The sequence below is a fragment of the Melozone crissalis genome, unplaced genomic scaffold, assembly GCF_028551555.1.
Source record: "Melozone crissalis strain CALT ecotype California unplaced genomic scaffold, PUWL_Pcris_2 ptg000002l_1, whole genome shotgun sequence".
NCBI lineage: Eukaryota > Metazoa > Chordata > Aves > Passeriformes > Passerellidae > Melozone > Melozone crissalis.
In genome coordinates, this window is record NW_026535780.1 from 16,436,132 (window position 1) to 16,508,220 (window position 72,089).

At 40.6% G+C, this 72,089-nt stretch overlaps 2 protein-coding genes across 2 annotated transcripts in view; one reads left to right on the forward strand and one right to left on the reverse strand.

Annotated features, from left to right (window-relative positions):
* Positions 1–8,545: 8,545 nt before the first annotated feature.
* TNFRSF11B (TNF receptor superfamily member 11b) lies at positions 8,546–24,825 on the reverse strand. Its single transcript, XM_054286613.1, has 5 exons — positions 24,629–24,825; positions 14,963–15,332; positions 11,280–11,474; positions 10,710–10,934; positions 8,546–9,690 (listed from the first exon to the last, which is right to left on the reverse strand). The coding sequence occupies exons 1-5, from the start codon at positions 24,656–24,658 to the stop codon at positions 9,302–9,304; spliced, it is 1,209 nt and encodes a 402-aa protein (XP_054142588.1). The 5' UTR covers positions 24,659–24,825; the 3' UTR covers positions 8,546–9,301.
* A 45,160-nt stretch (positions 24,826–69,985) lies between these two features.
* The window catches only part of COLEC10 (collectin subfamily member 10), a 20,839-nt gene continuing 18,735 nt past the window's right edge, over positions 69,986–72,089 (forward strand). Inside the window, exon 1 of the mRNA XM_054274160.1 lies at positions 69,986–70,202. Coding sequence (XP_054130135.1) covers positions 70,055–70,202 — 148 coding nt within the window. The 5' untranslated portion in view covers positions 69,986–70,054. The remainder of the gene's footprint in view (positions 70,203–72,089) is intronic.

The window sequence follows — 72,089 nt, forward strand, 5'->3', positions numbered from 1 at the left end:
CACCCGTGGTTGCAGTGGGCCCTGTGAGTGAGGTGGCTCTGTGCCTGTGGGAAGGAACAGAGCAGAGTGCCAGACAGATGCACTTAGTGACCATTGAAGCCAAAACTCCCTCTCTGGCCATATTCAAATGAACCTTGGTGCCAAATCTTTCTGAGCACAAAACCATTGGACTGAGCAGAGAAATGTGAAGGGTTCACTACAATTGACAGAGGCAATATGAAATACTTTGCTTCTCCACTAGTAGCATATTGATATTTAATCAAGCATTTAAAAGAAAACCAGACTGTTGACTCAGGGTGAGCTGGTGAAGTGACCCAGGGACTTGAGATGAGATTACTTTTTTTTCTCTGTTCTTGTCATCAACCAGCAGCAAGCAGGCACTAACCCTTTCTTTGAGCTTCCTGCTGCTTCCAGAAGCAAGTAAGCTGTGGTAACAGGAGTTCCCAGCGGCTGCTTCTTAGTGGTAACTCCTGATTTGTCCTCCAGCTGGAAATGCATCTCCAGGAATTAGACAGTTCATTCATTATTCTTTCCTATTACCCCGGGCCCCTTTCTACTGGTGGAGCCAAGCAGCAAGAAGAGAGGTTGAACTGGGGTAGGCTACAGATCCTGGTCATTCACTTATGCTGTCTGCAAATGAAAAAAGCTACAAATCAAGCTATACTGCTGTGCAACATCAGTCTGAGCAAGACCAGGCATCCACTGAAATTTCTGTTCACAGAGAAATTCACAAGAAAAGAGGAACTGAAACAGAGTTCACAGAAAATTTGCAGAGACCAGACTGAAACCAGACACATTAGCATAACCCAGAAAGTTTTTGGATAATCAGGTGTCTGTCTCTGTGGAATCAAAATTCCCCTCTGGCACAACCAGCCAATGTTTGCTTGGGAGGTAGAAGTGAAAAGCCAGTGGATCTGAAATCTGAGCTTCCACAAGAATTTCTCCGGTCGGTGCTCAGCGTTGCCTTCGGGGGATGAGGAGGCTGCTGGGCAGGATGTCGGCTGCTGGGCTGGCTCCCAGCGCCTGCGGTTATCGCTCGGGTAATCCCCCACGGTATAGCTGAGCTAAAACTAAGTTGTATCCATTTCTTCTCAGCCCATCTTTCCAGAAGCAAGGAGATTTTCTTACTCTGAATAAACACCGAAATAGTATTTTTTCCTTATAATTCTTTGTCTGAACACTGTAGCTGAAAATATTTCCTTTTGTAGCAATGACTATCTATGCTGGCAATAATTGCACTGGCAGTGGTGCAGATTGGCTCTTTTTACTTGCCTGTGGAAATTTAATTTTTCAGTAGGTCCTTCCTCTAAAACATTTACAAATCCCACAGAAACAAGAAAGCCTTGGACATGTGAAAAATTCCAGGCATAAACCTTAAATCATAATTTAAAAAGGACTATAAAAAGTAACACACATTTTCATGCCTGATGTGGGCCTGAAGATTGCCTTTTACTTTTGAAAATAAACTGTGCACCCGAACCCATGATAAATCATACATAAATAAAACCATACCATAATTCATATGCCAGAATTCAGAAAGGGCAGTTCCAAAATGTTCATTTAAAGAAGGGTTTTCTCATCCATTTCAGGTTTTACTCGGAGAATGGAGAACTACAGAGTGTTCAGAGTCTGGTGGAGAGAAAGGAGAGGAATACTTTTTTCACAGATTGGAATAAAAGCAGAGTTAGATGTCCTGCAATTTAAAATTCAACACTGAATTTGTATTCCCTAGGCACGACACAGTGAACCTGAATAAAACAAATTCATGCAGATCAGCTAAAGCCATGTGTGACAAATGAGTCTAACCTCATGCTTCTTACAATATGACTTCATTCATAAGAAACATAACTGTCTTTTCCTTATTCTTGCTTTCTCATTTCTATTGCTTTCTTCTTGCCTGAATAATGCCACTGTCCTAACTCTTCATATCAGAGCTCAGTATTGAACCAGTGAGTCAGCATCCTTTCCCACAAGATTCAGTACTTGGGATTTTTCAGGGAAACACTGCCAGCTTGTTATGTCTCAATGGGAATTTTTTTGGAAAACACCTTACATTTGGAACATCAAAAACAACCGTTGAGCATTATGTAGATGAGGGCCAAGGACCCATTCTCTTCCCAAAGGATACCTTACCAAGAAGGCAGTAAATTGCCCAGGAGGTGGGGAAATTACTCCAAGCCCTCCTCCAGTGCTGGCAAGCGGCTCCCTTCAGGCATCTCAGGATTGAACATTAACTTAGTCTAGAGAGAGTGAAAAATATCTTCAGGGCTGAATTTCAAACTCAGCATTCTCCTACAGAAAAAGAACAGAAATGACTATTAAAGAATTGTAGTTTCTTTATTCTTATTATTGTAATTATTTCGATTTTATGTATAAATAGACAGCTCTGGAAATATACATTTATTTCTACAGTTAAACTTTCTGTGGGAATGGAACTTTCTCTGGGGCATGAGAGCAAACCCAGGAAACTGCTGATTAAAAACATACTGTACTGAATGGGCTTGTAGATATTTTAACCTTAAGCAAGGCTAACCAGGCAACAGGACTGATGCTTTTTTTGTGTGTGTCAGACTTATTGTTGCTTCAGCAAAACTGGAGTATGAGTCTTACAATACCTGCACTGTGGGAGCAATGATGATTCTTCACAGGGCTGTATTTTCCTAGTATAAGGGTTTTCCTAGTCATTACCTGATGTATAATCCAGGCTTTTTGTTTGTCAGAATCCTTTTACTTTGTATTCTGTGGGTGTTTGAGTTTGTCCTATACCCTTCAGGATTACACAGTGGGATGTTGCAATAACCACTCTCTTATCATCATGTGAGAGGGAGCAGGGACATTTCTGTGGGAATAGGTGCAATTTCTGCACTTCCAAAGCAGCTTGTAAATACAGCGTAGCACAGAGCAATAGCAAAGTTCTCTGCCATCCTGATCACTGCTGAAGGAGCCTTTGAGAAGCAAAATATTTTTTGTAAGGTTGGTTATTTAGAGTGCAGTGGCTCTGTGGTTAATTGCTGCTCCTTACAGACTCAGTAGGTACCTTGCAGATTTTCTGCATGGTGACGTGAGGATGACAGCATGGCTGAATGGGAGGGGGGTAAAATGCAATGTAAGAACAGAGCCTTTCTCTCTGCCAAAGCAGGGGAAAGAATTGCATCAACAAACTGAGCAGCATGAAAGCAGAAAGAGCTGTAATAGGGGCTATTGTGTGATTAGAATGGTTTTAAGGGAGCAACGAAGATGGGACATGAACAGTCAGACCTGTGTGTTTCACCCAGTACTGTTCTTTTTGAAATTCATTTCTTTGTGCATGTAGAAATACTCTGTGATTAGTTTAACTGAAGAGAACACTAAATTAACAATAGTTAACCCAGAGTTTGAATTCATAGAGCTGTACAAAGGGTTTTTAATACTTCCCTGGTTGTGGCTCCTGGACATCACTTTTTGTCTAAGCAGACACATTTTTTCTATTCCTGTTTAATGCAAATGCAGTTCCTGCATGCCCATTTTTCTATGACTGTTTAATATGCACTCAGCCACTTGTGTGGCCCCATTCCAGGATGGAGGCTGGAGGCTGGTGTGTCCTGCCCTGTCTTCAGGCTGTCAGGGCCCCTTCCCAGCAGTGGTGGATAGGATCTCCTGAGGCTGGGGAGGAAGAAGTTCACTCCTGGTGCCACCTCCCTTCTGTGTGTGCTGTTGGACAAGGAGAGGTTGAGTGGCAGGAGAGTGAAGCAATTATCTGCACCCAAAGGAACCACTCAGCTGGATTGCACCCCAAGGGAGAGCCAGGCTGTAAGTCCATGTTTCACTGAGACAGTGATGGGGTGGGAAGGCAGGGACCCAATTTCAGCACACAAACCTTTGCAGCAACTTCTCTGGTGGGTCTGAACTCCCTTGTGCTGCGTTTAAATTGTCAAGTCATGGAGGGTACAGAGAGGGCCTGGGAGCATCAGTGGTTGTCAGTTCTATAGCTGGGTATTGAACTGCCTTGATGGTGCCATTGCTTGCCTGCGAGCATCCTCTGTCCACACAACATCACCCAAATACTGCTATGGGGTCTTTGTCGATAACTGCCAAGGAAATCTCTGATTTTCTAAGCGCTTGGCTTTTGTGATTGTTTCAAGAGACAAAGTCTGGTTTTGAGGCACAAAGTGCAAAATTTTTCTGCATCATTCCTCTGTCTTCTTGAGGTTTCAACATGTCAATCTTCTCAGACTTTCAAAAACACTTCTCAGTGACAGTAACTACTCGCTCCTTGTATCCCTGTGTTGGGTCCCAACCCACGCGGCGTCAAACCAAGCTGCTTCTCTCTAGCTCCAGAGACTGGAATAGTCCAGTTTCCCCATGGCTCCACCAGCCTGCCAGCTACTCTCAGTTTGTTTTGCTGCAATCCAAAAACACACCCTACTTTGAGCATTGACACATCTCCCAAGTGTGGACACCCTTCCCAAAAATATGAGCCTATGTTAGTCTTCCCTAACTGCGGCCAGGAGAAAGAGGCTTCTGCAAAACTGCTGGTGTTTAAGCACCTTGGTCTTTGATGTCTCAGTCTCTCCCTGTCAAAGAATGCAAAGACCTGATCTACCTCTTACTGACACTGAATTTCCATTGTATTAAATGGGATTAGTTATCCTTTAGGATGTGTCATTTCACTCATCTAAAGTGCCATAGGCAGAGCTGTAGCTCACCCTGAATACCAAACTACCGATACTGTCAATAGACAGAAATTTTGTTTTGTCTGCTGACAAAGTTCTGCATATCCAGAATGGTATAAATCCTACTAACCAGAAAAATGATTTATTTATTTAAAAGAGAATGAAAACTTTCCTTCTTAGATAAAGAAATAAAGGAGAAAAATATTCTCCAGAAAGTTCTGTCTTCACCATTATTGAACCACACCCTGTATTCTTCACAGAAGAAATATTGCCAAAGCCACAGTCTTTCATCATGTGGTTCCTTTTAAATAACCTCCTAGGTACTAAAGGTCAGGATGATTTTTAAAAAATAGCCTGGTAGTATGAAAGAACTTTTTTTAAATGCAAAAAGACAAACAGAGGAATCCTACGCAAACTTGCCATAAATACAAGGGATGAAGATGATGATGAGTGGAATAAATTGCGTTCATATTGTGTTCATCTGCTTTATTTTGTCTCAAGTTTTATTCAGTTCAAAAGTTTAACATAAAAATAAAATTATTCAATTGATTGCAATTCTGCATCCATTCTTATAATTCTTTCCCTTAGATTTGTCCTTGAACTCCACTGGGAGCAGTCACACAGTGACAACAGCCTTAGCTTTGTCCATATTTTCTGTCTCCTCACTACTGAACTTATTGCCAATATTGCTTCTTCATCTAACTAAGGGAAAGGAAGAAAAATGAAAAAACACCTTTTTTTCAGTTATTTTTGTCCAATTTTTATTTCTCCATGCTATTTCAACAAAGAAATATTTTGAAGGGTGGGCCTTTCCCATATTTGACATTTGTCCAAAATGGGATAGTTTCCGATAGTCTGCAGAAATTACTGGTACCTTTTTCTATAAATATTTGCTTATTTCTGAGCCATGGTTTTGAATTACTTTAAGGCTGACAATTTGGGCACTTTGAAGGTGATTTGTGAGCAAACCAGACACCTCTGCCTTGGATGTGGCAGTGCTGACCCATACCAGGACAGGCAGGGTGGGTGTCTCAGGGTGCTGAAGGGATAAGTGGTGTTCCTGCTGTAAGGTGTGTGTGAGTCTGGGTGTGGTGTTCGGTTTCTGTGTTGTGCCCATTCCCAACCATCGCTTTCAAACGTCATTATTTTGTTCTCTACACTTTTTAAAAGCTCTCTAGTACTTAGCTTTATTTTTAAAACATTCATTCTATAGCAGACTATACTATGGATTTTTATTCAGAGCATTCCTGGCCCTGGTCAGGGACCAGGTCAGGGTCTACTGTGCTTGATGATGCGCACACCACAAAAAATATTATTGCAGAACTTAGTGTCTAGTTTCTTCATTAATTTCTCCCATACTCCAAAGCATTTTCTGGGACTTTAGAGACTGCCTTGATGGAGGACAAATGCATATAAAAACCATTTAAATAGCAGGGTTGTAAAAGATTTTTGAATCATAAGGTTGTGCTTTAAACCCACGGTATTTTTTGCTAGCTCAGGGTTGTTTCCACACTTCAAGAGCAGAGCTGGAAACAACAGCTAAAGAACATGCCTTAAAGCCCATCTCACTGTCTCCCTCAAATATTCCCAAAACTCCTTTTCCTTTCTCTCAATGAAGGGGAAGTTGACAGGACAGGACAATCCCTGCCCCTGTCTGGGGCAGCAGAGACAGCACACTTCTCTTGCTTCCTTGTTCCTCTACTCCTTTCCATCCCAAGGCAAGGCTGGCCTCACCTCTGGCCAGAGGATGGCAAAACATTTGCTTCCTGAGCCTGGTCAGCAGCCAGGCTGGGAGGAGAGCAGGCACTGTAACCCTGGCAGGTCAGGGCACCCTGACCACAAAATCCCTCTTCAAGTCACCCCCGAGGCCCAGCTCTGGCTGTTTGTCCCCAGCCCTCACACCTCACATTTTGCCCCCCACAGCAGCATTTCCTCCAAGCCAGGGACACAGGGACCCCTCTCCTACCTGCTGCCCATTGCGCATCTTCCTCCTCCTGCAGCCTTCCTTATAAAACAAGCTACCACCCCCAAACCCACATTTTTTCCAAGCTTTCCTCCCACTTTCTGTTTGCCTCACCCTCTCCCTCATTATCCTGGGCCTTGCTTTTGTTTGTCTTGGCTATTTTGGGCTGGAGGCTCTTTGGGGAAGGGAATACAGTTTAAATGTCTCCTGCTCAGGATGTGTTCAAGTCATTCAAGTCATGAACTTCATATGAGTGAAGTTCATAAATGAGGGACAAACTGGCTGAGAAGTGTTTACTTGAGCATGGGCAACTGATCAACTGAATCAGCTTTAAGATGTATAATTCATTAAGCATGTGTAACTTTGCGTTTGGGGGGAAAAATCCTATTTTGAAGGCACAGGTTATAGTTCTATGCTAAATTTTCCCAGGAAATCCAGTCCAGGCCATGCTCTACTGTAATGAAGCATATCATGTTCACATGGTAGTTACAGCTTAAACTGCAGGCTCTGGCTCCAAGCACCTTCTTCACTATTGCCATTCCTGAGGGACCACAAACACTGTATTGTTTACAGAGAGTTACATATAACTACTTGAAAAATATAAATATAAATGTATAAAATAAAACCCATGTACTAAGAAACAACCATGCTTTTCTCTAGAAGGCTCTATCTCTGTGATAAATTTTTAAATTATAGTGCTACTTGATACTGGATTTCTACTAGCAATTTCAAAATTGTTGTATATGTAGAAAGGATTAAGATGATATTGTTTACAAGGTGTGTGTGATCTTCATTTTGTTGCCAGTAAGATCATTATTCTCACTTTAACACCTAAAACACCCCAAACCTCCACACCTGTCAGAGTCATGGAAACATCTGGTATCTATTTTGCAAATTTGAGACTGTTGCTATAATCTTTTAATTACATATAAAACTACTTTCTGTTGTACAAGTATGTAAATTATCCCAAATGAATCAACACAAAACTAAGAATTTTTTCATGTTCAGCACCATTTCTCAGTTACAGCAATAAATGAGATGCTAATAGCATGTGAAATTTAAAAGGGAGTTTATTTCTTTTGATTAAAAAGTAATGTGAGAATTCAGTGAAAAATGAGTCCCAAGTATTTTAAACCAGTATGTCTCATTTGTATTTGCTATACAGAGAGCAATTCTGATGAACAACTATCTTATCAAGCAGAAATCTCTTTATCATTCTTTGCTTAAGATGCTCTCATCTCTAATAGAAGAATATTTGTCATGCAAGGCTAAATGCTTATGGATTTCCTTTCCTTACACAATGGAAAAGAATATGTTGAATATTCAAGCTCTGTTCACACGGTTTAAAGAAAAAAACCCCTTTGGTTTGCATTGTGAACGACCACTGGTCCTTAAAATTGTGAGCTTTTGATAATGACACTCATCCAGTCTCTGTTCTGCTTTCATGGGGCTCAGGGCTTTGTAGGTGCCTCATTCTGTAGCTGAGAGAAATGGTAAATGACAATTTTTTATGTGACCTCTCAGTGCTCCCTTACTTTAAACACAGTGGCAATATGTGAGGCTTTCCAAGCCTGTCAGGCCCATGCATCATCTTTCCTCCATGAAATTACTGTGGTTAGGGCAGAGCTCTCCAAGAACGTCACTGGGCCAAGAGTGGTGCTGGGCCAAATGTGTCTATGGAGCTGTAACTGGTCATATCACAACCACCTGGTCCTTTTAGACTGGAACCAGAAGGACTTTTGCAGCTTCTTCTACACCTTTGCAGTGACCATGAAATTTCATGATCAATATTTACTTGGTTCACTACTTAACTACTAGACCAGACAGGGAGTAGCAGAGACCCCAGCCCAAGATAAAGTGCAAAATCCACACAGTCTGTCTTTGTAATTAGTTCCTACTTTAGAATCAAGAGTAAAACACCAGTCAAAAACTAAACTGAAAAATTTAATTGCTTTATAAAATAAGATTATGAAATTCTATATAAAAATCCAGCTTCTTAAATATGGTACATTCACTTCCTCACAGAATATTTAAATATTCAGGTCACTTGAGCTATATTTTCACTGTATTTGAGTTAAAATCATTGGATAAATTAAAACATCCTTACCAAAAGATACCACAACTTATACAAATAATACTAAGCAATAATACACTTTTTAAATACAAAATGTAAAGAAATTAATAACTCTTAGGGCATGCTACAAAATTTTGCCAGAAAAATATATGGAATCATATTTGTTTAGCTAGAAAATATACAGTGTGCTTTCCAATTCTCTTCCTAAAATTCAGTCTCATATCCATTTAACTTAATAAATATGTACAACAAAAATGTTTATTCCTTGAAGAATATAAATAGCAAATACTGGAGTAGAGCCTGGTCTGGCATTCCTTTCTCATCTAGTGACTATAGTGGGACTTTTCAACTCTGAATGTGCAAAATTGCAGAATCAGGCCCTTAGCGTTACCATCGGGTTAACAGCTTTTACAAAAGTGATTTTTATTAAAGAAAAAAAAAAAAACCAGCAAAAAAAAAACCCTTCAAAACCACTGCAGGAGACTTAGAACTATTCCAGTCAGGCATTTCTATAAATAGTAAATCAAAATGTAGGGAAATAACGTTCCAGTTTAATTACTGCTGGCAGTAATTAGGGAAGAATAGTCAGTGGAGATAGAAACGTATCTTGAATTAGACACATCTTACTTTCACAGATTTAAGTTGGTTCCCTACCATTTCTAAAAAGAGTTTCTGGTATAATCTATACATTGTAAATCTGTGAAGAAACTTTATCACCTTCTTCAGGCTTTGGATGGTTCGTTTTGGAAAGTGGTACATTTTCAAGTGCTTCAGTCCATACATTAAACCTTTAATGGTGTCTTGGTCACCATTCTTTATTCTCCACAGATTGAGAAGCTTCAGAACTTGCTCTGTGGGTTGACATAGTTTCATTGTGCGCTCAACATCTTCTTTTCCCACTTTCTTGCCTGGCAGGCTTGCCATCAGCGTGTTGAGATGTTCAAAGGTGAGGTTCAGGTGGCCAACGTGCTTTAAGACACTGTTTTCACAATGACCGATATCTATAGAAAGCAAAAAGAGAAGAGAGCTAAGTACAGCATATTACAACTTTACTGTAGCCAGCAAAAAAACCTTCCAAAATTCCAAGCTGAATTTGCTTTCCAAATTTCTTTGCTTTAAATAATTCTCTCATCTTTGCTTTTTTGAGCCCATCTATCCTGTTAAATGTTGTGTGTACGTGATAGGACTCCTAGTATTTGCTTCCAGTGAATGAAAATTTAGCTCATTCTCTTCAGAAATGCCTAGACAAGCTTTGTTAAAATAGCAATTTTGAATTTTGAAGTACTCTAGACACTTCCTAGACTGACATAAGCATACATACTAAATAGCAGGGGGGTAAAAAAACATTTCTGCAGCATTTTTCAAATCTATTCTGAGTGGACAAAATGTCATTTGAATGTGGTGGTCGTTGATGATGGTTTACATGAAGAGTTGGCCTAACTACTGTAAAAAACCTTGTTATTAATACTGCAGCACTGTTTCATCTTTGAAACGTGTCTTGGTAGGTTCAGCACAAACAAAGCCGAATCAAATAAACAAATGAATCAGCATGACAAAGATACCAGAAGGGAAAAAGAAAGGAAAGCCTCTCTATGTATTAATCAAGTCACAAATATCAACCTCTACTTTACAGAAGACAAACTGCACTCTCAGCTGCAGGGAACCAGCTCCCTCTAACCTCGGTTGCTCAAATATTATAGTGGGAAACACTTTCCTCACTTGATCAAAATTCTTTGTATGTTGTGCAGTCTTAAAAGGGGACCTTGGTCACGGCACAACACACACTCCAAAGTATGCAACAAGTCTGGAAAGAATTCAGTCCTTGACTGATCTGGAGAAGTGGAATTCTGTTCCTGCTTCCCTTTGACTTCCCTATGCTTATGGCATTGATGTATCTCAGTGAAGGCCTGCAGGCCCCTCTCCAAGCACAACACATCCCCAGGGGGTATTTGATCCAAGCAATTTTTAAATGCCATTCAGAAGGTTTTTTTATAATGCATATGCTATCACAATAAGATACCTTGGATAATCTTCTTGACCATATCCTGTTCTTTGTTTTGCTGCTTCCACAGTTTCAAAAGATGGAAGGTCTGTTCTTGAGGGCTGTGCCTTTGTTTAATCCTTTCAATATTTTCTGTGCTAACTTTTGTCCCAGGCAAGCTGTCTGCTAGTATGTTCAGCCAGTTAGGTGTGACATGAGTAGGAACAGCAAACCTGAACATAGCCTCCTCACACAGGGTTACATCTGAAATGAGAATGAGATGTCAGTTGTTCTGATCTCTTACCCTAACTGTCTCAGGAAAAAAAACCCAAAAACAACAAAAACAAAAAACAACAACAACCAAGCAGCAAGAATGATAAGAAACAGTATTTAAAAAGCAGACTAAGAACTTGTCTTTGTAGTGCTGTTTCTCTTTGTGCTTGAGTTCTTTTGGGTCTGAGCTACAATAATTAAAATTCTACTATGGCCATCACCATAGCAGGCAAAGAGCTAACAAGCTAGGTATTTTTATCCTGGATTTTAGTAAATTAATTTTAACAATAACTAAAGGTACGTTTTCAGAGGACTCTTCCTTAATATGATACACACCTATTCCACATTTTTGAGGTGTCGTATCTGTATTTTCCTGACAGATGTTGTCACGAACCTCATTTCCTTTCAAAGCTATTTTGAAACCCAAGGCACTACAGTTTGTGTGCTTAAGACAGGCTGCTTTGGAGGAGGTTTCATTCGAGAAAAATCCCTCTGGACATCTCTCACATACAGTGTCACTCTCAGGGGTACCTGTGGAAACAGGAAAACAATGCATCCAATTACATATAACCTCAACTGTGGAGAAAAAAATTTAAAAAGAAAACAACAAAAAAACATTCCTCTCTAAACTGTCATGCTTCTGCTTTTCATGTTTGTGATCTATTAAGGAATCACTTTGGAAGAAAAAGAGACAGAAGATGCCTTAGGAAAAGGATGTTCCTGCAGATGTAATACAGTAAATAGTACTCTTAAATATGTTACCAAGTTTAAAATCAGTGATTACTGATTAAATCAGTAATTTAGTAAAGTAATATCTTTATAACCTTGATTACTCAAGTCTATTCACACATTATGCTATGTCTGATCTTCATCCTTCAACTATACAAATATTCTGTAAAGTAAATAAGTGGAAAAAAATTTTCACTCTGAAAATTCTGAATTTCACTCTGCAATAACTGCCCAGAGCCTTACTTGAATGGGTTACTTCAGTTCTAGATAAAAATACAATCCAATTCAATATCAACTAAAGACAACAATTTTGAAATTCTTTTTGGGCCTTGAATAAAGTGTTATTAAAAGCAAAGAAAGCACTGTCCAATATTAAAAAAAATATTTAATAGACATACATGTTCTACTTGGTGATTTATAATGCATAGTTTTACTTCAGAACTAAATATATCATACAACTAGAGAATCACAACATATGGTTCTAACATAGTAAGAAAACAAATCCATGAAATCTGAAACTATGCAGTCTAACCACCAGTGGCAGGAAAGTAACAGCACCAATAACTGCTGTATACTCACTCCTAATTCATCCTTATTCATCCAACATTTAACAAGTGCCTGAAGTCTGGTATCTAATACTGCATTACTGAACATGAGCTTAAGCACATGCTTAAAATTTATTTGAAAAAATTGGAAACTATATTTGAATACGAAAATACCTCCATCTAGTGTATTTTTTTAGTATTTACATGTGGATGTTTAATTTAATGTTGGCTTTTTAGCAATCTTTTCTTTATTTCGGGAAATCCTTAGAGAAAAAGAGTATTATGCATCTCGAGTTTTCAATCAGCTGTGAAATCAAGAACAGTGCTTGCACACAACCTGACCCAGCACTTCATCAGACAATGAGTGAAAACAAAGGAGTTTATAGTTGCCAGGGTCCCTGTATGTGCCAGCCCCCCGGCAAAGCCGGCGCGTTCTGCAGCCCCCGCATCGCCCCGCGCAGTGCGCGCTGCCCGCAGCGCTGCTGGACACAGCTGCGGGCAGCACCTGCACCCGCGGGCAGCGATCAGCTGGCCTGAGGCAGCTGCATTTCAGCGACTTCCCTGCCACAGACAGGCTCTGCCGTGTGCTGGCAGCAGGGAAGTGGAAGAAAGGAGTGTTCCTGCAAATGGTGCATCGTTCTGCTCACAGCTTGCTGCATAATCTTTGCAGCACAAGGGAGGAATATACCGCGTTCTCCATCAGTGTTCTCAGGACTGAGCATAAAGTCACTCTCCAGCTCTGCCGGCTTCTTCACTGTTTATTTCGCCGCTCTTGTTAAGGACACGAATTGCCGCTGTCTGCCTGCCCTTCTGCCACTCCCTCCAACCCTCCTGGAATCCCCCATTCTTCCCAGGGAAACGGCAGCAGCCACGGGGGAGACAGAGCTGCCTGCTTTCCCAGCACAACGCTGCTCGAAACCCTGCCTCATCCAGGGCCCGCCGCGGCAGAAAGGAGCAAAGCCTTAATCTTCACTCACAAAAAGAGACTACAAAGAAAGGTGATATCCCAGTGTAATCATGAGCAATGAGCACCAGGGAAACAGAATTCTAATGCTTTAAGCCTTAAATGAAGCACTGGACCACACCATCTCCCTGTGAGGGAGTGGAATCATACTTTTCTGCTCTTAGGTTTTATTTCACCTGAATGTGCCTCATTACAAAGTTCAAGGCTATCATATGGCAAAAAGCAGTAACAGTTACTTACTTATTACTTATTACAAATAAGCAGTACATGCTTATTAAACTCTTAGTTGTTGCCTCACCACAAAAAGTGGTATTGACACAGGGGGATGCAATTGTTTTTGCAATGTTTTCATTCCTTTTTTGAGGTCTGCTTGGGTTTAGTTGGTTCAATCTGATGGTCTTTTGGAAACAAACTTTTCAAGATGTTACAAAACTCAACATTTTATCTTCTTTAAAAGTTTGCTTCATTCTGATCTGAGGGATTGAAATTTGTCTGCCATATTTCACCGTGCTCGGAGGGATGCAGCAGGCTGGTTGCTCAGACAATTTATGCTTTCATCTCCCAAAGTCTTTCTGAGGATTTTGTTTCTGGTCCCTTTTAACTTGCTGCTGAGATACAGTGGAACCTCATTAACCCAAACCCCTGGGTATAATGGTTTAGGTTAATGAAGGTTTACAATATGGAAATTTGGTAACTGCCAGGTGGAAATGCTTAGCAGTGGAAGGGGATCAGGGTAAAGCTTCATCAACCAATTACTCAAGGGCTAGTGAGCAGCTACAGCAGCGACATTTCTCCTTCTGCCAAAGCTGCTCTCCAGTGAGAGGTTCATAACCCAGAAAAGGACTTCCAGCCTGTCATTCAGCTCAGCACTAAAACGCACAGGTCAGCCCTAGTGTTTCTCACTGCAGGTACATCATTCCTAGGGAAATCATTCTGCCTGCAGGTGTCTGAGACACTTTGATTTTCTGCATTTCCTTTCTCAGTGCTCTTCTCCAGGCAGTTATCAAGCTCTGGTACAATGACAGTTTGCAATTCTTTCAGGTTGTGTTAAATACTGGAGCTAAACTGGGCCACAGCATTTGCCAAACAATAAATGATGTATTTGGTTTTGAGGGAAGAACAAATTATTGGTTTAACAATTTATGTTGTCTTAAATGAAGAATACGCTCCACTGAAAAGTGCTGCTTTGCTCTATATTCCCACCAGACTTTCAGCACTGTGCCAGCTTGCTTGACAAAGAAATGGTTGTTTGCTTGATAATAGTAACAGTTTCTATAAGAAAGGAAAATTCCACTTAGGATGCTGATAATTAATTATTACCACATATTGCAGTGACACTAGAGCTATATTAATGTTGTTATAATTATATACTTGGTGTCAAACATGTAGTGCTCCTGGTGTTTGTCAAGATATACGGTTGCTTGAAACAGCAGATTTCAAAATGAAAACCATTATTATTTTTCACACACACAAATACTACATTCCAGATAATGTTCCTTTAAAAGAGGCAATCCATCATGTTTCTCATTAGAGTGCAATTTGCTACATTTGCTACTGCCATTAAGTTATATATTACAGCAGGAGCAGGGTATTCCACTGAGAAACCTTCCTTTGGCTACAGTCCAAATGATGCAGATTAGAACAAGTTCAATTGGCTTTGCAATTTACTGTCCTGCAATTTCATCTGGACAAGCCTCTTTCCTAATCTTGTCACTTCCACGAGTCGTGGACGCGCTGCCGAGCTCCGATCACGCCTGTGCCTATGGAGGAGCGGGACCCACCTGCCTGGGCAACCCCGGAGCCGGGCGGACACTCCGTGTGCCTCAAGCAGAACTCGAGCTCCAGGTACCTGCCCGGGACGCACTCGCAGACGCGGTTCTGTGTGCTGGAGCACTCCTGCCTGACGAGCTGCAGCTCCTTGCACACGGCGCTGCAGTACTGGCACTCCTCGTTGCTGTTCCACTCGTCGGCGTAGTACTGAGCCGGGCACGGGGCGCACTGCGTCGGGCTGCTGGCGCTGCAGTGCCGCTTCACGTAGCTCCCCGGAGGACACTGGTCACACAGCAGCTGCCGAGATGTCTCTGGGTCGTAATGGAGATACTTGGGGGGAGAGTCATCTTGGAAGGTCCATTTGACAGAAATGTCCAAGAGCTAGCAACAGGAAAACAAAACATTGCCTCCTTTTAGTTCCGGGAAGCACCGTGATCACAAGGAAACCTGCGCTTCAATGAATTTATGAATCTACTCGTGTCACTCATTTTCATACAAATATTTGCATTAGAAATTTCTGAGATACCGGCAAGCTTCCAGACTCTCCCGTGTCTATCATAGAATGGGAAAGTTTTAGGATCTTATCTAGCAAATCTTCCCGACCTAAGTGATTCCTTCCATAGATGTAGATACTATTCTCTGATTTACGCCCTTTTAATATCACTGGGCAATGACGTTTTACTGCCTGGCACCAGAAAATTTGTCCAATGCACAGCAGGCGGGGATTATACATCTCTGTGTTCTTAAGCAGAAATTGTGCCTGAACATATGAATATGACCAGTGTAGTGCACCATCACCACAGATACCTTTAAAGGTGATTCCTTACACTATTTCTCTTACGCTTTTTACAGAAATTATTGGCTAGAACAATTGGCTAGAACAACAAACAATTTTTAATGCCTTCCATTCAATTTTGCACTGATATGCAGAAGCTTTTGGGATGTAATGTGGCAACTACATCAAAGGAGTAGACACAGCTTGAGACAAAGGTAAGGAAGGATGCAGGGTACAAAGAGCACATTAAGGACTCAATTGCATGAGCTCGAAGAGACCAGGCCAATGCTTTCATTTCCCACCTGAAACCACAGGCTCACAGCTGTTGTGAAAAGCTGGTTCAGTACCAGCACATACCATGACAGCTAGAGTCCTTCTGCTTCCTATAACAGTCAGCTTTGCTGGTGTGACTGGGGACCTGGTGAGCTGAGACAGCCTGCCCTGCTGCAGAGACAATGTCCATATCACTTTGTTTTGGTCTTATAATTGAAAATTTGGTTCTGTGATTCTGTCAGTCTACCACAAAAATAACTTTTGAGAACCACCCTGATCCCCACAGGGTCTGCCAACAGCTCACTCTCCTCACTGATAACCCAGCTCTGTCCCTGCACTGCATGCATGGCTACATGTGCCACTTCTCTTCCAAAACTTGTACATTATTTATAAAGATGAAGTAAACTGGATCTGACTAAGATATTTTTCAGGGTATCCAATAAAATTATAGATCTAACTGACTTGTCTTTATTGCCAATTTAATCCTTGTCAGCTAACACAGAGTTGCCAATTCAATTTCAAAAATGTATTTCCTCTTTTTCAAATGTCCCCAAAGTATAAGTGGAATTAACTTTTTTTTTTAAGTTGTATTTTCTTGAGATGCTTCATTTAAGGGCCTCACTTCTGCCATATCAAGGCACTTCTAAAGCCATAGTCTTATTAAGTTTGGAAATGGCAATTTAAGACTTCATCTGCATTAACACAATTCACAGTAAACAACAAGTGATATGAGATGCTTAGCTTAGGAACTCTTATTGCTTAAGCAAGTATTCTTAAATGCATTCTCCTATTGCACATCTATGAATCCACTTTTCATACACCTGTACTTGGGCTGAGGAATGAAATGCAGATAGTATGGATATTTCCTACAGCCTCTTGCAGCTACCCTTGACTAATAATGCCCTTGACTGATAACTTATCAGATTTCTTGAGGTCGGAGATCTCACTTTTCTTGTGGTCTCAATGCACAATACCTTTCACTGTGAGAAATTCCTTATTAGTCTTTGAAGTTTGATGAACAACTCCATTTTCCTTAAATGACTGGATCTGTTTTATGTGGTCTATTTAACAAAGAGGGTGCAGCACATTTTTTAATAGTGAGTGGCTTCACATTGAGGAAAAATGCCCCCACCCTTGGTAAATCTACAGCTATGACTCTAGTAATAAGGAAGTCCTGGTAATCTCATTAATTGTTGATGTGAACAGTGAAGTTTTCTTCTATGGTTTTAGTTCAGTAATAGATAATACAGCATCCCAGAGTCCAAGACTTGCATGGACACAAACATTTCCTTCACAGAACATATCTGACTACAACATGTGGCACAGGCACTACAAAGATAAGCATCAACCCACACTTCACACAGATATCTGTGGAAACCCAAGACAATTCCCAACAGAGGTGAACATCTGACACTGTGAAAATTATTAGGGACAGCAACCAGTCATATGGGCAGCAGTCCTTGTGCAGAAACATCAGTATTCCTGCTCTGCAGTGCACAGCTCCCCACAAACCCAGAGCTGTCACTGCAGTAGAATCTGCTCCTCTGGGTTGTGCCTCTGCCCGTGGTGACACATTTTCACGTAATTAACAGGTAGGTGAATCATTTCATAGCTGTTAACTCTACTCTGCAACATGTAGGAGCAAGAATAACAAGATTTTATCTATTTTCCTTACTCAACTATTTACATGGGAAACCATGTATGAGGCAAATAAAGAGTTTTGCTGCAGGGGATGATTCAGTATTAAAATTAATTAGAATTCAATAATCAGGGTATGAAAGCCTAGGAATTTGTAGGGAAAAATGGAGGCATTTGCTCCCTGAAGGACCTACAGCTGTGGGAAACAAGCCAATAAAAATTGAAAACATTTCAACACAATTTGAGAGGAATTGACTTTAAAAATTGAGCAAAACAATACTTGAACCATATGTGTGTGAGACATACTGAGTTTTGTCCTTGGAAGAACCAATAACTATAAACTAATAATGGCAACTAGAATATTATTAATCTAAATGAGCATAACCAAACCCCATAATAATAGGATAAATAAATTAGCATCACTAAAAGAACAATCAATCTTCCCATTTGATTTTTTTCTTTTTGCTTTTAAGAGAAAAGTACATCACACTTGTTTTCTCTTTTTTTCCCAGAAATACATTGCATAGCTGCAGTAATCCATTGATCAGTGGCTGAGCCACATGTATGCAGGAGCCAACTATTTTATTTAGTAAAATATTATGACAAAAAGATCCTTCAGTCAAACTAAAGATATGCAATGAATATCTCAGAACTTTACCAGAGCATTTCATTCATAATTTTCAACATAGAGTTAGATCACCATTACCACTGTTTGACTAGTGTGAGCCTATTGGCACAGGGAGCTGTGCAACTCACTGCCATAGGAGACTGCAAAAAGTCGACTTCAAGATGATACCTGACATAGTAATGGATGAAAATAATAAAGGACTATTAAACATAAACATCATCTTTTGATCAAGAAATCCCAAATCAAAAACTTAATTCACAAAAATAGTGGTATTTCTGCCATCTCTTCTATGCATCAGATATCAATCACAGCCATAGACAGCATTTGGGTCTTTTTAGGGCATTTTTTCTGGACTTTTTTTTTAGACCAAATATAGCCATCAGTATGTTGCTAAGTACATTTCTAGACCTCAATCCCCAATACCACACTTCATAAGACTACTGTAGGTTACTTGATAGTACTTAAGAAAAAAGATCTGCAATTGTTTTCTATGCAGTCCAAACACACATAGCACAACTGAGTATTCTGAATATTGATATGCAACCTGCAAATGAGAAGTTATCTTTAAACCTACATCAAGTGCCAAAGTAAATTCAATCTATTTTTCAGATGTTTTGCAAGAATTCAGTAGTAATTGTGGAAGATAATGAAATATAATTTTCACTATTTTTACTGCAGCAACTTGGCACGAACAGAATGAAAAGACTCTTTTGTCCCCCAGTTCACAGAATAAACTGCAGGGGAACATCACTAAATTGTTCTTTCTCCTGGCCTAACACACAGTGAGTTTGTGCTTACATTAGGAATTTGCATCACCTGTTACAGCAGATTTGCAGAGCAAAACAGATGGTGCTGAGCACCTGACATCCACATTATGTATTATTCTGAGGGGATATTTTGGACTGACTTCAATCTGCTCTCATGGACAAGCATGCATTAGTGCATCTGGTGTCTCTGGGGCCCATCTCTAGATTTGCTTCCATCAGTTCAATTTACTTTGGTAAATCCACTTTGTGCACTCCAGGGCTGCTCTGATATGGAAACTAAAACACAGTAAATAAAGATGATCAGGAGAGGCCCTTCAATAGCATGTTCCTAAGACAAATTAAAATGGCATTTAAATGCATATTATGTCCTTCCTGACATTTCCTCTCCTAAACTATGCTATGACCAACTTGATAGCAGTTTCTTAGCTACACAAACCTCTGATTGATCTAAATGTCCATATTGAAATGCAGTCTCTATACTAAGCACCTGAATGTCTTCTATTCACTAAGCACTATTTGAGCACAGAAAAGGGCCATGATCTGAACTTACTAGTTCTGAACAGTGGTCTCCAAAAGGTTCATAGAAAGCAAGATTTCTTCCATAAACATGCCTGGCCTGTTTTGCTCTTGCTGGAAAAGGTGTAATGTGCTAATTTGAAAGAAGGAAGAAATTGCAAGTCCAGCTTCAGTCTACTGGAATCAGTATTAGGGACAATGAGTATGCTCACCCTATAACCCTTCTGAAACCAAAGCTGGCATCCATCAGTGCTGCACACAACCAAATTAATGGATTTGTCATTCAGAAGATTGTGTAAAATTCTGTTCATCCTTGTTTAGGAAAGGATAATTCACTGGGAAGCAGTACAGAGAAAGTTTCAAAGCAAATTGAGAGCTCCTCCCTGGAGAGGATCTGGACTTATTCAATAGCTTGGCAAGTCACAAGAGAAGCTATGGACTCAGTACAGACAGCCAGTGAACTCAGAGAGAAGAGCTTTCTCCATTAAAGGATAATACTGGCAAATGAAAAGGGGATTCTCTTGTCAGAGGAAGATTTGGAACAGCCTTTCACTGAGAAGCAGGTGTAAGAAACCCATGTGTCCTAAATATAGCTCTCAATGCCTTTCTGAAAGCAAATACCCCATTTCATTTCCTGGAAGAGATGGCAAATGGACTGAAGAGATCCAGGCAGTTTCTTTCAGTTTTAAACCCTCAGCCAATTCTTTACATGCCAGCACTAAGGGAAGAAAATAATGCTCAGTATCTTTTTCATCTTGACAAATTAATTGCTAGTGTGATTCATTTGTAAACAGTTTTCCTAGGGTTAGTAAAATGCAAGGCTCAATTTAAAAAAAAACCCTAAAGGTTAGGGGTTTTTTTGTTATATGAGTATGAAATTCTATCAATAACAAAACTGTAATAGCAAAAAAAAACCCAAAACAAACAAACAAACAAAAAAAAACCCACCAAAACTAGAACAAAACCTAATATAATTAACTACATCTAACAACCTATTGGGTGAAATGGAGTTCTAGTGTCATAGGCTCACTGCTAAAAAGACTGAAGAACTCAGTCTTCCTCCATGTCCCTGGGGGAAATCCTGGGCACCTCTCAGGGTGGCTGTCTCAGTGTGAGGAATTGGGATGAATTGTAAATACTGAAATATAAGTCTAGTGTAAGTCAGTGTGATGCAAGCAAATGCTGAGAACTTATTCAAGATGAATTACCCAAGGTTAGACAGAAGTTCTTTCACTGTGTCACTCAGCACATTAGGCCTGAAGCTATATTTCTCCATACCATCCTTATGTCAGCATGCACATAAAAGGCCTGTGCAGTCCATTTGTTTGATTCCTTAGAAGATGCTTTTGAAAGAGAAATAATGTGATTGTAAAATTTCATTTCAGATCTTGGGCAAAAAAAAAATACACACCCTTTTCTTTCATCTTTAAATGTAAGGCAAAGAGCTGCTTGATTTCTCCTGTTGAATTAAAATGAACTAGAAGACAAAGCACATGAAGTAAAAATCCTTCAAGCATCATCCCTTTAAATCAGTGCTTTGTGGCAGAAAAGAGAGTGGTTTTTCAGCATATGAAAATATTATTATATAGCTTGGCTTTGTGGTTTTGGGTTGTAGACCAAAGGAGAATGTTTAATTTGCTGAGAAAGATAAATCTGTTTCTGTTTTGCATTCCACAAGTATTCCAAAGCATATTTTCTTGTGTGATAAATAATCATTCAAGACATCTGTCAGATTGCTCCCAGTGTTTGCATTGGGTTCAAAGTAAAACCTCACAACTCTCCTACTTTGCCTTCTATACAAAATATTTGGACAAAGCAAAGGCAGGAGGCTTTCACATATCCTCAACCCTTAGGCAAAATTCCTCACTGAAATCATGCACAGGCCCAGAGAAATCCTACTGGCAAAATATAGCACTGGATGATATTATCAAGGTCCTCTTCCATCAATAGCTTGTATCTCAGATCCAGTATGTGACAATGCCATGCTGGATCAGATCCACATCCAGCTATTGAAAATCACCATTGTAAAATGCTTGCCATCCTGGCAGAAATGACTCCCATCTAGCTCTCATCCACCTCATCTTGCTGTTGTGGAGGCCCATGCAATCACCAGGTTTAACCTCTTTGGGCCAGCAGCTCTGCAGCACTGCTGACCTGCCCTGTGGGGGCTGCAGGCTCACACGTACACTGTCCAGGCAAGGGACCTTTCTGCAGACCACAGCCAAGTGTCAGGTACACAATGAAACCTGACATGGAGTCATCTTCACTGCTTGGAGTTCAGCTATCAAGTTCTTCTACCATTCTACCAACTGCTTCATTGCAATCCACTCACTTTGGACATAACAGGACCTATTTTTGTTTGGAAGACACTTTATGAAGTGGAGACTCCTCTTTTACATTAGGAGTTTAACTGGTGACTCTCCTGAGTGATGCATATTCAAAACTGAGGCTATGAAACACTGTCTTCATTTCTCTGCCAGTAAAGGAATATGTCAAAAAGTCAAGTCTTGTAGAGACTTTTTGAGGCACCATTAGTTGTCATTCATGCCAATCTAGGGGTCTAAATTACTGTTTCATTTTCAGTGGTATGAAAATGAAATTCAGATGAAGAACAGTTTTACATTTTATCAAAGCAGTGCTAAATTGAAAGTCTTCATTTCTATGAGTTACGTTTGCCTTGAAACCTGCAGAGGGACAAAGCAGGGAAAATGAATCAGATAACTCTCCAAAATATTTGTCTTACATTTTGGAACATTATTCACCAGAGTGACAGCAATATTTAGAGCTAACTCAAACCTGGGATGTTCCCACTGCAACTACAGTCTGCCTTTGCACTGACAGAACTACTAACAGCTGACTGCTAGCTAGAGGATGTATGTCCAGTACCATGTGCAAACAGGTGTTTTTACAGAAGGAGCAAAATTAAGTTTTCCATGAGATTTGAACAGTGGGTGTAACTTCAATTGTCACAGTATCTTTTAAAAATTCTTCTGGTAACCTTAGTGTTTTATTTTTAACCAAGACACATGCAGACATGCAGACAGAAAGAAAGTCAGACAGAAAGATAACTCCTACCCTCACGGGCTGTAAAGCCACTGCTGCCTACACACAGCAAACCCAACAGGCAGGCCAGAAAAAGAATGTCACATGTGCCCAGAGATCCAAAATAGAGAAAGGTCAAGTGTAAGGGTCAAGATAGTTACGTGACAAGTAATGAGATTCAGCTTTGGGGAATTTCTTTCCATTCAGTCCAATTTCATAATGTTTGTAAGCAGCTTTAGTGTTCCAAGCAAATGACACAAACATGAGCGCACCCCCACATCAGGAATAACCTTTCTGAAACCTTAGCAAAGAGGCCAAGGCTGAAAGTACATCATGCCCCAGATACAATGTCTCCAAACTAGGCTGGGGGATATGTGAGCCAGACCCACAGAACTTTTATCTATAGTTGTACCTCCTAAAAGGGTTGTTGTACCTCCTAAAAACAGATACTAAAGCTACTTTTCTGAGCTCTAGCACATCTGACAGTACTTTAACTTCACTAATTTTACTTTAATTTCACAATAATTTTAAATTAATTTAATAACAACAACAACAATAATAATAATAATGCAGTTGAATGATGATCTCTTTGCTATGCACTGCCACTGATGTATTTCAGCTCCAAGACTCATCTGCCAGAGGATTATGCTGAACTTCACCAAATGCTATCACTTTGTGGGAGAACATGAACAGGCACATTGCATTTAATTAAAATCAAAATCCTGATGTGATTATTTTATGACAGCCACAGATAAGAAGCTAGGTTGATAACCAGATATTGCTGAAACTCCCAGATTAACTTCCTGTGATTTCATATTGACAACGCAGGCACAACATCAGACATGGGATGAAAAAGTTGTCCCGAATTGCAATCTGCTGACCACAAGCCTGACAAATTTTACTTCCCGTGCACCATTAATTACTTTGGGTTTCCTTCTCAAAAAGCTCTTTCAGAAAGTTGTACAGAGAGTAATAAACACGCATTACTCATCAAATCCTGGAAATCTCGTTGCATTTATAAAAAGCTTTCAGAATAAATGGATCTCAGTTCTAATGCTCTGCCACAACATTAATGCCGTTGTGCTCACCAAAACAACCCAGAAGCAAGTTACTGTGCTGGCAAGAGCCTGCTCTGACTATTATTTTTTAATGTTTTTCTTTGAAAGTTTCCTTATGCAAAAGATGAAGAGCCTCCAAATAGATGTTACACAGGATCTGTCTGTAGGCAGGTTTTAATTAAACTGAACTCATATACTATTCCATATGACTAAATGGATTAAATAACATTTTGAAAGATTTACTGCACTGCTAACATCTCTAATTTTGCATCTGGAAGTATCTTACTAAATCACCAAGTAAACAAAAACTTATTAAAGCAGGGGCTTATACCAGATTTAATAACCCAACTTCTTCTGTAATAGCTACTGACACAGCTACTAATTCATCACCTTCTTGCATATGAGGCTGAATTTTCTAAGCCAAGACAAGAACCACACACTAGTGGGGTTTTTTTGTGGTGTTCACAGTGGTTTTCCCGGGTAAGAAATCCAACCCAGTACCTGAGAGTGCCCCTGCAGCAGAGATTAGAGGCAGGCAGGGATGGAGCTTTTGTAATCAGAAACAAACATCGTAGCCTACAGTTTCTAAATTCATTACTCGATACAGGCTTTTGCTTCAGACCAGTCTGATGAGGCCTCATAAAAGGAGGGAGGAAGTCAGTAAAAAAAGCAAAATAAAGGCAATTCATGCCACTACCTTGAGAATGGGATGAAAAACTCTGCTGTCTCCCTGGAGCTGAACGTGTCCATCACATTCCAAACTCACCAAGAAAGTTTGGAGAGATGAAACAAAAAGGGTTTACCAAGAAAACGGAGAGAAGACAAAGCAACCCACAAACAAACAAACAAACAAACAAACAATCCCCCCAAAACCCCCAAATCCAAAACAAAAGCCCAGAAGAAAAGCCGTGTGTCTCTCCAGGCTGGTGTCTGAAGCTGCAATGCATCCTAGAGCCCATCTACCTCTGCAAGGGACTCACCACAAGCGTGCAGCACAGGAACTTGTTCATTGTGGTCGGTGGAAGAAACCTCAGCGCGCTGGGAATCAGGCAGAGTCAGCGCCAGGCTCCAGCAGCTGCTCACATTCCCAACATTAAAGACACGATATATATATAGTCCCGGTGTAACAGGAAGCCTGGGCTCAGCTTTGATCACACATTCCCTGCCGTGACCAAACTTTTCTCTCGCGCACTCCCCCTCACCTCCCCCCACCCCCCTCTTTTTTTTTTTCTCTTTTTCTTTTTTTTTTTTAAGGGACCTGTAAAACTTGGTGACTTAATGGAACCCTTTGAGCGCCGTAACCACAGACTGGAAAATGCAGGAGGGAGTGTCGGGGGCTGGCCAGGGGAGGGTTTAATTGCTCCCTGTCTGGCTGTCTGGCCGTGCCGCCCTGCGCTGCAGCGGGGCCGGAGGGGAGGCTCCGCTCCCTGGGCTGGGCTCCGCGGGGGCTCCCAGCAGCGGGGCAGGCTGGAAGCGAAGGCCAGGGCGGGGAAGCAGAGGAGAAGGAGGGTCTCCGTTCCTTCCCTTCCCTGCTGAGGCAGGAATGCGAGGGACGGCGCCCGCCTCTCTCCGAGGCGCCTCCGGCCTACGCCGGCCCGAGGGGCTTGGCCCGGGAGAGGCCCGGGCGAGCGGCGACACGGGGCCCTTGCTGTGATTTTCCAGCGACAGTCGTGCCTTCAGCATGCTCCTGCCCCAGGAGAAGTCCCACTCAGGGCGCTGTTCTTCCTTCTCCCCAGTTTAAGTTAGAGAAGGCCATTTTTCTGAAGCCATAATGATCAAACCCTGCTGTTCGTGCTTCCCGGGATTGCTCCGAGGGCTCCATGGAAGCCCCGGGGAGCCTGTGTGTGCCAGGTGTGGAGCAGAGGAAGGTGCAGAGAAAGGATTTATTTTCCCAACCTGCAGATAGCTATAAACGATTATGGGAGGCTGTGGGATCCCGCGGAAGAAGCCAAACCTGATGTGCCTCCAGATTTCACAGATGGTTTTTTCTCCCTTTTCACGGGCCAGACCAAAACCTCAGCTCTGGATATGCCAGCTCTTGAGCATTTAAAACTGGGGCCCCTGTTGGCAATGGGTTTGCAGTTTCTCCCCTTTGAGTCACAAGGCTGAGCAGGATTGGCAAGAGTTAGGTGGAAAAAGCCTGCATATTGTTTCATAAAAATTCAGCTGTATTGTCTGGAAACCGTCATCGTCAAGGACAGCCTCACAAACCCTTACAAATCTATAGCCATTTGAACGTGCATCAAGCATAACCTGAGATTGAAACAGATTCTGGTTACACTTGTCAGGATGATAAAAATTCAAGACACTTGAATTAGTGGTAAATTGTCTGTGAGAAATAGTGTGAAAACTGGCACAGAAAGCCGACCACCTGAGGGAGCATTGCTGGTATTTGATGGGTAGTAGTCACCACTTGATTAGTATTGTACCTGGAATGGATGATGCAAATGTTCCTGTAATCTTTTCACAACTTTTTAATACTTTAGCATTTATTCTTAAATATATTTATGAATGTATCGCCCAGGTAAAAGCACAGTAGTGCCAATAGATGGATTTTACCTGTACATTCCTGCATTTTCATTGTGGAGCAGTGGGAAGGATTGTTCCTGACATGGGCATCTTTGAGCATGTTAGGATAGCTTTGTGTGAGTGTGGTGTTCTCCAAGCAGGGACCAACTTCAAGTGTCAACCATAATGCTACAGCAACTCCATCAGCAGAAGTTGTTAAGTTCATAAGTAGAAGTTTACATTAAACTACTTTTATCCTCTCAAAGGCCAAGAGCTGGACATGGCAATGTGTCTCTTCTGATTGGAAGCAGCTCCAGTGTCAGGTCAGGGGATCTTGGGAGGGAGGTGAGGCTGATTGCCTTCATCTCAGATACAGCAGAAAGAAAAGCACCAACTGCATAGCAAGCTCCTTGTGTTTAATTGACACTGTTAACTGAATTTCAGTGGGCTTTGGATGGTACTGAATTAATTGACACTGTTAACTGAATTTCAGTGGGCTTCTCATTGCTGGTACTAGCCATAAATGCCCAACAGCTGCCTCTGTCAAGAAATAAAACTATAGCTCATAAGCCTATTTAAACAGGTTAATGTGTATGGGCAATAGCGTTCATATCAGAATTTTCTAGAGGTGGAAATATTTTATGCAATTGACCTGAGCAGAAAACAAATTAGAAAGCCGTTGAAATTCTTCAGCTGAAAATGGTGCTGTTGCTAAGAAGAGGGATCTTCTTCGACACAACTATTTTGTGTATATTTTTGTTCAGAGTTAGATGTGCTGACTTTTTTTGAAAAGATGTTTTTCATCCTTAAGCAGTGAAAAAACTGGCAGAGGTTAATGAGAAGAAAACAGATCCTCCTCAAGCTCATTCAGCTAAATGGAAGGGGGACAAGGTGTATCTGTTTCAATGATGACAGCGTGTTGGGACAGCTGCTAAGGAGACCATCACCTTTACCAGACATGAACATGAACTTTTCGGCCATCTAATCTCTGTAGAGCTGGCTGTGGATGTTAGCAGAGAACTGTGTGCTTGTACTTAGCATGTTTGATCCTGAAATCACACATACACAATAAATACAGGATCCCACACTGCCATTTTCAGTGTCACTTTCCAAAGAAGAACTGTGCTTTAACAAGGTTTAAACTGCAGTTTGAATGTTTTCACAAGTGTTTTACAACGTTGCCACTTTGCCTTTGGGAATTAGTTAAGAACTGCGTTTGCAGAGCATAGAATCATGGGACAAGGCAGTAAACCCTGTAATAAACACTTGTCCATGCTACAACCAAGTTGTTCTCAGCAGTGTTTAAAAGAACCACGTTTGTGACTACATGCCATAACAGAGAAGAGACACAGCCTGAAATTATTTTTTGAAAGTTAAGTGCCTTCAAGTATTCATTATTCATAGAAGATTACAAACTGTTATAGGAAAAGAAACTAAAAAATCAGGTTTTCTTCTTTCACTAACAAATCTGAAGTGTTGAGTATTACAGGCACTAAGTACTCCATTCCATGTTACGGGAATGTAACTAATTTATTTTAATAGTCATTAGTTAAAATGGTGTAGAAACAGCCCTCTAGTTAACAGAAGTGGTTCACTGCAACTTGTAACAGTACATAAGACTGGAGAAAAAGGACAACTTGCATTGGGCAGGCTGAAGGTTACCAACACTACGTTGCTTTCAATTTGCAGTGATGTGCTTTGGCTAGAATATCAACTTATTGATTCACTAGTAGTCATATTTCCAGACAGGTATTTATCTTTCTCTGGTTTTTATCCTCACTATTTGTATTGCTGTCTTGGATGTTATTATTGTTGTAAATCTATTTTTGTTCCCATGCATCATTATAATCACCAGGTCTATAAATGGCTTTGCTCTTCCAGCCTGTCTGATATCTGGAAAAATTCACAAGTCCCAACCAGTGAGTTGGTGCTGGCAGGTGAACACTGCCTCACTGAGTCATCTCAATATATCAGCGTGATGTTTATTGAGCCCAAGCAACAAACAGTGGGAAGACTGTGGCTTCAGCCTTGGGACGTAGAGTTCACCACATGTTGCATTTAGAGAACACTCAGAGACTCGTCATTAAGAGATTTATGTCAAACTAAGGGGAAGAGGAATCTTAAAAAGATCAATTGGCTCTGAAAACAAACATATTAGTAGCAAGAAGGCAACAATCTGGCATTCTACCATGCTATTACAGCTGTCCCTTAGAAATGAATCTCTCTCTGTAAATTGTAGGAGCTGATGATCTGAACTGAGAACACTTTGAAAATGGAGGCTTAAAGAAAAGTGTTAATCTGCAGGCAGTGTGGTGGTGCAGGTAGCAGGAAAATGTGTCAGATTTGACCAAGTAGGAGAAAACCTGCAGCTACTGCCCCAACCTTTTTCTCTAATATAACTCAGAAACCTTGGGGAAAAGATTTCATGCCAATATATACTGAAGAAAGAGAAAAGATATTTAGCTAATAATGTTGTCAAGAGAAAGCTTATACCTACATGATTCTCTTTGTTTTAACTGTGTGGCTTGTTTTATCTTTTAAGTGGATGTGTCTAATTTTTCTTATTGAGACTTTGGCTTGTTTTGTAGATCTGGGGCATATACATGGGGCTAATATACAAAAAGGAAAATCCCTTTTGTCAAACTGCATCCAGAGAAGGAAGAATGGAGCTTTTCCTATACTTGATTTGGATTATAGGATTTGAAGGTTGCAATGAGGAACTGGTAAATAAGGTCACAAAAGATGTATAGCATATCAGCCATAAAAAGAAGAAAAAAATAGAAACATCTCTAATTTCACAGTTAAGAAGGACATATGTTATTTGCTGTCTGGCCTTGTCTATCTAGGGAATTAAGTCAGCTTGTGAATTTGAAGAGTGCTGGTCCCCTGTGTGGCCACCCTTTGCTGGTAGATGATATCTTCTCTAGTTCCCTTTTGAAGTGGATTGATACCATGTAATTCAGCTGGATTTGTGAATTTTTCAGGTTGTATGAACAACTTGAACTGGGTAAGATCAGATTCCTGCCTTTCAGATGACTGTAGTTCAGGGTAAGCCCCCCTCTTTGTATAGGGGTCGCCAAACGGCTGCACTGTAAATTTACATCCCAGCCTGCTTCACAGTCACTCCAACCTACAGACAAACCAGCATGAGCACAAGGAATGCTGAAGATCTGTGAACTGAGAAATGACACTTGTATTTAGCCATTCCTGCCCTTGCCATTTTTTGTGTTGAATTTTTTCCTAACTTGATCTCTGTGACATCAGTAGGCTCAAGGCAATGATTCAGATCCTTCAAGTACTCAGAAACCTTTGAAGTTTTATGAAAAACTCGGTTGTAAACCCCATTTGATAAGAAGGAATTCATTGTTCTCAGAATCAACATTTCCAGTTAACACCAGTACTCCAAAAGAGAAAGAGACAGCACATATTTTACCGAAAAGCTATGGAAACTGGAACTGAAACAAGACAAGCTTTAGCCAGTAAGATTTTCTGGCTAACAGGTTTTTCTTTTTTGTCTCTACTAATTTGCTTGCTACTCTGTAATTGAAGGTCACTGGTTAAGGAAAATGGTCCTCTTAGCTCATGAGGAGCGTCTGCAATTTCATTGCTTTCAGTCTGACTTCATTGTGTATATTTGGGCAGCATTAACATGGCACCAAGTTTCCCTCCTTCTGGTTTTCCGCATACGCAGGATTGTCGGGCCAGAAATGATGCCACTTTCGGCCTTCAATGAATTTTGCATGGAGGTCTGAGGGTTTTTTCTACATGTTCTGAATTCAAATCTCTCAGACACTGGGTTCATTCAGCTGTGAACCAGCTATTGGCTTGTGCAGCTTGATGGACAGCCTGTATAATTTACATCCAAATGGTTTCACCACCTGTGGATTGGTAGGTTCTCCCCTTTCAACCAGGAAAGCAGTTAAAGGCAGTTGTCATCTGTGAGGAGAAGCTGGCTCCTCCTGGACACAGCACCGTGGCTGCTTCTTGTGACAGTAAACATCTACAGTACAGCAGGGGCTTTCAGTGCTGTACAATCTGAAATACAGGTGAGGTAAGAGACTGGAACCTCAAGTGTAGACTTTACTGAGGTTGGACAGAAAAGCTACTGTGAGAGAGTACAGTCTTTCAAAGGAATCAAACAAAATAAGGGTATTTAGTGTAAAAGCAATATCCCTCAGCTGCAAACATCAAGCAATCTGCATGACAATTCTATGAGTTACCTAGATAGCATTTAGAAATACAGTGATTTCAGACACAGAGCATTGCTTTTCTCCTTATTTGTACAAAGTTCCTGGCTTTGCTGTCTGACATATCAATGCCATGCTGATTTGAATTTCTCCAACAACCTTTCCTTTTCCCACTGAACTGAGTTTAAGAATTTTGTCCACACCTTAGAGAGTGGCTTGGTTCTTTCCCTTACTATTTATTTTATGTCTCTTTTCATGTGGCTTCTGTTTCCTTTTCCATGCCACTGAGGCCAGCCTCAGCTTGCCCATTTTCCCCCAGCCACCTCTTTGTCTTCAGCATTCATAGATCACCCTTCTTGAATGAATATTGAAGACTCTTTACTTACTGCTCTACCCACCCTCTCTGGCTGGGAGCAATGAGTGTTTGATGAGCAGGCATAAGTGTATGCAATATATGTGTAATATATATGTACATACATATTACAAAATGTATACTTCTCTGCCTTGGACTTGCTGTACTTTGAAAAACATTCTAGAATTTCTTTCGTATTCTGCCTTCCTCAGGCAGGTTGCACAGCACACCCACAAAAAAACCTCATTTACAGCTATACACAGAAACAATCACAATAAAGTAACAAAATCAATAATGAACACCCAATATTTCCTCTCCAAAATGGCTATCAGAATTTATTTGAAATTCCTTGTACAATGTCAGCTCTGCAGCTTCTGGCTTCAAAGGAAGTGAGTGCAGTGGCTCAAACTAAGAAGAAAAAGGAGGGGCCTTTGTGAAGTAACACAGAAGGAATATGCAATTTGTGGATGATGGCAAAAGTCACTGGGAAAGCTTGCCATGTCCCTGCAGAAATAGCACATGCTCATGTACTAAATGCTCTGAAGCATCTATTAGGTAGTTTTGTTTGTGGCCAGACTTCAAGCATAGTAAAGCTTTTATTCTTTTCTTGGTAGAGAAGGTTGAAAACCAAAAACAGGAGGTGGGAAGAGATGGAAGGAATTTCAGACACCTCAGGAGAGGCATTCCAGCGGGTGTGGACTGTGCTACATCCTTCCTGGATGCTGCAGTGCATTCCTTTGTTTCCTCTGACCAGACATTTTCTTTTGTTTAGTCCATCAGTGCCCTGCAAAGTATGTGGTACATCCTCACCCATGTGGAATGCACTGTACAGTCTTTATCCCCCAACTCTGAAGTTTTCCCAGATTTAGCATTTTTATCACATGCTGCTCTTTACTCCCTGTGTTAAAAGAACTATTAATTATTGGTTTTAATTTATCTTATTCAGCACTGAGAAGTGAGCTAAATTAAGCTTTGGTGGAAGCCAAACTAACTGTCAACTTCATGCATATTTATTCTTCATCTTGAACTCAGCAGGGTGGCACCCTGAGAGCAACAGCACAGATTCCAGCACTTCACCCAGCAGGGACCAGGACTTTTTAAAAGAGATTGCCCAGAGTCAGTGATTATTGTCCACAAGGGAACACACTGATTTAAAGATTTTGCATCTACCATACTGTGCCTCAGTTAGCACTGAGAGTTCACTGTGTTTCATGTAATGTGAATCTTGAACATTGGACATTTGACTTCTCTGTGTGTGTATGTGTGTGTAAGAGGCACCTCTTCCCTGAATCCACCTTATTCATGCCTCCAAAAATGTATAAAGTTCCCCTTCAGCTTTCTTCTAAGCTTGTCCTCTCCCAGTGGGATTTTGGGATTTTGCTTTTGAAGCTTACCCTTAACTTTCTAGCCTTTTTTTTTTTATTTCTTTCTTTCATGTTGATCTCCATACAATTCCATGTCTCTAGAGCTACAGGGATTCTTCTGGCCTGCTCTCAGGGTAGGCAATACAAATTTGTACTGTAAGACAAGTTTGCACATTACCATGCTCCTTTTCAATCAGGATTCAAGAATTTCACTATGATGACAAATATTAAAGAAGGAGCCTAGAACCAGTGGTGATGGGCCGTGAACCAAGCTCCTGTTAGTGAACAAGAAATTAAAGGTTCCTCCCAAGCATTTAGTAAAAAGCCTATTTTTTCATGGGAGTAAAGCAGAACTTGCTTGATAAATCCATATATTGCAGGAGATGGTGCTCACTTGATCTTTAGTGAGGTTTCCCAGTAAGTGTTCCTGCAGCTGCGAGTTCAGCTCCAGGAGATGGAAGCTTGGCTCCTTGGCAGTCTGTTCCTGGTCTGCCTTCTGACTCAGGGGGCTTCAGAAGTGGAAAATAAAATCAGGGGAAGTGAGTGTTCACCCTACTAAAAAGTATTAACACAGAAGAGATCAATATACTTTTTCCTGTGTAAAAACAGATATGGCAAACAAGAAAGAATAGTAATAGTAATAACAACAACTTTAAAGTGGCCTTTCAGTTAAAGAATTCAGTGCTGCTGCTTTAAATTGTTGATGCTGACTGCACAAGGAAAGCTAACAGCATTCTGATTTGTTGTGAGAACTTCTTTCTAAAATGTAAAAGCCTTTCTTATCAGACAAAGCCTTTCCCTTCTCTGCTTCTGCCATCTTTTTTCATATTGCTATAAAAAGGCTAACAGTAAATGTCAATGAAAATGAAGGCAATGTGGAAGTACATAGAAACTGCTGCTTTGGTTTTTTTTTTCTCTGTGAATTATTTTAAATAATTTTGATCTGCATCCAGAGCAGTTTGTGGAGGCACAAAACAGTGCATGTGGAACAGCAGGCAAGAACGTGGAATGAATACTAATGTGCTCAAACACCCTCCCCCAAGCTCTCTTAAGCCTGAAAAATCCTTCTGCAGCATAACTACTAGTTCCCCTGGAACTTGCTTATATCCTCATGGAGGAAAGTCCTTTAGTATTTAATACAAAATTATTATCTTTTCATACAATTTTTGAGCTGTTAGAATTTAATACAAAATTTTATCCTTTCCATACAGTAGCTTGGGGAATAACAAATCCTCTTCAGACTATCATGAATAAATTCTAAAATGTTTTTAGGGAAGATTTTTCAGGCCAATAATACTTTTTTGTAGGACCTGCCTGAATATCCCTTGATAAATAAAATGTGATTTTTTCACAACAGCAGAATCTTGAGCTAAATTGATATAACAGGTAAATTTACCAGGACAAATTTTGACTCTTCAGTTTAAGAGAAGGGCCACCCGTGAAAAACAGAAGAAAATAAATAGAATATAAAAATCACCTTTTTTTCCCTGAAAAATATACTACCATTTCTGGAAAGTTAAATACTTAAATTATTTAAACCTTTTTGGCACAAAAAGCCAAAAGGCCTTTCTTTTTCTTCTAATTTCAGAGGTCTAATTACAATCTGACATATCACTCAGAGATGCCAGCTGAAGTGCGCAGCACAGAGTTTGGGGCCAGACTGGCAGCAGAGCATTTTTTTTTCACTAAACCATTAATTCTGTGAAAGGGGCCATGTAATATCTGGCCTGCAATAACAGAAAACTGCAATCAGTGGCATTCCCTTTTCTGGTCCCTCTGCCTCCCATTTCTCACAAGCTGGATGTTCATTTTTTCTCCTGTTCTGCCTGTATAATGACTTTACATGTTCAGAGTGTAAATGTACTTAGGTAACCCCTCAGAAGGACACATATAAAATTTCAGTCTTAAATGTGCATTGGATACCTCTTTTTCCTACAGACTTGGAACTCTGAGGACAAAGTGGCTGCTGTTCCTGGTTATTTGCAGAGTTTGAAATTGCAAACAGACAAAAAGTATCACCATTCCATAACTAAAGACAGCAAATTTAGTATTTATAAACCTTTTGTGGAATGGGCTGTTTGCAGATGTTTACTTCCCCGAGGCTATTTCTCCACAAAAGGGCAGGGTGGCCCAGTGCAAGGCTTTTGAACAAGCTGATTCCAGTTCTCTGCTGGGGCATGGCTCTCATGCACTCCCAGCCAAACATCCACACTGGTCTCCAGGTTATTTTGGCTCTGCGAGAAGAGATGGGATCTGACAATCTTGCAAAATGGAGCCATTTATTCTGTCATTTATTTTTTTCCTTTTTAAAAATTCTTTTTGAGTAAAACATCATAAACTGGTATTGCTAACAGCTGGGTTCTGCAATGAGAAGAGCTGTATGATTACCTTGGGTAGGTAACTAAGAAGTGGTGCTGACAGGCCTTGGCATTTAGCATGCTGACTGTGACAATGGAAAGATTTATTCAAAACTACTGCATCAATTAGAGTCTGTATTTTATTTCACTGCAATGTGCTTCTTGGTGTTTTGCTTTGTAGCTTATTTAGCAAAATAAGCTCCCTGTTGAATATATCAGCTGACTGTTAAAATGAGTGAAAATCCGTGGCTTTCCACAGCAGCACTGCACAGAAAAGAGAAAACCAAATTAAATCCAGACATGCTGATGAGAAGGGTGAAGGAGATTCATCAGACACTCTGGCAACAGCAAATGCAGACAGTGATGGTTATCTCTCCATCTCCCTTCTCCCTGCCTCCTGGTGGCTGGAGTTGATTCAACAATGGGGGAGGTCAGAATCCAAATTAATGATCTCTTTAATAGAATCTCATTGTCCCACAGTGAAGACTCTTTCTTCCCTCTCCTTATCTCTGTTTATGTTCAGGCAGCCTCACCATCTTTCCCTTCTTTCACCCCTCCCTCCCCCACCTTACTCCACCTTCTATCCAAAAAGGAAGAAGTATAAAGCTATGATGTTTTTTGCTGCTACTACCATTTTCACTTTCCTTGCAAGTTGTGACATCTCTTTTGGGGCCTGTCTTGACTGTTTGCATTTCATACTTCCCTGTTTTACATTCATCACGATGGGATTGTGACCTCTTGAATTTCTTCCAAATAAATAAGTTCTAGGTAAGGTCAAGCATGAGGCAATGGCACCCCACCCATGAAGAGCAGAGTATCAGGCACTGCTTTAAACATCAGATCAAAACTCCAGTGTATGGTGCTATGCCACTCCCTCACCCTTTTTCTACTTAAGCAAAAGTCATCAGTAGTGGTCAGAATTGCTGCATCTGTTTGTTGGACTCTGGAGAGACAGACAACAACAAAACAGCTAAGGGCTATAAATCTTGCTCAGCAGCCTAGGGCTAGTTCAGGATATGCCAGCCAAAATGTGACTGATATGCAGATACCACTATAAGGCAATCAAGTTATCCCAAAACTGGTGGACAGCCCAGGACTTGTTGAACTCTCCTGCACAGCTGCAGAGTTGTGTGCCAGCATCTCTCCTTGAGTGGGGATGCCTCTCAAGGTTACTCCTCAAGGCTGAGAAAATCCTTATCACACCAGATACACCCAGTAGGTGAACTGGGAATAGGAGTACTGAAACTTTGAAATCTTAGCTAAGTCATAGAAAGGCTTTATTGTGTATCTATGGTCATACAGACATAAACCATTGACCAAGCCTGAATCCAGCTACACCTGAAAATCCCTGCTGGGAGGGAGTTTAGAATGCAAGGGGATCCCTTCTGAGCCTCATGACTCAAGGGAGGGTCTCCTGACAGTTTGCCTGGCGCTGTGCCCTGTGCAGCACATACCTTGCCATTGAACCTTGTTAAGCCACTGTCACATTTACCATTGAGCTTTGGTGACTCACTGTCCTACACCAACAAAATGTCTTGTTGCTTCTGCCTTGCGAGTGAAGCTCACGACTCCGTCTGAGACAAGGACAGACTCAAAGCATGAGAGGGTCCCCCATACTCCAGCTGCTCTCATTGTATGCCATGGCCTCATTCCTGGGATATGTAAGTACATGTGCAGCTCTGAGGGTGTCAGTGGCCCACTGCCTTGAATAGGATTACTCACACTCACACTGAAGTACCTTCCTGAACTGGAGCTTCAGTATTGAGTTGAATAGCAGAGAAAAAAATGCTTTTGAGATCCATTGAAAAGTGCTAATTCAAACCCCATGTAAAATGTAGGCTGGTCTGAACAGCTACATTATTTCTCTAAAAAAAAAATACAGCCATCTTGGCAGAGCTCACATGTTATTGAATTCATTTTTATATGACAGGTTACGGGAAAATTAATAATACCTCATATTTTTCTTTTTTATGGAAACTGTGCAAATACTTGAAGTTAGCAAATGCTAACAACCTTTAGTAGTCTTCAAAACATAACAACAAAATTAACTTTTTTCTTTATGATGGCCCTATTTAAAAATCACAGATAAACACAACTTCTTTCCCTCTGAAGAAATGGGCAATCTTTTTAAATATCTCATATCAATGAAAGAAAAGGCACATCGATATAGATCAAATAGCACCAATATAAAAATAGTTCGAGATCAAATAACATTTTTGTTTTACTGCCAACCCCTGTGGAGATCCTTTGCTTTCTCACATGTTGAGTAGTTGCTTGGGGCAACCTTTGGGAACTGTGTGCATTTGCCCACCATTGCATTTGTCTCAATGACTTTTCTGTGAAACCACAGTTTGTGGTACCTCCTAAGGGTATTCACAGTGAAAACTTTGTGCATCATTTTAGGGGTGTTGAAATTACTGAAATGCTGTGAGAAAGAGACATACAGGAATTTCCCTTACCAGCAGGAGATGAAGTAAACAAGTAAGAAAATTCAATTTCATCATAAACCCATTGGGGGTTGGGGTTGGGTCACCATGTCAAGCTATATAGGAAAAATAGCTTGGTTTCCATGTTCATTAAATAGAACTTCTCTCTACTGAAACTAGCAGGAATGCTAATTAGTGTTTGCCACTCTCCATTGGACTGACACTGTGAGATGTCTAAATATTCAACTCACTAAAAATTGTTGCTTCTTGTGACCTAACTTATTTCTGAAGCAGTTATTTAGAAGCAAAAAATTCTGCTTTTCTTTTTCAAAACCTCTCTCTCCATCTTAAGCAGTTCTAATTTTGCAAAAAAAAGCACAATTAATGCTTCCAAAACCCCAAATCACTTATTGTTACAGTACTGTATTGATGTTAGTCAAAGGATCATTTAGCAGCTGTAACATTTTGCAGTGAAACTCTTGGCTAGTTTCATTAAACTAGCCAAGAGTTTTGCTGCAAAATATTGGCCACATTAATGAACTCCAGAGCTGGAGAGAGAATTTTGCTTAGCAATACTGATTGCTTGTACAGCATAGATGACACAAATGCTTGGTGCTTACTTACAGAAGATCACAGAATCATAAAATAGTTTGTGTCAGAAGGGACCTTTAATAATCATCTGGTTCTACCCCCACATGTGGAAATCACAGAATGCCAAAGGTTGGGAGGGAACACTAGAGATCATGTAGTCCAACCTGCCAAGGCAGGGTCACTTCAAGCATGTGACACAGGAACTCTTCCAGATGGGTTTTCAGCGTCTCCAGAGAGGAAAACTCCATGACTTCCCTGGGGAGCCTGCTCCAGTGCTCTGCCACCCTCAGTGTAAACAAGTTCTTCCTCATATTGAGGTGGCATTTTGGAGCTTCTTTTTTTTTTTTTTGTTTATGGCTGTAGGTCCTTGTCCATTTTGGATACATACCATTTTGATTGTAAGATCATTCCCTGCAAGTCCAAATTGTTCCACTCGTTAATTACAACCAGTACAAAAAAGGAGTGTGGTTTATCTTGTCTTTACACAGAGCATCAGCTTATCTTTTATGCCATACAGTTCACAGAACACCACTTGGCATAACACTCAGTGTTGAGTCCAGCAGCTTTTGTTCAGTTTTTCCAAAGAGACATCTTTGTCTGTATTCAAAGACACAAAGAAGTGGAGAATACACCAATATTCTTGCTATTTTGTCCTCATGGTTAGCTACCACCAAAATAATTTCTCTGCTGCTTATTTTTGATATCTTCTGATTTAAATTATACAGACTGTTCTTCCTTATGTCATTTTTGAACAACTGAAGCCTCAGTCCAACACCTATTTAAATCAAGGGAAACATTCCTATTGATTACAAAGAATATTGAACCAAGTTCTAAATTATATATAACGCTTCTCTGTGGTTTATGAGATGAAAGTCTCTCTTAATTTTCTAGGAGAAAGAGAATATGGATGATAGAGAGAATGCTGCCCTCTCATGGTTTTATGAATAAATATGATCTCATAATATATAAAAACCACAAAAATTATATTTTAGGTCACTACATGCTGGTCTGTTCTCTTTTATGTATTGCACTGAAAGGCATACTTGCAATAGGTATCACTCTTAACCCCCAAAAATGCTATAAAAGCTCTGAAAACACAGGCCATTAATTGTAGACATGGAAGCAATGAAGCCCAAGGAGAAAGGATGATGCAGGATGCCAGTCTAGTATCACTTTCTTTCAATCAAAGAAAGCTTTTTTAAGCTCATCCATTCCCCAAGTGACCTGTTCCACACACTGTGTTTTCCCTATTGGAGAAGTCCTGGATGCCACTGAGCAAGAGGTACAGAAAGTATTTTTCCAGTTTAAGAGCAAATAAATTCCAAATTACTGAGATTTTTTCCTCTACAAATGAGTAATTGCCTGAGCCTGCATGAAGCAATAGAAACAGGTACAAAATGACTGAAAGCAAATCTGGCTTCCTACACATCCTTGGTAGGTATTGAACAGGTGGAACACATCCAGCACACCTGACATATGCAATTCATGCAGTTCCCAGGGCAGCTGCTGAACAAACTGCAAGATCAGGGCTGGTGTTGGTCTTCTGTGCCCTCCATGCACATTCCCTGCCCAGCTGATAATGACCTTTATCATCTTCATGACCAGTTGGAAACTCACAATGAAAAACATGGCATTAAATGAGAAGACCCTGTGTGGTGATTTCCCTAGAAAAGGACTCCTGCAGGCTGTTCAAAGCTGCTTTGTATTTTTTGTGAGAACTGAATGTCATACTGTATAACCTCAGACCATGAGCTCAATCACATCTCACATTCTGTGGAATCCTTCATGTGCAAAACCATGCAAGAAACCACATCAAGATGTGCAGACCACTGAAGTCTTCAAATAAACATCACCCACATTTCTCTATCACTTCCATACTAGGAATAACCAAATTCCATCTTGACTAACTGCTAAACTATGTTGAATTGGGGAAAAAAAAAGCATAAAATAACTAGTTGTATTTAAACAAATCATAGGCCAGAATAGACCATTGGGTCATGTAGCCTTGTCTCCTGCATAACAATAATTTTCCCTAATTACTGCCAATGTGTTATGTTTGACTGTAAAAAAATACTCCAGGAAAGCACTGGTGTGAAAATGTGAAGAAAGATAATTTTCTTCCTTTGTCAGTTTGTGAAGGTTAAGTCTCTGTCATTCTTAGAAGTTTGAGTATTTCTCCTTCAATTCTCACTGAAAGATATCTGTCTGTCTTTCAGTCATCATTTTATAGCCTCATTGACAAAGTATGTCTTAATTGAATAAATGGATCTTCCAAACAGTTGTCACTCAAAGGGCTTTTTTAAAGGAGACTTTCTTAAAAAAAATAAAGGCTTTGTCTCCACAGTGGTATTTTTAATAGTTTTGGATGTAGTCATGAAAATATAATGTAAAATAACCTTCTTTTCCCACATGGGCTGGTAAATCCAGAATTCAGTTATTGCACTGAAAGGGGGAATTCACCCTGGGACTAATATGGCTTACCCATTTTTTCAAAATTGCACTGGGATATTTTGGTCTGGCCATACTAAGGCTAAAAATTACTCAGATACCAAATGTGAAAATTCAACACATTTGAAAGTACTTTGGTTTTAGTCAGGTTATAATGCTGTAATAGGGTGAATGGCAGCAGAGCAATTCTGGTTTCCAGTTGGTCTTAGGGAGGAAAACCTGCTATATCTGTCACAGTCAAACAGATATCAGATATATCCCTCTGAGCACAGACTGGATTTTACTTCTCTTGAATGTTCTAGAGAAAGTCAGAGTCCAGGCTTCCCCAATTACTCGTCTCTGTTTCTCCATGATGCCAATGTTTCATGTCATGCTAAAGAATTTTAAAATGCCAGAGTAAAGGTAGGATAAAAATATACTCTAAATAGTTTTTACTCCTCCATTTCTCTGTAGCAGATTTCTGAGCTTCAAGAGTCAGCTTACACATAGAATCATATTAAAAATCACTTGAACACATCCCTCTGTCTCTTCCTAAAGAAATTGCATCAGCAAAAACACAGAGGAAGAAAAGCTTATGACGATTAGTATTGCCATATGCACCAAATAAAGGGGTAAATATCTGCTTGGTACATGCTTACCCAAGAGGACAATTCTGACAGCTAAGCAAGCATAACTTTTCAGTTCCTCTGAAAAGACTCAAGTGGAATAAATGTCTGGCAAAATTATCCGCTTTGGTGACTATCACAAACCTCAAATTTCCATTCCACTAAGAGATCTGATGCTGGCCAACAGAAAGAGAGGCACCTGTAGCAAATCCAGAGATCCAAAGTTAAATACTGAGAGATTTTCATCCTCTCTGATTCGTATGATGGTGTAAGAGGCTCGTGTCTTACTCAAATACACACCTTGCTGACAAGGCTATCCTGTTACTCGTGTATTCTGGGCTGAAATCATAAATGTTTCCCTAACAGAGGGCTACATTGAAATATGACCCCTTTGCATTTATCATATCCATTGAAAATGCATATCAGCAATGATGCAAATTAAATAAAGTTTGTCAAAAACTACCCTGACATTTTGATTCACCCAGCCTGCTGGTAAGTGTTCTTTCTCCCTCTCTGCGGCTATGCTAAATACAGCATGGTGTATTTTAAATATTCAGAATTGGAAAGCATTTAATTCATTACATCATACATCTTCAGAATCTTAACCAGAAATACACCTTGCCAAATACATCTATTTAGCCATTGGCTAAACCTAATGTTACAGAAAACAGCTTCAGAAAGCTGTGCAATCCAAGCAGATGATAAGCATGCTCTGTAGCCTGAAGCTTTAGAGAAGGGGCTTATGGACAACACTACAGACTCTCCAGCTTTCAGGATTAGGTGTAGCTGGGCATGACAGCCATTACCATAGCTCAGGCTGATAAGGAGAATAAATGATCTTGCTCCAGAAGGTATTTTCAGTCTGTATTGTCACAGACCAATAAAGTTTTGAGTCTGTTTCTCCACAGGAAACAGAGCTCCGCCTGACGGGGCTGAAGGGTACATGCAACAGAGACACCTACCACTGCACCTGAATGAAGGATCTGAGATAAAAGGCATGAAGAATGGGAAATGGCATTTACTCATAGTTGTCTTTTGGGTCCACTGAGCCCAAATTTTCCCTCACTGTTGAGCATGGTCAAGTGCCAGAGAGAATTACAGAATCACAGAATCATTTAGGTTGAAAATGACCTCCAAGATTATTGAGTTCAACCTTTGACTGATCACCACTTTGTTAACTAGACCATGGCACTGAGTGCCACATCCAATCATTACTTGAACACCTCCAGGGATAGTGACTCCGCCACCTCCCTGGGCAGTCCATTCCAATGTTTAAGAACCCTTTCCACAAAGAAATTTTCCTGATTGAGGTGCTCTCGTTGTATTTCAGAATTGCTGTTTTTCTCTGCTTATTGAAATTGCTGTACAGTGAAAACAGCTCCAGACCTACAAAACCTTCTGCTTTATACATGTTTTGCATTAGCTGTGCCTTGGGGTTGTTTTTTTACCCATACCTCATCCTGCCTTGTTAGTATGGATAAAGGAGCTGATGACTACAGAGATTACGAGGTTTTTATTCAGAATCCCCCAAGAGCCATTTTGAGCATTTTTGTAGCTATTTATCTATCCAAAACAAAAAGCAAATGGACAAATGAAAGAGAGGGGAATTAAACATTTTGCAAAGAAAAACTGAAAGAACTGGCATGACAGTCTGAAGAAAGGGACCTTCTAAAAAAGCAACAGCAAAATTAGCCACTTTCTACCCATATTGAGCACAGAAGAGAAAGAAATTAAGGTAGAAGACAGCAAGAGAGCTGTAGTCTGCACCCTGGAAATACCTTCTGGTTGGAAAACTTGAATACTGGGAGAGATTGTGTGAAAAACCCATGGCTTCAGTGTCACTGGGATTGTATGAGTAGAGGTTATAAAAACCTTTGTCAGCTACAAATGATTTTATCTGGAGACCAGCAGAAGGTCTTCACTGGCTTCTCAGGGTCCTCTCTAGGGAACAGCCACAGTTCTGAATAAACTCTTCAACTTCTGCTCCCCTTCTACTGATACTGAAATAAGAGCTGCAAGTTATGAAAGCCTCGGGAAAGAACCAGACAACATTTCTGAAAGGTTTAGGGAGAGGCTTTCCAAGTACTCCTGAAGACTTTATCCCATTACACTCACTGTCACCATGGAGAGAGGGCATTAGCACAGGTGAGGGATGAAGCCATGTGCTTAAAGGACATTTTCTGTTGGGTGTTTACATGGATAGACAGGAAACCAAATTAACAAACTCTTGTCAGAGCTATGAGGCAAGAGCTTTGTATTTATCGTTCATAAGGAGGTATTGCTATTTTCTACCACTAAGCTTGTATGCCTTTTCCTCTGATTGCAGTTCCAGAAATCTCCTATAAACTGTTGGACCTCACGGCAAGTGTTGTGTATTTGGGGCACTTCAGGAGGCCACACAGTCTGCAAGAGAACTTGAGCTGGGGATGTTGGTTTCAAAAAAAAGATCTGCCCAGGACCTAGCCAAACCTGTCCATTGTTTTTGGCAGGACCACTAACAAGAAGGCTTACAGACAGAAAATCACTTTCTCCTAATTCTGGCCCAAATGTCTTTTTTCAGGAAGCAGAGGGAAAAAAGGTATCTCCTAGTAGAGCCACCTTCCTTGGCTCTCTTATGGACCTTAACTATCATGTCTAAGAAGCAAGTAGGTGCAGAATGGGTCTGAAATAGTTGATTAGGTATAGGGGAAGTAGCAAAGCTCAAATTTTCAAGGAGCCTAAAGTGCAGGGCTGAGTTTGGGATCTATTCTGTACAAGAAGGTGGGGGAACTATTCACACCTAACAGCTGAGGAAACACAGGGAAATACACCTGTGGACTCTTATCACCATAAAATGAATGTGTTTAATTCATCTGAGCAGCTTTGCAATGGCAGGGGAGAATTCTAATAAAACCCTCTGACCAGGAAGCCCTTAAGAGAAACCCAGATGCACATCTGGATCAACAATCTTACCCCTGTCTACACCACTCCCTCCTGGGGAATCAGAGAGCAAGTTCAAAGATGGCTGAGGCATTTAAATACTCCACAGTACTGTTACCTCAGTGAGGCATGTCCTCTGCCCATCCCACAGGCACTATCAGTTACCAAGTTTCCCAAAGTCATGGAGTGTCAGTCATTTTTGTACCCAGTCAATTTTTCAAGTGAGCCTTTTCCAAGCACTCTAAAGCAAGACTCAGCCTTTTATTGCAGTCTGATGCCTTTTCCAACCATTTCTAGGATTTATCTGGTGTCCTTCAGACGTGCTGTAGGCTCTGCTCCAAATCGTGTTTCAAGGACCATTTGTTTTAGTCATTTCTGACTTAGTCTGTACCTCCCAGCACAGTCTGGTCCAGGCACTTGTTCTCCCAATACAAAAGTGACTCAGTCTGCCAAGATACTGTCTTCTCCACCCCTTCTCTCTTGGGTGAACTCACTGTCCCCAAATAATGTAATCTTCCCATTTGGCTGTAGCTGCCTCTTCCAATAAAACTAAGGCTATTGGCAATCAAACCTTCATTCCTGAAAGAAACACCAAGAGCAGTCCATCAGTCTGTTTCTTGATCTTTTGAGGCTGTTTCTTCCAGCCAGAGGCAGAAGATAGAAGAAAATGTGTTCTTCAGTCACAGGAAATTCAGGGGGCAGACTTGAATATGGGGGGAGTAGCTCTGGGAGAGAAAAATAAAATATGAAATAATAAAAAAAATTTAAAATAAAATAAAATAAAATAAAATAAAATAAAATAAAATAAATGTTCAGTGTCAGAATCTGAGTGGCATTTACGGCTATTCTGGAAAATATGAGCCTCTATGTGGTCTTAATGTTTTTTGAGAGCAATAAAGCTAATATGGATCTAGTCCAATCTCTAAAATTCTGCCACAGTGTGTTATTGCTAATTCTTGAAGATTAAAGCAGCCTCTGGCTCTCCCTCAGTGGCCCAATAAATCTTACAGGCTGCCAGAAAATAAACAAGCTGTATTAATTGCCCTCTGTGGTGGTGTTTCTTCCAAAAATGGTTGGCACTATCTCTGTAGTCATTGCAAGATCTTGCCAATGGCCACGACTAAGAAGTGGAGGGGTAATTATGAGCCTTTTTGTCTGGTTTCCTATATTCACCACAGATATATCACACCATAGTCAATTTGATATTAAAGATATTGACACTGCATAATATCAAAAGTTTCTCTTCAGTCATTCGTTATGTACAACAAAAGTATTGAAGAAACCCAAGGTTAAACTTTGCTAGTAATTGGTGTGGATTTAAATTCATTTAACAGCTGAATTCACACTTGAATCACAACAGCATTTTCCTTTCCTGGGCAAAGTTTTGACTGCTGACAGGGTTTTCCAGTAAAGAAACTCAAGGGACCTTCAGTCATTCCAGTTGAAGACTCTCTTAATTGTGAATCAACTACTTAGAGCTTCATTCCATGGAACTATGGAACTGGAGAGAAAAAATAAGCACAAACAATGCATTCCACTCTATTTTAAGCGGTTTGCTTTTCTCCCTTTTTTCTGTTTTTTAATCAGTGCGGATATTAGCTCAGATGCATGTTCTCAGCTTTCCCAGAGCTCTCCATAACACACCCCTTACAGGCAAACCCTAATGAGGTCTGAAATTCAGACTCTGTTATGCTTGTGCTCTTTCCAGTACTCAGGGGAAACAACACATTGCCAAAGCTCCTTTAGTGTTTATATCTTAGAGGCAATACCTGGTGTGTGAGATCACTGCACACACCCAGGCTTTTCACTTGGAGACAATTCTTGTAAGTTATAATAAAGACAATGTTTTACAAAATGCATTGTTTCCAGGACCAGCAGTTATAACTGTTCACACTTTCGTTCATACTTTTTCCATGTTTTCTCTGATCTTTGGATAAATTGTCAAGAGGATGTATCAGGTGGTGTGGAATATTGATGTAATTTTCTGGTGACAGAAGAAGAGAGGCTTGCAAATGAGATCTGACAGCTCTGAGAAATGATGTGGGTAAAAGGAAGAATACAAATCAGAGTTTTAAATTTCCACTGCATTTTATTTAAAATTTATGGAAAAGGAAACAAACTGCTGAGACACGTAAGCTGCTAATCATTACTGACTAGAACACATGCAAACATATAAACCCACTGATTTGCATTTGGTTAAAAAAAAGATGCTGCCTTTTTCCAGTGTAATTGATAAAGCTGAGTAAACAGCTCAGTGTACAGTACACTCAAGAAGCTGGTGCTCAGTAGATTCTGTGAGAACAAGCAGCATTATGCTATTGTGTTCCACTTATGAAATACCAGTATACTCTGGGTAAAAGTGAATCAGGCCCTGTCCCTGGGAATTTCCACCTGACAATATTTAATAGCTGCCTGAGGGGGTCAACAGGGAATAAGAGGTCTGGTCAGCTCATTTCCTGGGCCTTAGGTGCCAGTTTAGGCTGTACTGGTTTCTTGTCATTAGCAGTGGACCCAGGATTTCAACAGAGGGAAATTTAGTGCTTATGAGTTATGTAAATGCTCTCCTTGCTTTTTTGTATTTTTTTTTGTATATTTTTCCCTGATCCATGGATTGAGACCAGTGCTCTGAGTAGACACGAGAAAAAAAGGAGGATGTCATTCCAGTCTCAGCAGGAGCTGCAGCCTCACACAAACGCAGCAAACACAGCAAACACAGTGTCTAGCAGGAAAGTTTTATGGTTTAAAAAGTGAAGCCTTTGAACTAAACACAAATCCTTTGCAGCAAAAGTTAGAAGAATTTTTGTGTTCAGCACAGGAAATACTTTATGCGTTTTTCCTTAGTGGAAGCAGCACAAAGTATAACTCATATTGAATTGAAGTTTTGTGGTGTCTCAACTTTGTTTAAAACAATTTTGAGAGTCCAACTCTACACAGTCTGGTAAAAAAATCTATTTTTTCAATCATTTAGCTGACACAGTGTGGTGTCCTTTGAAGGATGCAGAGCAGCCAGAGCAGTCAAAGAGCAATTTCCTTTAAGACAAGAACGGGTTTGATTTTTTTCTTGAAAGGCCTCATGCCTTTTTCATTGAAATACAGAACATTCTTACTTAGATGAATTCTGGGCCTCAGAAGTCTTGTAAATAGTTTTGTGTTTTAATCGCTAAAGAAGGTGAATGAGTATTTCAGGATGGGTAGTGGAGGGGCAGGTACAGATCTCTTCACTCTCATGACCAGGGACAGGACCTGAGGAAATGGCCTCAAGTTGAGTCGGGGGAGATTTATGTTGAGTATCAGGGAAAGGTTCCTCATCCAGAGGGTGGTCGGGCACTGGAACAGGCTCCCCAGGGAAGTGGTCACAGCACCAGCCTGACAGAGCTCATGAAGTGTTTGGACAACACTCTGAGGCACATGGGGGGTCTTGGGGGTCCTGTGCCGAGCCAGGAGTTGGACTTGATGGGTCCCTTCAAACCGAGCATATTCTGTGATTCTATGATGCAACAATTCACTCATTCATTGACAAACCTCCTTTTCAATGAAAAAGACCCCGAAAATGCAATTTTGCTGATTTTGACTCCAAATGATGCAGGAAAATTGCACCTAATCCAAATCTGCACTTGTGACTAGATCAGCACATTCAGTTACTACTTCTGATTGTAAGCCTGTTTGTCTGAGCTCATCATTCAGAAGACATTCACCTTTCTAGGGCTATTTGGCATTCATACAAAAGGAAAATGGAGCCATAGATTGCTTGATTAATTGAATGTGCTCACAACAAAGTAGGGTGCACTGAGGGCTGAGCCACAGTCACCTTCATTTAAAGATGGTGGGAAGGGGTGAGCTACAGAGCTCCAGCTCCAAGGTTATGGCACTTGCTCGAGTAGGAGAGCTTGCATTTGGACCTTCTAGGGTGACAGAGCCCAAATCCCTGGCTTTTGTTTCACATGACAGAGCCTAACCATCAGGTTGGGATAAAGGAGTGCACTATTTTTTCTTGCTGAAATTGGGACACTCTGTAACTTGAATTTGAGGTCCATGAGTTCAGAGAGACAGCAACGAGCAGACCTGGAGCCGGTAGCTCAGCTGTGTGCGATCTCTGCTTCTGAGGCAGGGATTAGATTTCAGGTATTCAGTATCAACACACTCAAGCTTTTGTTGTCTTTTGACCTTTTACTTCATGAAAGAGAGGGAATCTTCAGTAGTGCTGCTTCCTTGTGGGAGAGACCAAAGAGCACTCTGAGTGAAACTGGATTGAAGTGAAGAGCCATTGCAAAGCTTTCAATGAAACACAGTTAGGCCCATAAAACTACTCTTTACCCTCAAAAAGCTTCCTTTCTGTCTCATCCCCACAAAAAGACTTACATTTCTTTTTATTTGTTGTTGGGGGTACTTACAAAACTCTTAATGATGGCTGTAGACCACCTATGTGATTTTCCCACACTGGGTAATTTCAAAAAACCCACAGAACTAGGGCACAATGAAGTGCACATAAACACATAAAATTCATGGAAGCATTGTTCCCTTACCATATAATATAGCCAAGCATTCTTTCCTGTTATTGCCATCTTATTATTGGGAAAATGCCCAGTCCTGCTCTTTCTTACAACTCAGCAGGTTCCTTTACGCCAAAAGTGTGTTTAAATGAGAGATGAGCTGGCAAATTCACTTTAAAGTTTTTATTAAATGATTTCATGTGACCTTTGCAACAAAATACCTTTTAAATAATTTCATATGACTATGATGATCAACGCAGGACCAAGATTTGCAGACAGTAAGTTGGTAGAAATTGCTGAACCTAAGGTTGAAACAAAGACACTCATTCTTCCACAGGGGAAAAAAAATGGATACTCCTTTGCCATCCCTCTGTTTTTGCAATAAACTTTTCCGTTTGTGCTGTGCTGTTTGTGTCTTCTGTAGTGGTGATGGGTTAAATTCAACAGACGACAACAACAACATCCTGAAATTTAAAGCAATATTTTATTTTGGTTTAAGCCTAGTGAAGTAGGCAGTATTAAAGGCGAATGGATGGAAAGGTGTGTAATATGCTGAAGAATCAACTCCTTTGAAAGCAGTGAAAAACCAGAAATTGCCTTTAGCAGCAGGCTGAAAGGAGCATTAGAGGGACACACAGAACAAATGGAGAGCTTGTTGGAGACTGCAGCAAGCCAAGCAGATAGACTGGTTGGGTATTTCCACATCCAACTCCAGAGCTTCAGTCATTCAAGTTACCAAAAGAGTGACTTTTTGAAGCTGTGTCTATTTTGCTAAAGTATCAGCAAGCCAAGCTAAATTAGCAGGTCTTAGTATTATATCAGTTCACCTAATGAACCACTTGATACAAACTCCTTCACAAAAATGTGATACCTCTGCTCTACAGCTTTGACCAGATCATAACTGCTTCATTTGACTTTGCATCTATAGTTTCTCACTGTGCCTACATTTACAGTACCACATTGCTATTTCCAACAAGACAGCAGTGGCAGAATTCTTTCCAGTTCTTGGGAATGTTTCAAAGTGGGCAGTAGTGAGGAATTGTTTTGAACTGCCAAGATAGAATGTTACTTAGGATCTTGGCAATGAGAAATAGCATACATGTTTGGGTTGACCTACATGTAAAAATATGCATTTTGGCATCAAGTTTATTCACTTTACTGGTCATTCAGGAAAGAGTAAAGATTGAAATCACTAACTCCTTCCTCTTTTAGTTCCTCTTAACACAGTCTGTTGTTTCTGAGTTTACATACAAAACAAGCGTCATGCTAGAACTGATATGGCTTATTTCAGTTTCACACTTACATTTCCCAGGGCAAAGCAAGAGACTCCAGGGAGTCCAGCAATAGCTCTCCTTCAGCAGGGAGAATAAGAGAATGTTCCTTGGCGCTGGAACATTCATCAAAGCAGAATTCAGTGATGACAAACATAAAGGGATCCATTATCTGCTTTCCTGTATATATTACAGAGCCTGGAGCTGCCTGGTTTTCAAGGCCAGAGAGACTAAAATGTGTGGCAGGATATGAGGCTGAAAGTACTATTCAAATTCTCCATGTAGCAATGAAGTAGGGCTGAGACAGTACTGAATTTTATGCCGGCTTCCTGAGCAGGTGTGCTTTTCACCCTGGCTAAGGGACATAACATTTTCTTAACTCCCAACAATTGTGGAATGCATTGCTAACCTCACCACAGGCTGCCACAAGTGCAAACAGCAACCTACGGCAGCGTGACAAACCGGCCTCCGTGTCCAGCTTCGAGCTGCCTTCTCCTTCCAGCCAATGCATCCTGGCAATCATTCAGCCCCTTACTGTCCCTCACCTGCTTTTTGTGAAAACAATGTAATTTCCATTACTGGCATCCAAACCCCAATGTTACAAATATAAAAATCAGACGGCTATTCCCTCTTTCTTTATGGGATTTTCCAAGATTGTCTTGGATATATTTAGTATTCATGTGTAATGAGTCAGAGTGTCCACCTGTGGTCTCCATAAACCGATTTTGTAAATAGCATTGACTGATGTGACTCAAAAAAAAAAAAAAGGCCAGTTTCTGTTTTCCAGTTTTAGTCTGAATTCAAACACTGTTTGCAGTTCCAAGAACTCTGTGGGTTTCATGCTCTAGGTCAGTGGGTGGGGAATACTGGAAAAGGCACACTCCATCCTGTCCCCTTGTTCCGGTGGGCTGTAGGTCTGCAAAAGATGACTTTATTTTATAGCACAGCAAACAACCTTTTCATTTAGCAACTGTTTAATATGGAACCTGTAGAAGAGGCCCTGGCATACATATCTTCCTGTGTCCCTTCCTCACTTGGACGTTGCTTTTGGAAAACACTGAATTTCTATCCAGCACAAATGAATACACAAAATGAGCTGAAAAGCGTGGAAGGATGTAAATCTGACTGACATTCTGTAATGCTTTGAAGAATATGAGAGAACAACTTTGGTGCTCTGTTATCTAAGCTCAATTATCCTCATGCTGATAGAGGTGCGCACACTGTGGACTTAAGTTTGGACTGAAGTCACTTGTGTGTATTGTGAGGTCCTTTGGGGCTTCAACAGAACCACAGGATTGTTAAGGTTGGAAGTGCCCTCTAAAATCATGAGGCCCGACTGTTAACCCAACCCCACTGTGTCCCTTGCTAAACCCTGTACCCAAGTGCCACATCCACACCCCTTTTGAGCACCTCCAGGGATGGTGATTTCACCACTTCCTGGGGCAGTCCATTCAAATGCCTGAACACCCTTTCAGTGAAGAAATTTTCCCTAACATCTAATCTAAACCTTCCTGAGTGCCACTCAAAGCCATTTTCTCCTGTTCTGTCTCATTGCTTTGGGGAAGGTATCGATGCCCACCTGGCTACAACTTCATTTTAGAGAGCTGTGGAAAGTGACAAGGTCTCCCCTGAGCCTCCTTTTCTCCAGGCCAAACACCCCCAGCTCCCTCAGCTGCTCCTCATCAGGCTTGTTCTCCAGACCCTTCACCAGTTCCATTGCCCTTCTCTGAACATGTTGCCCTTCTTTGGACAGCACTTGCTCTTGGTTTTTGAACAGCTGAACTGTAATGCTGAATGCTCCTGTATAAATTGAGAGGCCTTTTTGGCGCAAGAGAGAAGTTTTGGACAGACAGTAAAAGACTAACAGCAAAGAAGAGGAGGCAGCTTGTAACCTGTTAATAACTGAAAAGTAGTTAGTTGAAGTTTAGATTAACCTCTCTGGCAGATCAATATCTCAAGATAAAAGAACCATCATGCATAATGTAGAGATATATAGATTTGGGTTTAAAGTCAGCTGTAAAAGGATAAGTGAAATCAGCTCTGCAATGATATCAAATCCCATCTCCAGAAATGATATACCTGAAATATACCTGAAGCTCAGGTTTCAATTTAAAATTTGGCATTTCTTAAGATATTCTTAAGACTTTTTTTAAGTTCTTGTATTAAAATCTTTCATCTGCTTCCTTTGTAATTGCACAAAACAAGCAACTTGACAGATGTTCTATAGTTGCTAAAGGATGCTGTAAAACCAGTTCAGATTAAGGTGTTAAAAGGACATGTAGAAGAGCATAGGTACATGCACTACAAGACTGTATATACTCAAAAATAACCAAGGAAATAAAACAAAAGGATACGCTGAGTGTTCAAGCAGTCAGTTGACTTTAGTGAAAGTTTTGGCAAAAGCTAAAGGCAGGCTGGCCACTTCCTAAATGACTGATTGAAATAATTCATGATTATGGCAGCATCCACTGTGTTTCTTGTATTTTCTGCATTAAATTCACTGTTTTTAGGGCTTAGAAATAGACCCCTAACTCTGAACATGTCTATTAAAAGGTCCATTAAGACTCATAGAGCTTTTGAACCTTAATAACCAACCTTAATAGCACTGATTATTTTCCTTCACCACAATTTTATGAAATTTACGATAAGCATGTTTTCATTATGAAAGTCAAGAAATGTGGTACCTTAAAGGACTTTTACATAAATGCTTCACAAACACTTGAATCTGGTTCTTAAAGAAAACTTCAAGGCTTTTAAAACCACTTAGGTGGGAATGTATGATACAATGAAAGGCAATATCTGCCTGACTCTTTGCCAAGTGAAACCACCAAGCAGCACACAGATATATTAGGACATGATTTCGCCGGGTGCTGACGTGTCTTGTGAGTCATTGTGTACTCTCAGTCTTTGAAATCAACAGAACCAAATCAAGAAACACCCAGGACTTACTGAGATCAAGTTTCCTACAGATCACTAAAACTGTGTTTTCTGCTATATTCTTTGAATAGAAGACCAAATGCCAAGGCATCCATTTGCAGACATCAGAATTACTGCAATTATCAGGGAACCAGCATTTCTCACGTCGTGATGAATGCAAAGCAAGCAGCTGAGGTGGCAGATAACATGAAGCATGCTAATTTGGAATTGCAGAGGCATTTGATAGCAGGGCAGTGGCTAAAGTTCTATCAGCATTTCTATTATAAGCCACCATAAAAACCTACTGAACCCAGATATTTGGTGTGTGCTGAGCTTCAGACTCATTCTAATGTTTGCATTTGATCAAGTAGTTTCCACTGAATGAAATCAAATCAGTTATAATAACTGGCATTCTAGATAACAACTCAACTGATGTTTAGGAGAATTAAATATATTTGCACTTCTGTCACCTGCCAAGTTTTGTCTTTAACATTAATTGCAATGCTTATTATGCCATAACTGTAAGAAAGAGATTTCTTATTTCAAAAATAACCTGCAAGAGTAGAGCAATTTCTCATTGTTTATGGCTTTGTGCTGTGTTCCTGATGTAGATACTTGTGACTGACAATTACATCTTAGTATTAAGATATACACTAGAAATAAAATATAAGAACTACTTAAGTCCATTATGTCTTCTGTGGGAGTGGTGTTTTCTGCCTATTGTACTTCATGCTTTTTGGTGTCTGTGATGCTATGTCAAGATTGTTTACTGGCATAGTACAAATTTCCAGTCTTCCTCAGGCTAGCAGTATCCTTTCTTGCGTAGGAACTCCAGTAGGCTGGGCACTTTCCAAATACAAAAGGCAGCCCAGCTTTTGTTTCAATGGTGTCAACAGCTAAAAAGGCATGACTGAAGCAGCAACTCAGCAATTAATAAAATCCAGCCAGGTCTCCTTGAGCATTAAGCAAAGCCAGACCCCCCATGAAACACAGCGACAGTTATGGGAATGCCAGCAATTTGGCACAGAACAAAGGAAAGGAAGTACAGAAGAAAAAAACATAGGGAATTAAAGTAACCAGAATTTTAAGGTAATTACCCAGCCTGTAATACAGCCCAAAGCCAGGATAAAGGCTGCTATTCTTGTGACCAGTGTCATTGAATATTTTACAGCCTGAAGTGGTCAGGACTCAGAGCCTCAGGGCTGGGATTCACCTGCAGGAGAGCACCCCGGCAAGGCATGAGTGACTCAGGGTAAAGAATGCCCTTCTCTGAATCATGATGCCACTTCCTGTGCCACTTTGTTTTATTTCCAGGATTCCCCTGGCTGTCAGATACTACTACTAGGTAGGTGGTAAGATCTTAGGAAAACTGAGAATATCTAGAGTCTTGGACTGAGTTTGTGCCCACTGCAATAGTCGGTGTTTCTTGCTTTGCCTCCAGATTGAAGGATTCTTTGAATTTCCTTTAGGCCTTATAAAGGTAAGAATCTAAGTCTAATTTTAAAATATGCCCCTGTGTTTTTTAAGTATTGCCCAGCCTTATGGTTCCATAGGCATTTAAAAATTAGTCAGTGTTTCCATTACAAACTCCTCCTTAGGGGATTTATCATTGCCATAAAAAACATGCTCATGGCACATATATACTCACACAAACTTTCTGGTGAAGAAAGCTGAATTCAAGTGTCAAAAGTTGCTGTATTAGAGCAGGTTAGAAGGAAAATGACAAAGAACTTGATTCTGAAATGAATGCAAAATACTTGGGTTTAAGCATCTGAAGAATTCTGTTGAGTTCCAGAACTTTGTTTACATTGTTAATAAGCAAGCACAGGAATCAGAGTAATTAATAGTTGTTTAAAAAATAATAAAATAAATAGAGACCATAAATATGCCTTACACTCATTCAAAATAAAAGCCACATTTGTCTAGAAGTAAGGGCACAGAAGAAGGCACATAGAGGAAGGGACTAAGATTACAATCTTAATTCTGAAAATAGTGACATCTCAAACACGTAATGAATTTGAAGTGTGTTTTTTACCTCCGCTCTTGTTCAATTTAACTGTAAGAAACTCAAGCTGTTAAAAGAGGTTTGTCTCCTACCTTCTGAAGCTTTGGTAATGCAGAAACCCTTATGCATCTTCCTTCTACCTGCTCATAATATCTATTTTGCATAGATGCAGTAGGAAAAATTAGTATAAATTACAGTAATTGAAGGAAGATTACTGTGAGATGGAGAGAAACCAAATAATGTTTCTATAGATAACTGATTTTTCTTCTGAGGCTAGATCTCTAATCCAGAATTCCTTCCCTATTCTTTCATCTTGTACCACACATGCCTGCTGAAGAGACTGAAGACACAATTTGTAAAAGCTGTTTAAAAGGATAAGGGAAGAATGTGGGTCAAGTCACATCTTTTTCACATACTCTGCACCAAGTCCCCGGAGTAGATGTATTCCCAAAACAACAGAGTGGTGCACTTATTTTGCGGAAACAAGTAAAGCAGGTGAGGATAAACTGGTGAACAAAAACAAAAAGACCAAGCCAACATCCAGAAAACAAAACCAAACCAACCTTCCTAACAATGTTCCCCGTGGAAACTACACTGTTTCTTTAAAATTCAAAATGGTTCTTTGCCCTGAAAAGTTTGTCAAGTGCCATGCTGCTTCAGACAAAAGATGTTTTGCAGTAAAATCTTTTGAAACTCAAGCCACTTTTAACCATTAGTTTATAGTTACAAACAACTGGAACTCACATGCCTTTGGGCACTTGCATCAAAAAGCTTTTACTGATAAACAGTAAACACACTCAGACCCAGCAAAGCACTGCTGATAGAGAAAACTTTGTCATATTTAGTCAGCATGTTACAATGAAGAAAAGCCATCTGGGAAGGGCTCTTTTAAGGGCTCAAATTTTGTGGAAGGATACTTGTCTTGAGAGTTCAAGTGTATCTGTTAACCTCCACTGGCACCACAATGTGCAAAACATCAAAAAAATATTTTTTGTGAGAAAGGAAAATTAATTAGTGCTGAAAATAAGAATATATTGTTATTATTAAGTTTGCCTTAGGGTTAGATATCCACATGAAGAAAAGGCATAGGAAAGGGACAATTTGCCATAAATGCCTACTTGGTAACTAAGGAAAATGCTAAAGTCTGGGTCTGCTTGTGTCAGGCAGCAAGCCAGTGACAAATAACACCCTGGAAATGTTTAAGAGGCGTCTGAATCTGGCACTGGGTGATGTGATTTAGGGTTTAGGGCTTACAGTGGCAGTGTTGGGCTCACGGTTGGACTGGATGATCTTTAAGGTCACTTCCAACATTGAATTTCTATGAAATTGAAAATCAAGGAGTAGGTTTACTAAGCCTCAGCTCAGAAGCCTGGTCCAAAACTAAAAATAGAGAAGTGTCTATAATACTTAGTCTTCATGGATGAAGTTGTTTTTTACATCTTCTTCATAATTTGATTTGGAGACTGGATGGGTTATCTTCCTATTGATTTTAAAGTATCTGCCAGTTTTCCTACAATTCTGCTCTACTGTTCAGTACAAAGGCTCAATTTCTGCTTACAGCTCCCCTCTTATTTGCTTTTCTTCTTCCCATGCCTTGGAGCTTGTACTTGCCTCTGGTTTAGGTTCTGGAAAAGTGACAGGTACATATGAAGGGATGACTGATCCATTAAGGGCAGCAATGCTGTGTTGGTAATCACAGTCCATGCACATCATTGATCCTTTCAGGTTATTGGATTCAATGGGAGCTTTTATACACTATGACACTTTGTGTTCAGTCTGGGCATGACTAAATGGGGAAAGGCAGGAGTGCAACACTGCAGAATGGAGGATTCTTGGGAAACCCCAGGTTTGGTACTTCCTTATTTCAAAGTGTTGATTTTGTAACCAGATCTGACTTAGTGTGAATCAGGACCCAAGGGAGGAAGGAGTCCATGAAAAAGGCAAGAAGATTGTAGCAGAGTACAAAACAAACTGACTGAATTCAGATTGGCCAGATAGGCAAATATCTGGCAAGTCTCAACTTCAGAGGACTTGATTTTACACCTAAAAAGTGTGAGTTTCAAGTGTATATTGCTAATGTATTTTGTTTAGGAAAGTCCACTCTGTTCACATGAAACCACCTCTCATCATCAGTGGGACGTTGATTGTGACTGCCTGTGACAGCTGCACACAGCCAGCTCTCTGAGCAAGCATTTATACACTCAGCTACCAGCCACACACACACCTTATTTCCAGTGGAGAGAGCTGATTGAAAATGGGGTGAAGAGGGCTCCTAAAGTGGGGCAAAGGGAGGAGCCTTTCCCAGCCCCCATTCCCAGACAGCAGCTCCAGCATCTCTGTAACCTCTTCTGCTGTGCTGGCTGCAGTGGAGCTACACCAGCATCGGCTTGTGGTGCCGGCAAGCTGCCACAGCTTCCCTGAGCTTGACAGGGAGAGGCAGAAACATCTCTGGAAAAACAATTTTGCAAGACAAAAGTTATGTATTTCTTTTTACAATAAGAGCTTTTTGTTTTTGTCCTGCCACATACATGTGTGCACACCCCTCCACCACATGTCAAAGCCCTGCTGAAGCACCAAAGAACTTCCCAGGATGAAGTAACAAGAACATTTTATGGTGTAATGGGTGAGGGCTCCCAGGTGTGCAGGCTGAACCACTGCCACCCTGATGATTAAAGCAATGCAAGGTGCAGCCTACTACAGGGTGGAGAAAAATTTCCTCCTTTCCTCCATACCCACGTATGAATTGCATGTTGCTGGTCCAGACTGTCCCAATGAAAGTGCTATCACTGTCAACAGGGTGAGAGGAGTCCTCAGCAGGTTTCTTGTTTGGTCTTCTTGAATGAATGTGAATTTTAAATGTGCAAAATAAATGTTGAGTATCTGCCACCACTATTACAGGAAGAAAAAAAGAATAATGTCACACAATAGCTCATGTCTCTCTCAAGATGCTTTGATGTCAGGAAAAAAATATGCAAGCACAACTATTTTTCTAACTAATTTATCTTTGGGGGTTACCAGAGGAAGGTCTTTTTTGCCTCCCAGACCACTACAAAGTTGAGACATGGGGAACAAGTGATTGTCCACATGACTCTGCTGTGAAAGTTCTGGATTTTCCAAAGGGCCGTTTACAGTTACATGTTTATTCCTTTTTCCAGTCAGTGAGCATTATAAAAATAAAGGACAGAAGAACAGAGGTTATGCTAATAATTCCCAAGTGACCATCAAGAGCATGCACTTTCAGTCTCTGATGCAGATGATAGCAGAGTTTCTCAGGAACTAAGGGAAGACACAGCTCAGCTATGTGAAATTACTTAGAAGCTAGTAATTTGAAAAATTTGTATCCATAAGGTCATATCAACAATTGATTTTTGGGTGACTGAATTGTTGGTAGCATTTGTCACAGTCTCTGGCAGATACCAACTGTAATATTTGTAGTTAGGTAGTCAGGAATTTTCCATCAGAGCTGAAAAGCCCTGATGGTCAGCAAATACATCTGTGACTTTAAAAAATAAACCTTTTCATTGAAGAAACAGTACCAAATTTCTGGTCTTCTGACATTCAGAAATATTCTTTACTTGAGGTCTGACATTTAGACTGTTTTATTGTTTATTGGATTTTCTCTGTTACAAAAAATCAAGTCAAATTAGAAAAATTCTGTGAACTTGACTAAATTCTGAGAATGTTGGCCCATGTTACTGCCCTCCAGCATGATTGACTGAATAATCCAATCTGTTGCCTTGCTCCACTGGAGGTGAAATAAACTATACCTTGCTTCCTCATGGGGATGTTGACAATAGATAAGCTGTTCATCTGCATTAAATGTAACTCCTCTTTGTGATTTCTCCTTTTTGGAAACATCTGAGACTTCTGAAGAAAACAGTACAGACTGCTAAGCCATGCCAAAACAAAAGCTGTTATGGACAAAAGGCTGTAGTGTTGGACAGAAGCACAAAATTGTCTTCAGTGGCACCTTTCTACATAAGCCTCACTATCTTTATAATGTTATTTGTCATGTGATTTCACCCTGCATTTTTTTCTACTTTCCAAAGCAAGTGAAAATCCGTCACTTTTAATGGAAGGACCTTTGATATGTCCATTTTTATGTCCTTCTACATATCCCTGTTCCCATTGTGAATTTACATCATTCTATTGAAATGAACCTGGTGAAGAGGTGAAGTGGGCTCTTCATATTTGAATGGTCCTTTTTCCATTCTAAATTCATAAAGGATTTGGTACAAAACTCAGGGAAATTGATGGGAGCTTTTCATTCATTTGCATTGAAAGATGTGCTGGAGAATCTCATTCCAGTTCTGTAGCTTCCCTTTATTTTTTTTCTCCTTACCCTATTTCTTCTTTCCACAAAAAAAAGTTGGGATATTCTTGATTGCTCCCATATCTTTTCCATTTGCATCATGCATCCTTCCCAACCCTTGTCACACACCTATCAGGTATAACAAGGTGTGTCTAAAAAGCTACCTGGCTTTCTTATTCTCATTCATAGTGAAATTTCTTTCTCCCACATACAGGACAAAGACAAATGATTCATGGAAATCTAATAGAATCAACTCTCCACTCTGGCGTTATGAGATACAGCCAAAGGAAAAATACAGTCACAACTTCTGGAGCTGAACTGTTCTTGGGAACAACTGCATAAGCAATATTCTGGCATTGTGCCAAAACTTGTTAGCTTTGCTGGATGTACAGTGACTCACAAGATCATCTTAGCTCTCTCTGTAACCACTGCACTGGTTGATCTACAAACCAAATTGTCTTCCCTGCATAATGGGGGATGACTCTTCCTTTTGTCAAGCATATTGTCTGTGTCATCCAGAAGGTTATTTAGGCAAAATGTTAAGGTTTTAACCTCAAATAAAGGTATTTGCAAATATCTTAACTCTGTCCCGGTTTGAGACTCCCATTTTGTTCAAGAGAGGCAAAATGGAGCATCATGTGAGAACAGCCAAGGTCACTGGGAAAGCAGGGCACCCCCAACTCCCTCACCACCGTGGCCATGTGGAAAGCAGAGAAAGCCTTGGCTCTGTGTAAGCCCTGCTCAGCAATAATGAAAACATCTCTGTATTATCAACTCTGTGTTGATAAGAACAATATCTCAGCCACCTCTCTAAATGGAAGACAGAGGTAGGACAGCTGTGGAGTTGTCAAGACACTATATGCTGCAGAAAGTTAAGGCAGTGGGCCTTGGGACAGTCATCTAAAGGGAACAGACTGAGCATTGCTGTAGGCTGTAGGCTGGAAAACTTCACTGGTAAGGGTTACACTTCAGGAAGAAAGCTGCTCCCTAACTGTAATACATAATGAGATAAATCAGCTTTTAGGAAAAAGGATGTAGAACTAGTTGGCATTTGGGCCTAAAATTGATAGAAAGTTCTACATTCTTCAAATACAATTGTTTATTTAAACAGGTAAATGTATTAAATACACTTTACTAAATATGCATTTCAGAAGATCCAGCAGCTTACAAAACAATGGTAACTAGGCATTAGAACAGGGCACTTGTATTTTCACTCACTTGAAGTAGTAATATAGGGATGGCACATCTTCCAATCATCACCAGCACCTCTGAGCAGGAATCACGATGTGAAATTCCTAGGCTTATGTTACGTACACATGCTGGTTTTGGCTGAAGTTGAGATAATTTCTTAACAGTGGCTGCTGTGGGGCTGTGTTTTGGATTTGTGCTGAGCACAAAAGTTCATAATATAGAATGCTTCTGTTATTGCTGAGCAGGGATTGCACAGAGGCAGGGCCTTTTTTGCTTTTCACATGGTCATGGTGGTGGCAAGGAAACTGGGGGTGCCTGGGAGGCTGGGAGGAGACACAGCCAGCATGGGTGACCCAAAGTGGCCTAAGGGATATTCCAAACCATATGACATCATGCTCAGGATACAAAGCTGCAAGGAAGCAGGAAGAGGGGGGACCTCTGAGTGATGGTGCTCGTTGTCCCAAGTCACCATTGCACATGATGGAGCCCTGCTCCCCTGGAGAAGGCTGAACACCTGCCTGCCCACAGGAAGCAGTGAACTGATCCTTGTTTTGCTTCACTTTTTGTACAAAGCTTTTGCTTTCCTTATTAAACTGTCTTTATCTCAACCCACTAGTGTTCTGGCTTTTACTCTGCTGATTCTCTCCCCACTCCTGCTGGTGGGAGAGCCAGTGAGGAGCTGCTGAGGCTCAGTTGCTGGCTGGGGTGAGCCACAATAAGTGTGTTGGTTTTGACTGAGATAGAAGTAACTTTCTTCACAGAAGCTGATATGAGGTTGTGTTTTGGGTTTGTGCTGGAAACAATGTTGATAAGGCAGGGATGTTTTAGTTACTGCTAGGCAGTGCCTACACAGTATCAAGGCGTTCTCTGCCTCACATCGCCCCCACCACAACGGTAGGAAGCCAGCCTGTATCACCCAGCCTGTATCACCGTAGTGATCCCTTCTGGTTTAAAAGCTCTGAATGCTATACATAATCCCTGTAATTAATCTAGATCCATAGGCTTCTGTTTACGTGTCAGTTATTTTGGCTGCGTGTATCAGAAGAAATAACTGGTTGCACCCAGTCAGGGTTTATTGAAAGCAGGGAATTACTATTTGGAGCAAAGTCTGTTTCTAAAAAGCCTGCTGTAGAGCCCATGCTCATTGGAAACACCGAAGTTGATCTTGGTGACACATCCTATTTGCTGAAAGTTTACAGTAGATTGACTCATGCAGTTTTATGTTGTGCTCAGTTCAAAACACTTTTTTTTTTTTTGGTTGAGTGGTAGCTGTTTCAGTGGTTACCTTTTGGTTTGATGGTTTGTTTTTAGAGGGCAGAGAAAGTTTACCCAAATTACGAGCAGTTGCCAGTATTGCCTGAAGAAAAATGTCATCCTGACATTGATTTCTTTGGGGAATGAATCATGCAGCTATATAACTTTTAGCAGAGCTGTCTGTCTAGATTTGTGATCTTTTTCTTTCTTTTGGTACACAGTTTGTCACTTGAAACAATGTGTGATGTCTCATCTTAAGCATATTTATAGTTTTCCCCCTGTTTACCAACAGTTCTGTTCTGTGTGTCATTCGTGTCTGGCATATGCATCATCGCTAGTTCCATTTCAGTATAGAAACCCATAATTTCACTTTATATTTTGTGCATATGCATCATTTTTGTGGCTATGTTTTATCCATGATGGGGAATTACAAGGAGGCCTTCTTAATGATAGAAACCATAGTGTGTCCCGAATATAGCACAGTGTGGATAATTGCAGACAGGGGTTTAGGGGTATTTTTGGTTTTGACAATTAATGACTGCCTACATGGAAGTTTTATTGAATTGCATCACATAAAAAACCACGAACAGAAAACCAATGACACGTTCCTTTGGAGAGCTCCCTTGAGCTCATCTAATCCAAAGAAAATCAAAATGGCCAAATCTTTAAATCAGCACAAACAGAAAACCTAAGTAATGAATACAGCTTGATGGATTTCTTCAGGCCAGATCCTGTTCACTTGCAATCTTCCACTTACGAGGAAAGGACTGAGGAATCCCAGGAGCAGCAAAATCAAAGCAGCAGATGTTTCTAGTCTGGTTCTAATCTCATGTAATTAGAAAAACAGATAAATCATAACTTCTCACTGCCTCATCCCAGCTTTCTTTTTAAGATTGATAATTCCCTTCTTTCCTTGTTCTTTATTGTGAGTCCCTGTTATTTACTATTTATTAAGTGCTGATTTATTCAAATCTTCAGAGGTAAAAAGCCATAATGTTTGCCCTGATGTTCAGGGACTCTAGTCATCAAATCTCATCTCTTGCCCTTTGTTTCCTTGAAAAAGAGCAGCTCAGCATTCAGTTTTTGACTGCATTGCCTGCCCAGCCCCCATGGAGCAGCACTCACTGGACATGTGCCTGTCTGTAGGCAGAGCATGACAGAAGGTACACTCATCACAACTGAGGAAGTTGTCACTAAGCATTCAGTTACTGACTCATTCCCCACCACAAATTCTTCTTAAAGTAAAACATGTGAATATCTTCCTAGTGCTTATTGGCAGTAATTCACTTTCAGATTGATTAAGCCTAGAAATTTTTTTTTTTAAGTTACAGTTGAAAATTAGCCAGTTCCAGCTGGGGACCTGGCAGAGGCAGCATCGAGCAGAATGCGAGTCAAAATCTATTTCCAGTGCTCATTTGTCCCCTTGTGAAATTAGCTTCCCACCTGTGTGAGCAGGCGCTGTGCCATCCTGCAGCACGGGTACGAGGGTGGGCAGCCAAGCCGTGGTGGGCACACACTGACTGTGGGCAGGAAGGGCACAAATCCAAGCCCAGGAATGTGCATGCAACAGCATGGCTGGAGTGCAAGCACACATTCAACAGTAAATGGGCCGTGTCAACAGCATGAAACTGGAATCACCTCTGATATCAGCCAAACAGCCTTCCTCTTTGAGTGAAGCCATTTTCATTGCTGGAGGATCAAGACATATACTGCACCAGAAAAGAAAAGAGGTGAAGAAGGAGAAGAGCAGTCAGATCTTTGTGATGGGTTGTACATTCATGCTCTCCCTGCTCTTTGCACAGCCTTTTTGCTTTTGATTAAGTTGTTGGTCTTTGCAAAGACAGCAACTGATGCAGCACTGTGAACGCTTTGCATAGCAAACCTCTTCTGTGCTGTAAAGCCAAGGACCAGTTAACGAGAGGTAATCTCTTACCATTAACCCAACTGCTCATAAATTCAGGTTTATTCTTAACTAGTTCTGGTAAGAAAAGCATCCTAGTTAAGTATCCTAGTTAAGGATGCTTTTAACCACCCGAGGAGTAAGACCTCTTTACCACAGAATAGCACAAGAACCTGCAGGATCTACTCTTTGCTCCCAACCCATGCTGCTCTGACCAAATTGCAAGCACCTAATAGATTGTGGCAGTTTCCTGTCCCTTAGACTGAAAGTGACCTTGAAACCCATAGAAATAAAGCTGGAATCTCCAAAACACTTGGAGAAATGACAGTGCTACATAATGTTTTACTGATACTGTTGGACATGGTCCGACACTGTCTTTGGAACTGATTTAATGTTACTTGTAAACTCATAAATTCTTTTGAATGCTGTCATAAAATTCCATAGATTAAACAAAACCATGCCCCAGTTTTTCGTGATGAGAATTACTGTGCTGATTCATGAATCTTTCCTCTATATCTGTACTTATATTGCTGAAGCCAGGGAGCAGGTCGATTAAAATGCAAAGCATCCAGGTAGGCGTCACTTCCCATGTGGGGATGAGGCAAACAAAAATGTGAAGTCTAGGAGAATCCTGCCTCAGAGAAAAATGCAGAAAGCTCTGTGGTTCTCAACAGTTTGCATCAATGACAAAAACATTACTACTCAGAAATATTTTTATAAGCCCTGTAGCTCATTTTCTTCCTTGTCAGAGGTGGCTCGGCAGTTATTCCAAGTGATGTGAATTACTCCAAATTGGTAGAAGTCACAGCAGTCCTTTTATCCAGCCTGTGGTGGTAATGCACTTTATATGTTAAAGCACTATTAAACTAAAACCCAGCCATAATGACATCACACTGCACACCTAAGCAAGTATCCACAATTCAGAGGTGTGCATATGAACTGGGGAGTGGGATCCAGCCTTCCAGTTTGAACTGGGGAGTGGAATCCAGCCTTCCAGTTCAAACTGGGGAGTGGAATCCAGCCTTCCAGTTTCCAAATCACATGTCAAAATCTCCAGAGGTACCAGCAGTAACCATCACTGAGTAGGAAAACCTTATAATTTAAAAATCTTTCTTCAAAACACAAAACTTGAACTTGTAAAAAAACATAATTCCTTAGCAAGTTAAAAAAAAAACCACCAAAAAGCATAAAAAATCCACAGTAAAACAAATGGCTTTCCGAGTATGAACTGAGTGAAGGAGTTTTTTTCCTTTAGTTTTGTTATGCTGTCAAGTGGAAAATAAGCCACGACCATCACCCTGCCTCCTTTACACTAGCAAACAGTCTGGCAGACAATAACTAGGAAGATGGGAGAATGAGGCTCAAAACTTTCTTTTTCTTGCCAGAAAGACACCCACATAGACATGAAACCAATGTTACAACACATTGCACAACACTGTGCGTCCCCAAACAGCAGGGAACAACTTAGGACATAGATAGAGTTCACTGGGCAGGACAGATGTTTTGAGACACATTTGGTAGCAGAGTTCAGGCAATGACCAAGGCCAGGAGCCTCTGGGCTTGGAGGGAGGTTTCAAGCTTTCTCTGTTTTCCTGCTCTCTCATGTTCCTCACATCTTTGCCCTCCCTTTTAGCTGGATTTTGCTGGGCAGATAGCTGCCTCCTGGTTTGTTGGAGTTTATTTTGCAAACGGCCAAAGGAAGAGCTAAAAGCTGTTTGGCTTTAGCACTCTTCAGAAGGTGTGCAGCAGAGTTTGAACTGAAAAGGAAGAAAAAAAAGAGAAATCAAACAATTATAAATCTAGATAATCTGTAGGGTTAACCTACAACATGGGCAATGCAAGACACATCAGCTGAATTCTAGGACCAGGAGAGGAAGATCAAGTAGATCTGGACTGGTAGAGCTTGAGCTTTGAAGTTTTGCTGTTGCTCTGCAGGATAAACAGGTTTCATATAAAATCCACAGATCAGCACATCACCTATGTACCACTTAGTCAATTTAGGGTTTTCTCCTGGACACAGGCCTGACATCTGCCATGTCCTGTGACTATGTCTGCCCCATCACATTGCTTTTTCCAGAGCACTCCACACAGTTCATCACTTCATGGAAGGGTTTCAGAGCATGCTGGAAAGCAGAGCTCAGCTTTGCCCTAATCCAAGGCTTTGTACAAGGTTCTGTCAGTTTGTGTTGCCATGTCAGCCACTTTTCTGTTCTCTTAAGAAGTGTTAAAGAGAGCAGAATCAGTTTTTCAGTTTGTCATGGTGTGGAGTATATCTATTCTCTTGGGGCAATTTGTGCACCACTTTGCCACTAATCCACACTATAAACTTAGAAAGCAAACACAAAAGACTGGACACCAGTGCTATTTCAGTTCCCAGCTGTGTGTCCAGTCTGTTTCTAAATAGAAATACCTTCATTAGCCATGCAATCCTGTGTTTAATTGCTTACATGATTTTTATTTTTTTAAGAAAGGAGCCTCAAACCAGGATGGGAAGGGTATAACTAGGCAGCAAAGAAATGTGATTCCAGGCAGAACATTATATTTGGTTCCTATTTCTGCAGCCCAAAATAACAACTCTCCAAAGAGCACCAAATTCCAGAGCCAGAAATGAGCTCCATAGCTCAAGACATGATGTGATCTCTAGGAGGAGAGCAAAGAACTCTAAAAGACAGAAATGCCTGAGATAAGAATGTAAAGATCTGAGGCTGGGTACATGCCCATAATCCCTCATGTGTAAACAAACAGTTAAATTTATGTCAGGGAGCAGCATGTTTAGTTTTCTGAGGAAGACATGTTTCCCAGAAGGAATTATATAAATATTTATGAAAATGAAGCAGGAAATATTTTCCCAGGGTAGGACACTGTTCAGCACTGCATCAGGTCAGTAGAAGCTGGGGTTTATTTTGTCAGTGTTCCCCAGGAACTGAATCATTGCCCTCTTGTTTGCAAAAATCTGTTCTGACACAGGAAGAGGCTGCACTTAGATAAACACATTTACAAGCCACATTGAGTATTTCATTTCTATCACATCTCTGACTACATTTTTGAATGCCTTACATTTTTGGATGCTTCCCTGAGTGATTGCATGGAAAACAATAGCAATAAGTATCTCTTAGGCCTCTCTGAAATCCTGGTGCAATTATGTCAAAGGTGTCTTCAGTAGAACTGAAAGCTTGCATGCTAACAGACAGAGAAGCATTCTCAGTCCAAGTGTTCACAATAAAAGTGCTTATAAAACACACTGTGATCCAGGACATTCTTGCTAAATGCAAAAGTTAGAAACAGAAAGTTGTAATGCAGTTGTGATGCTCACTTGAGTGAGCAAAAGTTGCACACAATTGAGGTCTGTTTGCCAGATGGGGTCCAGGGGTCAGTACTGCTCCTCATAAAGCATCCAGCAGCTCCCTAAATCTGGGGTCTGCAACCTGAGCTCCTTAGGAGAGCTCAGTGCTCTTCTGTTCTGCTGCCTCACAGCAGATACTGGAACCTGACCCAGATGGAACCTGGGTCAGCTTTTCTGTTTAGAGCTAAAAGCTGAGGGGAGGGAATAGGAGTGGGAAAGGGGAGGTAGGAGCATCCCAAGATGGGATTGTAAGCTCTAGTGCAGACCTGAGGTTCTCCAAGAGAGCCATCCCTATGTCAGACCAGAAAAAGCTGTCACCCATCCCTCAAGGTACTCAACTCAACAGAGAGGCAAACTCATCAGCAGGAAACCAGAGAGATCATAGTTCACAGTGGAGCATAAATTTCCACACAGCTGATGAAGCCTCTCAAATATCCAACCAGATGTTGGATGATGATCTATAATCCTCAGAGTCCTACAAGCTGCCTTACTAAACATATAAGCCATAAGATTTTGCACAGTTTCGTCCTCAGGTTGGTTGGTTTTGTCAGTTGTATTTTCAGGCATATCAGAATCTGGTCATTGTTTACATCTTAATCAGAACAAAAAGAAGTGGTGGAGACTGTGTTTACAGGCTCAAGCAGCCATTGCATGGTGTCAAATCCCAAACCAGCACTTTACAAAATAGCCCTAGGATTACTTTCTTCCCTACATATTGCAAACCACAATACTCAGCCCTTCCTTTTCCATTTTCTCTAAGCTTTGCCACCTTGATTGATGTATCCAGCATTACAGAATGAAACACCCCAAACCATCATGACCCCTGACACAAGAAGAGAAACCATCTAGGATCCCAGAGCAAAGAAATATTCCACCTTTTTTTTTTCTTTCAGGTGCTCCCAAGTTTATTCAGTACAGTAAGGTACAGAAGTGGAATGTTCTCCTTGATGCTGAATTTGGGTCAGAAAGGATGCCAGAGGCTGAACACTGTGGCTGAATCAGCCCATGGTTACAAGCAGGATGTATTAACCTGCCACAGTGCAGCCACAGGATCTGTGACTATACAAATGATGAAAACTGGCTCTAGGTCTGGCCACCTTTTCATGAACAGTATTTTAGCATGTTGTCTGTGCTCCTTACAGTCTGTTTACATTAAACTACTAACATCTGAAGAGTAGCAAATGAAGGTTATGCAAATCTCCAAGGAAGTTACTGGGACTCCAAATAGACAATGCACAAGACAAAGGTTACCTGACTAGTACTCAACTCAAAGAACAGAATCCTTCTGGATATTTTTTTTTGCCTTTTCAGGGTTTCCTTGCAAACATTCATGCATTTGTTTTGTGACTTTTATTTGTGGGTGATGTGGCCCAGTTCGTTTTTCTTCCTTGCCTACAGTCATTTCTTTAAGCCTGATTCAATGAGAATTAACATGCGCATTAGGCACTCTGCTTCATTAAATCTCCATCAGCAATGAAGCTGCTTGAAGATTTTTCAGTGAAACTGGTTTGATAAATATTGATTTGCCAAAACCCAAGCTTTTTGTGCTAGTACATCAGTTTTGATGGACTGCCTGTTAAGGCAAGTTTTCTAGCTCCAGGACAGCATTCCTGGTCCAACACATGGGAAGACATAACTGATTAGCACACACCCTTGTAAGAAAGCAATATAACCTTAAGGCTCTACTGCAAGCACTGGTTTGAACTAGGCAGAGAAATAATTAAAATCTGGATCTCCTACATATTGAGTAAGTGTTTTAATTTTCCAAGTTTTCAGATCCATTAAATCTAATTTCTCACAGTATTTTCAGGGGGCTTGTGACTGTCAGGGAAGGTGGAGTGGGGGTGGGAGGTGAGGGTTGGGGAAGAGTAGCGTCTTGATTTATTTTCTAAGGTGGACTGAAAACATTTGTAAATGATCACACCACTGTCAGAAAAATTTTCCCTGCTCAGTCCCAGATAGTAACTGAAGTAGTTAAACAAATTATTTCCTCTCTCACTTAGACTTTACCCCTCTTTATCCCTGATAAATAACAAACAAGTCACTGTAAGTCTCTCAGTACCGTGGAACAGATAGCATCATTCATGTCAGTTTGGCAACATTTCCCAAAATGCCTCCTCCAGCCCTAAGTACACTAGCTTCCCACTCCTACGCTCTCTATTCTTGCTCTTACATTGACCTTCTGCTCACAAAATGGAAAGTGAAGAAAAAGTTAAATAAAACAGATTAACAGTGTACAAGGCAGAGGCACAGTGCCCAATGCAAATCACAGAGGAACAAGTTTATTTCTGGTATGCCTCTACTCAACCATAACCCTGGCTTTGTGTTTCCTCCCCCAATAGCTGTGTGTACCCGTTATCAAGGCCACGTTTGAGGGGGTACATTAGATGACATTCTCTAGGACAGAGACCTCTGTTTATTTCTGAAGAGCACTGTACATATTTTAACAAGGAAAAAAGTGTTTTGGAAAGGGGGACAGTCTGTGAGCAGGCTAGAAGGAAAAAGGGAGAGGAGTATCTTGACCCTTCTTGGGACTTTGGCCAACATTTTATCACAGATGAAAGCCTGAAGTCAGAGCCTTCCTTCAGACTTTAAGTAAAGGTATTCACTTTTACATAAGTACTGCTACTTATTCTGTATGCCCAAAGGCTGAAACATAGAACGAGAGAACCAAATACTCTCTTAAATAATGAGGAAGCCTCTCAAAAGCTATTAATGTAGGAAATACATTTTTTCCTAAGATGGAAAGCAAACACCCTCTCACACACTACATGGCTCAAAAGCCTAGTTCAGCTTTTTTAGTAACTGTCTCATTGTGTGAAAAACCAGAAGTTAACAAAATTCCTGGAAATACTACAAATAGTCATCTCCCCTTTCTTTTCTGCCAGGCTACCTTGAACATCCTCTTACCCTGGTTACTGTGCTCTCCTTAAGAGAAAGCTAGAGATTTTTCCAGAAGGGATTGCACTTAGGTAGGTATCTGTCACAGCTCCTTCCAAAAGGAAGGATGCATGCAACTGTTCCTCCACCCAAGAGGCCTCCTACACTGGTTTCAGGGTCCCAGCACCCAGCTGAACACCTGAAGGTTACCTCAGGATTCAAACCAGCTGGAGTTTCCCTGGACAAGCCAAAGATAACATTCTGTTGGGATCTATGCTACACCACTGTTCCCATACATGGCCTCTCCCAGTGCAAGGCAAGAGTGATATGGGAGAAGGTGATGCAGTCATTCAAGCTCATTTGTTCTGTGTCTTCTGTCCTGAAGTCTGTCCCTTCTGTGCTCTGTCTACCAACATGAGCTGGGCTTGGGGCTAGCACTGTGGAGCCATCTGTAAGCATAAACCCCTCATTTGTGTGTTTCAGGCTAAAACACCCATGGATAATGTCAGCTTTTCATTTGTGGGTACCTGACACCCAAAAGGTGAGATGGAGCACTGGAGATTTCCACCCACAGTGGACTGGCTCATTTGTTGTCACTAACAGTCTCCTTGGTGGAAAGCTTTTATGGAAAAGTATTTCTACATGTTATATGCAGTCTGCATTACACACAGGCAGCCAAATGTATCTATGACTAATTAGTACACACTTGGATACAATACCAAAATCTTTTGTCCCTTGAGTTAGTGAAATGCTGGGCATGAAGATTCAGTGCTGAAAGGCAAAAAAGTTACAAGAGAGATATTCCCATATGTTGGAGAAATTTTCCATGGCAAAAGCAGCTAAATGTCTCATTCAGATAAGAGATAAATTGGAATAAACAGCTGTCAGTGTTAAATAAATATCCTGGATAATGTGCAGGACAGAAATAACTACAGCATCGTCAAACTCCTTTCTTCACTTTATTTAGCTGCTCTTGCATGTAGCTCCCAAGCTTTCATCTGCTCCAGTTAGTGAAGCATTTATTTTTGAGTCAGCTGCATTTCTTAAGACTGCAACAACGAAAGGCATTTCCTGAGAAACTGCAAGGATGAGCAGCAAGAAAGAACAACAGCTAACGACATATGGGACCCTTGTAGTGTTTTTTATCTTGCAAGTTCAGATTTTTGGTTTTGATGTTGATAATCGACCTACAACAGATGTCTGCTCAACACACACAATTTTGCCTGGACCAAAAGGTGAGGAATTATCAGGTTGCTAATGCTGAGACCAGTACTGATAAAGGCTGATTTTTTATCAGCGGAGACTTGGAGGGCTTGTGGCATGGGCTGGGCATGAAAGATGTGAAATATTGCAGACTGTACAAACATCTGGTAAAGTGTAACTGTAATGGGGGGAAATGGAGAAGCAAGGAGATTTAAATTTTCATTTCTTTACTTTCAGGAACAGTGTCACATATTTTCATATAAGTTAGAGGTGTCTTTTTGCATCTTTCCTCAGCTACACAAATCTGTTATTTCTTGTGCTCACCACACAATGAAAACAGCTAACAGATACAAACTGAGGGACTTGTTTAAAAGTAGGCACCTCTTGTGAAGTGTTAATGGTCTGCTTTGCATCTACAGATAGGGAGAGATACACAATATTTAAAATTACCAAACTGCCATTATTTTCAAATGTTTATTTGTAAATACATCTCTGCTACATTCATCAGTCCTGATTCGGTAGCTCTTGTTGAATTAAACAGGACCTTTGCTAACCTTTGCTAGAGATTTTAACAATAACTAGATCAACTCTGGTATGTACAGGTCTTTTATCTTCAAAACACTTTGCAAATATCCGAAACCAAATTTTCTGCATTAACTTACTTTTTCTGTAAGACAACTAATATCAGTGGAGTTGCCTGAAGGGTATCTTATTAGGTCCATGACATACAAATCTATCTTGCAGTGACAGATCTAAAATATATATTCCACACTAGGCTATTGCAGTTCCAAACTATTGCTTTCTCTTTAGTAATTCATTGTATTTTTCTATAGGCTACAGACTGAGAGGAAAAAAATGCAGCTGATTTAAATTTAAAGCAGAAAAAATATTATCAAGTCAAGAGCACTGCTACAGACTCATTTGTTTTTATGATGGATTATTCAAATGCATGTTGCTTAAAGGACCATTTTTAATCAGGAAATTAATTTCTTTATTATTAAAATCCAAGCTTAAATTTTTGCTGCCACAGCATATATGCAGAGAGATGTAATGATCCCCAAGGGAGCTAGTGGGTGCTGGTTTAGTTAGTATCTAAGTAATGGCAGGCTAGAGAACAAAGTTTGACAGAATTGTGTTTAACAAGTCACAAGGCTAATGAGGGGGGTCTTGTGACAACACAGAGTAGCTGGGACTCCAGCTGGCTTCTGTGGTCCACCTTGCATAGGGAGCATTTGAAAGGTAGATATTATTACTCTTTGTAAGTGCAATACTGAGAAAGTCAGGATTTAGTCATTACCAGTCCTATTTTTCCTGGCTGACATCACAACACAAGATGAGACCAGCAGTTTATTGGCACAGCTCAATCTACTACTTTAGATCACCATCCCCAAGATCCATGGCAAGAAGGAGTATTGAGTATAAATCACCTCCAAATTACTAGCTCATATGCACTGCAGGTCATCAAATACATTTTGGACACTATGCGATATGATCCTATAAGATTAATTTCAGGTCCTTCCAGAGCTGAGCTTATCCAGGACAGTTACAAGTAGCCCTTAATGGCACTGGTTGTTCCAGCTTCCAGTCATCAGGGCAATTAAAGATAAAACAGGCTGAGTGTGTGAACTACTCTGGTACTTCTCAGGCACCCTTGTAGCCAAGTATGAAAAATGCTTACCTAATATGCCAGAAGAAAGTCTGTCCTGCTGTCAGTTTTCCTTCATCCATCTAATGTCTATGACTCAGAGCACATGGTCCCAAGCTCATAACCACAGCCATAGGCAGCACTTTGCTGTTTAAACTCTAAGCTTGATAACAGACAAGCCTCTGACTTTTGCTGCTGTAGTTTTGGCTTTTTTTTCCCCTGTGTTACATCTCTTGTGTCCCTTTGTCCATTGTTCTCTTTAAAATGGGTTTTG

Excerpts from the sequence above, each read along its gene's own strand:
- TNFRSF11B (XM_054286613.1), bottom strand. The coding sequence starts at position 24,658 with ATGAACAAGTTCCTGTGCTGCACGCTTGTG. Across the intron at positions 11,475-14,962 it reads CTCCGGGGTTGCCCAGGCAG|GTACCCCTGAGAGTGACACT; the intron begins GTGGGTCCCGCT and ends CTGTTTCCACAG. Across the intron at positions 10,935-11,279 it reads ACCTCAAAAATGTGGAATAG|ATGTAACCCTGTGTGAGGAG; the intron begins GTGTGTATCATA and ends TTCTCATTTCAG.